Source organism: Bufo bufo, chromosome 3 (assembly GCF_905171765.1).
Source record: "Bufo bufo chromosome 3, aBufBuf1.1, whole genome shotgun sequence".
Lineage (NCBI taxonomy): Eukaryota > Metazoa > Chordata > Amphibia > Anura > Bufonidae > Bufo > Bufo bufo.
Genome location: NC_053391.1, coordinates 34,314,456 through 34,386,544, shown reverse-complemented (window position 1 = coordinate 34,386,544; position 72,089 = coordinate 34,314,456). Strand labels below are relative to the sequence as shown.

At 45.1% G+C, this 72,089-nt stretch overlaps 1 protein-coding gene across 2 annotated transcripts; it reads left to right on the top strand.

Moving 5' to 3' along the window:
• The first annotated feature begins 13,781 nt into the window (after positions 1-13,781).
• LOC120994464 (interferon-induced GTP-binding protein Mx3-like) lies at positions 13,782-70,160 on the top strand. Of its 2 annotated transcripts, XM_040423059.1 has the most exons (16): positions 13,782-13,938; positions 27,278-27,384; positions 27,463-27,679; positions 27,772-27,809; positions 28,606-28,801; positions 33,420-33,557; positions 34,153-34,307; positions 35,627-35,765; positions 36,477-36,675; positions 36,820-36,898; positions 43,378-43,500; positions 53,354-53,495; positions 53,881-54,039; positions 61,888-61,964; positions 67,914-68,153; positions 69,662-70,160. In XM_040423059.1, the coding sequence occupies exons 2-16, from the start codon at positions 27,286-27,288 to the stop codon at positions 69,890-69,892; spliced, it is 2,232 nt and encodes a 743-aa protein (XP_040278993.1). In that variant the 5' UTR covers positions 13,782-13,938; positions 27,278-27,285; the 3' UTR covers positions 69,893-70,160. The 2 variants fall into 2 exon arrangements, with proteins under 2 accessions (XP_040278993.1, XP_040278992.1); XM_040423058.1 differs by having other exon boundaries at positions 27,278-27,679.
• The last annotated feature ends 1,929 nt before the right edge of the window (positions 70,161-72,089 follow it).

Sequence of the window (72,089 nt, the reverse complement as noted above, 5' to 3'; positions counted from 1 at the left end):
ACAGATAGACTGTGCGGGCTTCACTGAACTAGATTTTTTCAAAATCTTCTTCTCAGAAGATTTTGTAAATGTAATGGTGACCCAAACCGATTTATATGCCCAACAATTCATTGCTCAGAACCCCACAATGACATACGCTAGACCCCTATTTTGGACCCCAGTAATTGCAGCAGAGATAATGAAGTTTTGGGGACTCGTGTTGCATATGGGCATTGTAAAGAAGCTAAACGTCAGACAATATTGGAGTTCATTCATTTTCTACCAGACACCAATTTACAGTAACATCATGACTCGGAAGCGATTTGAGTACATTTGGAAATTTCTACACTACAACAACAATACACAGTGCCCACCCCAAAACGACCTGACATTTAAACCGCCTGTTCAAGGTTAGGCCTGTCATTGACCACTTTAACACTAGGTTTGCTGAGGTGTACAACCCTGATAAAAATGTATGTGTAAATGAGTCCCTATTACTGTTCAATTGGAGGATTAGATACTGCCAGTACCTGCCTAGCAAACGGGCAAAGTATGGCATAAAGATATACAAACTTTGTGAGAGTAGATCCGGGTACACCCACAAGTTCCGCATTTACGAAGGGAAAGATTCCAGGATAGAACCCCCAGAATGCCCCCCCATCCTTCCTAGGATTTACTGGGAAGATCGTGGGGGACTTACTGCACCCACTGCTGGATAAGGGTTACCACCTCTATGTGGATAACTATTATACCAGCATACCCATATTCATGTCCCTATTTATAGTGATGAGCGGTGTCCGATATTTAGCGAATTTTTGGCCGAATATTCGCCATGAATTTGCAAATTCGAGAATTCGTGATCTCCAGTCATTATTTACTTGATTGCGAAAATCAGCAATGTAATATATCAACACTATTCGCGAATATATAGCACTAGATTCTAAATATTCCCGAATTCTCGAAGTGGCAATATTAGCGATTAAAATTTGCGATTCGAATATTCACGCTCAATACTAGTCCCTAACTGCCAGGGGTACTGCGGCTTGCGGCACAGTGCGCAAAAATCAGAGAGGCCTCCTTATATCCTTGGTAGGGGAAACCACTGAGAATGGGTGAAAGTAGGGATCTGCACAATTAGAACATGCTGGTGGTTAAGTACAAGGACAAGTGGGACGTCCGTTAACTGACCACCATTCACACTAACACCAGCTCCCCTGCTCCTGTACGAGGTACCACAACCACTACCCCCAAACCAGTTTGTATCCTGGACTACAATAAGCACATGGGAGGGTTGGATCTTTCAGATCAACTTCTGAAGCCCTACAGTGCCACACGAAAAACGAAAGCGTGGTAGAAAAAGCTGGCCGTACACATTGTACAGAGGACAATGTGCAAAGCGTACGTGCTATTTCAATCTGCAGGCCACACAGGAACCTTCCTTTAGTTCCAAGACGTGGTTATCAAGGCCCTAATTTTTCAAATGAATATGTAGAGAGAATCTCTAAATCGCACATCCTCATACCTATGCTTCTGATATACAACTGTTTTCAATTATCAGCATTTCTTATGATAAAACATGGCTATACAGCGATGCTATCAATCATTTGCTGTGCACTATAAAGAGACAATTAGTATACAGTTTGATCAAAGAGCATAGGCCCACTTACCGCGACAAGGTTGCCTCTTGTTTAAGTGGGAACCTACTCTAACCATGGCGCAGAGCCGTGCGGCGACCGACACGCCTCCACACCGCTCCAGCAGGCAATGGGATCCAGCAGCCGCACAGCAGCCCCACTATACAGTGAGGCCACATGGGCCCAGGGTCCCATCACTCCACCAGCACGGCACAGAAGCAGAGACGGCCGCCGTCCAGCGCCGCATGTGAACTGGTGCGAATTGCTCACCTGTTCACAGCCTCTCAGGAACTCCAACTGAGATGTGGTAGGAATTTATAGACCCTTTGCAGACTTCTGCTAATTTAAAAAGCACCTGAGCCACATGGGGAGGAGTGCTGATTCAGGGGAGGGGGGTGATCCTTTAGCACCAGTTCACATGCGGCGCTGGATGGCGGCCGTTGTTGTTGCTGTGCTGGTGGAGCTGTGGGATCCGAGGCCTAGGTGGCTCCGCTGTACAGCGGGGCGGCTGGTTGGCTGCTGGATCCCATTGCCTGCTGGAGCAGTGTGGAGACGCAGTGATCGCCACACGGCACTGCGCTACGGTTAGAGTAGGTTCCCACTTAACAGGAGGAAACCTTGTCGCGGTAAGTGGGCCTATGCTCTTTGATCAAACTGTATACTAATTGCCTCCTAATAGTGCACAGCAAATGATTGATATAACCGCTGTATAGCCATGTTTTATCATAAGAAATGCTGCTTATTACATACAGTAGTCAATAGTATAGGAATGAGGAGGTGCGATTTAGTTTCACTCTACAAACCATGCCCTAATTTTTCAAAGCCATGCCTTGGAGGGTCCCTGTACTTCAGGAAGTCATGGTGCCCGTGTTTTACCAGGGCAACATTTTCCAGGTCAAGTCCCCCAGACAGAAAGGAATTGAAGGACCCAAAAAAGATGCAGGGTGTGTTCCAAAAAAGGGATAAGGAAAGACAACATTTACCACTGCGAGACCTGGCCTGTGCATGCAGGAGTGTTTTAAAATCTACCACACATCCATGGAGTATTAATTTAATTTCAGCCATGATGTACCCTGAAGTTTTACCACCGGATATCTCTGATTTAGTCCACATAGCTTACAGATCCACTTTTCACCAACCACTACATATTCATTTCTATGAAACACCTGTTAGGTCAAAAGTGCCCTTTCCACCCCTTAAAATGTTCATACGGGGGTGCACTTTCCAAAATGGGGTCACTTCTTGGGGTTTTTGAATTCTGGGGACCTCAGGAATTTTTTTAATGCGACATGGCAGCTAAAATCCATGTCTGCCAATTCAGGTCTGCTAGTAAAATCCATATTTTGTTTGCCTCCTGTGCGCCCATACAGCAGGCTACAAGCACATATGGAGTGTTTCCTGAATAGGGAGAAAATGGAGAACACATACTGAGGTGCATTTTCTCCTTTAACTCCTTGTAAAAAGTAAAAAATTGGGGTCTGCTAGTAATTTTTTATTTTCACAAATGTGTGCTTTGAAATACTTTAACAAGTGTTTCTGCCTTCTGTGAGACACCTGTTTGTTGAAAAGTACCCTTTCCACCACTTAAAATGTTCGTACGGGGGTGCTATTTCCAAAATGGTTATTTTTTGGGGTTTTCAATTTCTGGGGACCTCAGGCATTTTTTAAATGCGACATGGCACCTAAAATCAATGTCTGCCAATTCAGGTCAACAAAATCCTTATTTTGCTCTTTGACTCTAGAGCCCTGCTGTGCACCCATACATCATTTTTTGAGCACATATGGGATGTTTCCGTATTCGGGGGGAAATGGGTAACACAATGTGGGGTGCATTTTGTCCTGTTACCCATTGGGAAAGTGAAAAATGTGGGAGTAAAGCAACTTTTTTGTGAAAAAAAATGCTATTTTTAATTTTCACTGCCAAGTGTTTCCTAATTCTAGGAAACACCTTTGAGGTCAAAGTGCTCACTACACACCTTGAAAGATTCTTTGAGGGGTGCAGTTTCCAAAATGGGGTCACTTTTTGGGGGTTTCCACTGTAGGGCCACCTCAGGGTATCTTCATATGCAACATTCTGAAGTTCTGCCTGTGCATAATGTTCAGAATGATAGGCAGAGGCGCATAAAGGAGTTCAACATATGGCTTGGTAAATGGTGTCAAGAGCAAGGATTTGGCTTTGTTTCTCATGATAGCTCTACTTGGAATAGAAAGGAACTGTACAAAAAAGATGGTTTGCATCTTTCTCTCAAAGGAACAAATGTACTCAGTGAACAACTCCAAGAATTTGCGAAAGAGTATTTAAACTAGGAAGGGGGGGCAAAAGAGTGAAAATAAAAGAGTCCAATTGCCCCCCGAAACAATGCCAGAACAGGTCAGAAGCACAGAGGTTAAGAAATGATAAGCTCAGAGTCCTGTCTACAAATGCTCGCAGTTTAGGTAAAAAAATCAATGAACTTGGGTCAATAATGGCATCTGAGAATGTAGATTTAGTGGCTGTTACGGAGACATGGTTTAATGAAAGAAATGACTGGGACATAACCATACCAGGGTACTCTTTATACAGAAGAGACAGAGAAGGCAAGAAAGGAGGAGGAGTGGCCCTGTATGTGAAAGATAGCATTAAATCTAACCTAATACAAGTTGGTGAGGCCAACATAGAGTCAGTTTGGGTTACGTTGCAGTTTGCTAACCATGCAGTAACTCGTGTAGGTGTGATATATAGACCACCTGGTCAAGTTAAAGAACTAGAAGATCTACTAGTTGAAGAAATAGCTAAAATGACAATGAAAGGAGAAGTTATCATTATGGGAGATTTCAATCTTCCAGATATAAACTGGAAAACCAAAATAGCAAGTTCTACCAGGAGTACAGATATTCTAAATTCCCTACTGGGGTTATCTCTACAACAAGTGGTTGAGGAGCCAACCCGGAGGGAGGCCATTTTGGACTTGGTATTCACAAATGGGGATTCGGTATATGATGTCATTGTAGGCGAAACCTTGGGATCTAGTGATCACCAGTCAGTGTGGTTTAATATAAGAACTGTGAAAGAGTCCCACCACACAAAAACAAAAGTTTTAGATTTTAGAAAAACAGACTTTTCAAAAATGAAATTAGTCATAAATGAGTCCTTATCAGACTGGAACGGATTACATGGAGTCCAGGAGAAATGGGACTACTTAAAAGGTGCATTATTGAAGGCAACAGAAAATTGCATTAGACTTGTCAGTAAAAGCAAAAAAAGGAAGAGACCACTGTGGTACTCAGCAGAAGTGGCCCAAATCATTAAAAATAAAAAGCTAGCATTTTGTAATTATAAAAAAACCCAGAGCAATGAAGATAAGGAAATCTACAAGACTAGGCAGAGAGAGGCCAAGCAAGTTATAAGAACTTCTAAAGCGCAGGCAGAAGAAAAACTAGCTCAGTCTATGAAAAAAGGGATAAGACATTCTTCAGATATATAAATGAAAAAAGGAAATTAAAACAGGGAATAACTAAATTAAAAACAAAGGACGGAAGGTATGTAGAAGAGAATAAAGGGCTAGCCGACTGCCTTAATGAATACTTCTGTTCAGTTTTTACAAAAGAAAAAGGAGAAGGACCTCCACTAGAAAGGATGACTAATAAATCATTTGATGCATGTATCTTTACAGAGGAAGATGTTCTAAGTTTGCTGTCTAAGGTGAAGACAAATAAGTCACAGGGGCCTGATGAGATACACCCAAAATTATTAAAAGAGCTTAGTGGTGAGCTGGCAAAACCGCTAACAGATTTATTTAACCAATCATTAGTAACAGGAGTCGTCCCGGAAGATTGGAAATTGGCAAATGTCGTGCCCATTCACAAGAAAGGTAGTAGGGAGGAATCGGGCAACTATAGACCAGTGAGTCTGACATCAATAGTAGGCAAATTAATGGAAACCCTATTAAAGGATAGGATTGTGGAACATCTAAAATCCCATGGATTGCAAGATGAAAAACAACAAGGGTTTACTTCAGGGAGATCATGTCAAACAAATCTTATAGATTTTTTTGACTGGGTGACTAAAATAATAGACGGTGGAGGTGCAGTAGACATCGCATATCTAGATTTTAGTAAGGCTTTTGACACTGTCCCACATAGAAGACTTATCAATAAACTGCAGTCATTGAGCATGGACTCCCATATTGTTGAGTGGATTAGGCAGTGGCTGAGTGACAAACAGCAGAGGGTTGTAGTCAATGGAGAACATTCAAAACAAGGTCATGTTACCAGTGGGGTTCCACAGGGATCTGTACTGGGACCAATTTTGTTTAATATCTTCATAAGTGATATTGCAAAAGGCCTCGATGGTAAGGTTTGTCTTTTTGCTGATGACACAAAGATATGTAACAGGGTTGATGTTCCTGGAGGGAAACGCCAAATGGAAAAGGATTTAGGAAAACTAGAAGAATGGTCAGAACTCTGGCAACTGAAATTTAATGTGGATAAGTGCAAGATAATGCACCTGGGGCGTAAAAACCCAAGGGCAGAATATAGAATATTTGACACAGTCCTGACCTCAGTATCTGAGAAAAGGGATTTAGGAGTAATTATTTCAGAAGACTTAAAGGTGGGAAGACAATGTAATAGAGCAGCACGAAATGCCAGCAGAATGCTTGGATGTATAGGGAGAGGTATAAGCAGTAGAAAGAGTGAAGTGCTTATGCCGCTGTACAGAGCACTAGTGAGACCTCACTTGGAGTATTGTGCGCAGTACTGGAGGCCATATCTCCAGAAGGATATAGATACTCTAGAGAGAGTTCAGAGAAGAGCTACTAAACTGGTCCATGGATTGCAGGATAAAACTTACCAGGAAAGGTTAAAGGACCTTAACATGTACAGCTTGGAAGAAAGAAGAGACAGAGGGGATATGATAGAAACTTTTAAATACATAAAGGGAATCAACTCGGTAAAGGAGGAGAGCATATTTAAAAGAAGAAAAACTACCACAAGAGGACACAGTTTTAAATTAGAGGGGCAAAGGTTTAAAAGTAATAGAAGGAAGTATTACTTTACTGAGAGAGTAGTGGATGCATGGAATAGCCTTCCTGCAAAAGTGGTAGCTGCAAATACAGTGAAGGGGTTTAAGCATGCATGGGATAGGCATAAGGCTATCCTTCATATAAGATGGGGCCAGGGACTATTAATAGGATTCAGATATATTGGGCAGACTAGATGGGCCAAATGGTTCTTATCTGCCGACACATTCTATGTTTCTATGACATAGCTCCCAATTACCATTCCAGCTAAATCTTCTCTCCTAAAGCCATGGTGCTCCTTCCACTCTGAAGCCTGCTGTGCGCCCATACATCAGTTTTGAGCACATGTATAGGCGCGGCAGACGCCACATTTGTGTGAGGGGAGGCTCCGGCTGCGGCTATATAAGGTGGGGGCTGCGCTCTCATAAAACGACGCGATCATCGAGGGCGACACACGGTTGATCTTCTGTGCATACGTTGGCGTGGAGCGCGTTTTTCAAACATCCTCCTGCAAGCGTTTGGTCAGGTAAGATAGAGGGCATCGGCCGGGGCATCGCACAGTACATCGGCGGGACGACAGCGCAGCACACGCAGGGTAAGCGGGGGATAATGACAGCCGCAGGCGCCGGTAGCTTAAAACAGTGGGCAATCTCATTACCATGCGGCATGTATAACGGCAGACACAGGCAGCACTCGTTATTTCGGCTGGTCTGATCCGATGTTCGCTCTTATATATATTTCTGTTTGTGTATTTCTTTTCAGGTGGGGGCACGTTGGTATCAAAGCTTCAGCAATAACAGGCATATTCTTTACTATACAAAGGTATTGGCACGATGGCTGCAGGGTTTATAGGTCCAGACTGCAGCTAGGGATGCACTCATTTCCATCTTTGTACTTTTCCATGTTCCTACAGGGCGGCAGGTTTTCATTGCTAACACGGCAAGGTAAAAAAAAAAAAAAGATTTCTTTCAATGGTAATGGCCAGCAAGGGTAAATGCCTGCGATCTTGATAATTGCTCAGTTGCAGGATGAGAACTCCTGATATCAGGAGGATTCGGCCCATGATATTGCACAGGGGGGGTAGCACGACTCCCACGATCACCAGGCATAGTCTTTCATATCCCCTTTTTGTCCTGTAATAGCGCAATCACAATACCCAGTAGTCCTTAATCGCTTTGGACCCCACAGGGAGCCTACGCACGTTTTACGCATGCACGCAAGTCCGTCACGCTGTCAGGACACGATTTAAGCCCTGTCACGACTTCAGGCAGAACGCAAATCCCTCTTGAGTGCAGGACACGATTCAAGTCCTGTCACTACTACAGGTATTAACTCAACTCTGTCACGTAAAAAGAGACAGGTCGCACACATTTCCTACTTGCAGCCAGGGTCACACTACTCACTATGTTCGTGGTGACATTCGCACATATGGTATTTTCAAGTCATCACCAGGTGCGGGTGCACGGTTAAGGTACTACTTCACAGGTGGTTAATTCCAGGGTGCACTAGTGCATGCGCATTCAGGGGTACATTCGGGAAACATGGCCTTCATGTCTCATACTATTTTAGATGGAACCATCACAGGATCAAGGGAGCCAGGGTACGGTCGCTTCACCAAGAAGTCTTGATCTACAGTCTGACAGGGATCACACCCCTTCCTTGAGATCCTGGACCATTCCCAAATTGGCAGCGGAACTCCTGAGGAGAGGTATCCCTTTCCCCGCATCTGCCAGGAAGGCCGAATTGTATCGTCTTTTACAGGCGGATTCAGGCCCCAGTCAAGAGACAGTCTCCATGAATACCATACAAACATCTATCACTCAGCTACACTCAGCAATCAACAACATGTCTTCATCCATGTCCAACTTCCAGGCCAGACTCGAGCTCATTGAAAGTAGGGCATCTACATCCACTGGCGACAGTCAGGGTCCGGTGGTTCCATCTACGTCCGCCGCCACAGGCATTAATGGCCCGTCCAATTTTCCCAACATATCCCTGTCTCATTTCATTCCCGCTAACTTGAGCAAAGACATCTTAGAGGGTAAGGACGTTAACCTAGCCTCATTGTTGATAGCCACTCACGAGGTGCCGGACAATAAAACAATAGCATGTGTCAGTCATACTAAAATCCAGGGACATCAGACTAAACAGAAAACTCAGCATCAAGGAATTTGTATTGGCTTTCAGCTTATACAGAGACGTGATCTGCTCAGTGTCACCCATTCGCAGAGAAGAGTTAGACCTTTACCTATACAAGGTGGTGGACCTAGGCCATAAGTATGGGGGTACGGCTTTTTATGAATACCACCGCTCTTTCTCCGCCAAAGCTGCAGCATTATTAGCCCAATTCCAGCATACTGTTGATTGGGCAGTAATGGATACTGAATTATTCTGTCGACACTTCACCGGGCTCAAAGCACCTGCATGCTTTAACTGCGGTTCCTATTCCCATGCTGCAGAATGGTGTTCAAACGCCAGCGCACGAGTAGACATTCCCATCCCTAAACACTCCCCGGATCCATTTCTGTCAAAAACTGTCTCTGGGGTGGATAAGTTAGGTCGGCCCATAAAATACTTAGGGAAGTCACAAATCTGCAATAATTTCAACGCGGGGGGCTGCTTTTATAATCAGTGCCGGCTATTGCATCTTTGCGGCAATTGCTTCAGGGCACACCCCAGTGTCACATGCCCACAAAAAGGGCACAATCCCACATGACTAGGCGTGGTGAATATTGACACTATTGCTGATTACATATTGGGTCATCCAGACACAGAATGGGTTGAATTTGTCATATCCGGGTTTTCATCAGGTTCCCACACAGGACAGGTTGCCATACTCCAGGCTCCTTTCGAATGTAGGAATTTACAATCTGCCATAAGAAACACAGAAGTAGTCTCTCAATTGATCCAGGCCGAATTAGGGAAGGCTTACCTCATAGGACCATTTGCCAAACCCCCGTTTGAATCCTTTAGGATCAACCCCATAGGGGTGGTCTCCGGGAAATTTTCAAATAAAAAACGACTGATTTACGATTTGTCAGCTCCACATTCTTCATTCACACCCAGTCTCAACTCACTCATTCCAGCCGAAGAATTCACGATGAAATATTCCTCCATAGACGAAGCTATTCAGGTCATTCTGTCCTTAGGTAAACAGGCATGTCTCTCCAAAGCGGATATCACGGATGCCTATAAACTCCTCCCCATATTACCTCAGTTATGGCAGTGGCATGGGATCAAATGGGAGGATTCTTATTACTTCGCCAACAAGTTAACGTTTGGTTCCAGATCTAGTCCGTGGCTATTTGATCAATTTGCCAAATGCCTGCATTGGATCTTGGAGCACAAATTCAACGTATACCATGTCATACATTATCTGGACGATTTTTTGTTAATTGAGCCCCCTTCCCAGTACCCAGGTGACCTTAACACATTGATGCAGGTTTTCAGGGATCTCCACGTACCCGTAGCAGATAACAAAACAGATGGGCCCGGTACCAGGATAACCTTTTTAGGCATCCAATTAGACACAGCTACTTTCCAGGTCAGTTTGCCCGAGGATAAGTTGTTGAGAATCAGAGATTCTGTACACAGCCTGGTTCAGGGGGGGTCACGTCTAAAGTTGAACTACAGAGCCTCTTAGGGATGCTCAATTTCGCCATGAGAATTATCCCCCAAGGTAGATCATTTATCTCTAGGCTCCTTCGATTGTTGCCTTCTGCTACAGATCAAGACTCTCTTATTTATCTTGATCACCAGGCCATGGCGGATCTTGTTATGTGGGACCAGTTTTTGATGCACTGGAACGGAGTGTCGTTATTCATACCTGCGGTCTCCAGTAACTCCCCCGTCATACACACAGACGCCTCTTCATCGGTGGGGTTTGCGGCGATATATGGTAAACACTGGATGGCTAGTGCTTGGCCGTCAGAAGTAGCCAGCATCCCTGGGTTTTCCAAATCCTCACCGCTTTTTGAGATTTACCCCATAGTCGCAGCTGCGCAGGCTTGGGGTAGTTGTTGGGCAAACAAGACAGTGCTATTCATTTCAGACAACACGGTCGTGGTGGATCTGGTCAACAAAGGTAGATCAGCATCCAGGGAAATCATGGCATTCTTAAGACGCTTCGTGTGGTTGGCGTTACAACATCACTTTCATTATGAAGTTGCGTACATTTCCGGGAAGGCAAATTTGGCCGCAGATGCATTGTCCAGACTTAACATGCAGTCTTTCTTCCAGGTTTCTCCAGACGCAGATCCATTCCCAACTCCAACGCCAACTCACAACCTCCTCTACATGGATTGAGGCAGCACTTGGAAGTGGCTAGGTCACTTATTAATCAGTCACTGTCTAAAATTACACGGAGGAATTACAATACGGCCTGGGGACACTTCATCACGTTCCAACGCTTGTTTCCGCAATCTGACTTAGACCATGTTTTATACATCTTAGCATTCATAGCATACTGCTATAAGACTCTCAAACTATCCCATAGCACAATCAAATTATATTTAACCGGCATCCAACATTTCTGGTACACACTCTACCCTGACAGACCATTGTTATTTTTGGCACACCCCATTAAAGCCATCTTGAAGAGGATACAATGTACAACGGTAAAACCAAAGACGTCACGGAAACCGGTCACAGGGGAGATGCTCAAATCCTTGTCTCACATGTTAGATAACGAGCCTTTTGGGCACTACACTAGCCTACTCATCAAGACGGCGATATATCTTAGCTTCTACGGTTTCCTACGGCCAGGTGAATTCACATGTGCAGGTTCCACCCCTGATTTCCTACAGAAGAAACATCTCGTGCAGGATGGTTCCCATTTCTCATTCTCTTTACATCATTCCAAAACAGCGCGGCCGGGGGAAACCGTACAAGTGAGATATTTTCCCACCCTTGATGTGTTGCAGAAAAAATTTATAAAAATTTAAAATCTGCAAAAAAAAGGGAAATTTTTTAATTTCATTCCCATTTTCCTTTAATTCTCGTAGGACACCTAAACGGTTAACAAGGTTTGTAAAATCTGTTTTGAATAGCTTGAGGGGTGTAGTTTCTAAAATGGGGTGATTTATGGGTGGTTCCTAATATGTAATCCCCACAAAGTGACTTCATAACTGAACTGGTCCTTTGGAAATTCTCTTAAAAATTTTAAGATTTGCTTTTAAACTTCTAAGCCTTCTAATGTTCCAAAAAAATTAAATGTAATTTTCAAAATGATCCAAACATGAAGTAGACATATGGGGAATGTAAAGTAATAACTATTTTGGAGGTATTACTATCTATTTTAAAAGTAGAGAAATTGAAATTTGTAAATTTGCGAATTTTTTAATTTTTTTTGTAAATTTGATATTTTTTTATAAATAAAAATGAAATATTTGGTCTCAAACTTACAACTGTCATGAAGTACAATATGTGACGAGAAAACAATCTCAGAATGGGCTGGATTTAGGCTACTTTCACACTAGCGTTCGGAGCGGATCCGTCTGATGTTTCATCAGACGGATCCGCTCCTTTAATGCAGACGTTCGCATCCGTTCAGAACGGATCCGTCTGCATTAAAACTTAGAAAATTTTCTAAGTATGAAAGTAGCCTGAGCGGATCCGTTCAGACTTTACATTGTAAGTCAATGGGGAACGGATCCGCTTGAAGATTGAGCCATATGGTGTCATCTTCAAGCGGATCCGTCCCCATTGACTTACATTGTAAGTCTAAACGGATCCGCTCGCCTCCGCACGGCCAGGCGGACACCCGAACGCTGCAAGCAGCGTTCAGGTGTCCGCTCACTGAGCGGAGCGGAGGCTGAACGCTGGCAGGCGGATGCATTCTCAGTGGATCCGCCTACATTGAGAATGCATCAGGGCCGGGCGTCTGCGTTCAGGACCGCTCGTGAGCCCCTTCAAACGGAGCTCACGAGTGGACACCTGAACGCAGGTGTGAAAGTAGCCTAAGTAAAAGCGTTTTATAGTTATCACCACATAAAGTGACATTGGTCAGATTTGCTAAAAATGGCCTGGTCCTTAAGGTGAAAAATGACAGGGTCCTAAAGGGGTTAAGGGGTTGTCCAAGATTAGACTTTTACACCCCCTTAAACTTGCCTTGGCCAAAGCAGCAAATCTCTAATATAGTTTTATTATCTTTTATGCTCCCTTTATGCTTTTACAAAGCAGTCATGTGACCTTGTAGTTTTCCTTGCTGACATCCCGTCTACAATCCTGGTTCTCTCTCTCTTTTTATTTTTTTTTATGGATATCCCGGCCAACCAACAAGAATTTTGGTAAATATGGTCCCTGCTATTTTGACAAGTACCTGACAATCGCCTCAGTGTTGTCAGGGTTGCTATCTGGCAGGTGCACAGTCTGTAACATTACTAGGAAAGCACAGATTTGTATGACCTTTTCTAAACACATATCTGGGGTCTAAATACTGTAGTTGGGTCTGGTCTGGGGTTTGGTCTGAATGATGAGGTCTGGTCTGGAGTTTGGTCTAAATGATGAGCTCTGGTCTGGGGTATGGTCTCAGTTATACGGCCTGATCTGGGGTTTGGTCTGAATGATGGGGTCTGGTCTGAATTATGGGATCTAGGCTGGAGTAATGTCTGAATTAAGGGGTCTGGTCTGGAGTATAGTATCAACTATGCGGTCTGGTCTGGGGTATGGTCTAATTTATGTGGTCTTGTCTACAGTATGGTCTCAGTTATGAGGACTGGTCTGAATATGGTGTCTGGTCTGAATTATGGGGTCTGGTTTGGGGTATGGTCTGAATTATATGGTCTGATCTGGGGTATGTTCTGGGGTCTGAATTTTGGAGTTTCAAATAATTTTGAGCTCTGATCTTTATATATATTATCCCAGCTTTATAAAACTATGAGGGGGATTTATCATGAGGGACATTGTTAATGTCAGTTTTGCAGGAGTCTGTATTGCCCCAATTTACACCTAATTTATCAAATGACACAAGATGTTTAATAAATTTGGTGCATCGTTAAGTCTAACACTTCTGTCTTGAGATGTTCCTCCACTTTCTACTCCACCGCTCGCCCATAAAAAGTCCACATCCTGATAAAGCACCCCTCGTGAAAGCCAAAGTGTCCCTAAAAAAAAATTCACATGTTGACAACTCTGCCCAAATTGTGAATAAATCCATGCAGTCAGGACACAGACGAGGCAGTAAAGGGGTTAAGGAGTGCTCAGTCAGTTTCAGTTTCATTTCTTCAGAACGGAATCTATTCGGAGTAAGAAGAGCATACAATATAAGAGCATCAGAAACACAGCCCGTCTCCAGTCTCCGAGAGGACATCCAGCCGTTCACACCGGTAAGTACCTGCAACAGGATAACCATTTGTGCAGTAGCACCAAGGCCCTATAGAGGCCACTGCCACCCTAATCTCAGCTGTCTGTTAGATGTCATGCTCCTGAGCTAATTAATTTCTAAAGTTTGATTTATGAAAGATATATTGGTTTTGACGAGTTATTAACCCTTAGTGCATTGTGATGTCACATGTGCGGGGAGGATGTAAGTGGTGGGCTCAGGAGCTTACTCTATACGCAGCTGTGGCCAGGATTTGTGGTACCGTAGATTCTGGCATATTAACCCCTCAATTGCCACAGTCAGTAGCAACTGTGGCAGTTGGACAGTTAAGTAGAGGGAGGGCCTGCTTCTGCCTCTCGATCATCCGCCACCCCATGCAGTGTAATTGCTGAGCAGTTGTATGCCCTCTAATTTTGACCGCTGTTTCACTCTCCTGGTCCATTAAACCCATAACCCCGTTGTGTGCCAAGCTAAAGATAGACTGCACTGAGAGTTAAAGAGTCAGTGGGCTAGGTGAGTGCTCACTTTGGAGGCACTAAGCGGGCATAGTCTGTGGAGGGCACTTTGGGGGCATTATATTGTGTGGCACACTTAGCGGCATCATACTGTGTAGAGCACACTTAGGGGGGCACCAAACTCTGTGGGGCACACTTAGGAAGGCATCATACTATGTGGGGTGCACTTAGGAAGGCATCATACTATGTGGGGTGCACGTAAGAGGCCATCATACTGTTTGGAGGGCACATACAGGGACATCATACTTTGTGGGGCGCACTCAGGAGGGCATCATACTTTGTTGGGGCACACTTAGTGGGGCATCATACTATGTGGAGCACACTTAGGGGGCATCATACTGTGTGGGGTGCACTTAGAAGGGCATCATACTGTGTGGGGTGCACTTAGAAGGGCATCATACTGTGTAGAGCGCACTTAGGGGGTCACCAAACTCTGTGGGGCACACTTAGGTGGGCATCATACTGTGTGGGGAGCACTTAGGGAGGCATCATACTGTATTGGGAGCACTTAGGGGGGCATTATACTGTGTGGGGCGCACTTAGCGGGGCATCATACTGTGGGGGTGCACTTAGGGGGCATCATACTGTGTGGGGTGCACTTAGGTGGGCATCATACTGTGTGGGGCACACTTAGGGAGGCATCATACTGTGTTGGGAGCACTTAGGGGGGCATCATACTGTGTAGCGCGCACTTAGGGGGGCATCATACTGTGTGGGGTGCACTTAGGGGGGCATCATACTGTGTGGGGTGCACTTAGGGGGGCATCATACTGTGTGGGGTGCACTTAGGGGGGCATCATACTGTGTGGGGTGCACTTAGGGGGGCATCATGCTGTGTAGAGCGCACTTAGGGGTCACCAAACTCTGTGGGGCACACTCAGGTGGGCATCATAGTGTGGGGCTCACTTGGGGAGGCATCATACTGTGTGGGGCGCACTTAGCAGGGCATCATACTGTGTGGGGCTCACTTAGGGGGGCATCATACTGTGTGGGGCGCACTTAGGTGGGCATCATAGTGTGGGGCGCACTTAGGGTGGCATCATTCTGTGTAGAGCACACTTAGGGGGTCACATAACTGTGGGGCACACTTAGGTGGGCATCATAGTGTGGGGCGCTCTTAGGGAGGCATCATACTGTGTGGGGTGCACTTAGCGGGGCATCATACTGTGTGGGGCTCACTTAGGCGGGCATCATACTGTGTGGGGCACACTTAGGTGGGCATCATAGTGTGGGGCGCACTTAGGGAGGCATCATACTGTGTGGGGCACACTTAGGTGGGCATCATAGTGTGGGGCGCACTTAGGGAGGCATCATACTGTGTGGGGCGCACTTAGCGGGGCATCATACTGTGTGGGGCGCACTTAGCGGGGCATCATACTGTGTGGGGCGCACTTAGGGAGGCATCATACTGTGTGGAGCGCACTTAGCGGGGCATCATACTGTGTGGGGCGCACTTAGCGGGGCATCATACTGTGTGGGGCGCAATTAGCGGGGCATCATACTGTGTGGGGCGCACTTAGCGGGGCATCATACTTTGTGGGTGATAGAGATGTGGGAATATCTTTCTTTCATGTCACTAGATTGATTTTCTTAGGAAGTTGTCTTAAGCTGCTTGTTCCTTATCTCCTCTGCCTCCCCTCCCCCTTTGCTTCAAGCTGTCTATTTGTTCAACACTGAAGCGAGAACGGAGGGGGATTGAAGCTGCAAGAGGCCCCTCACTTCTCCCTCAGAATGATGTATAGACTGGAGAAGAATGCTTAGTTGGATACACACACATATTATTCACTGCCTATAGAAAAGCCCCTCCTTGAAGTCACATACCGTATGACGTATGTAGTATCGATGTTAGTAACATGGCGCTCCCCCACAGGTGTTTACATTAGTTCACATTAGGGTTGTTGCGGGTATCGAAATTTCGATACCCAATCGATACTTTTGTCCCGGTATCGATACGATACCGGGATTTCCGTTTTTTCGATACTGGGCTGCGCTTCTGCGCAGTCTAGTATCTCTGAACATGAGCGCGCTGCTATCGGCGCGCTCATGTTCTCTCTCAGCAGCACGGGGAGAAGGAAGCTGTCCTCCCTCCCCCTGTGCTGCTGCCGCTGCCACCAATGAGGAGAGAGGGGCGGAGGAGGGGCGGCAATGAGAAGAGAGGGGCGGAGGAGGGGCGGCAATGAGAAGAGAGGGGGTGGAGGAGGGGCGGCAATGAGAAGAGAGGGGCGGAGGAGGGGCGGGCGCACTGCGCCACCAATGATAGGATTACTATCGGAGCGATGGGAGGAGACATCAGCTTCACTAGTGGGCGTTCCTTTTCCCTGCGCTGCGATTGGACAGCGCTACAGCCAGGGAGAAGGAACGCCCACTAGTGAAGCTGATGTCTCCTCCCATCGCTCCGATAGTAATCAGCAGCATGTGGAGCAGGAGAGGAGACAGTAATGGGGCACTGCGGGCGAACGGAGCGGCGCCCAGGACTAAATGGTGAGTGCTGAGACATCGCTGGGCGCCGCTCTGTGTGGCCTGATAGTGAAAGTCTGGACTTATATACAGTAGTCAGTCTTTAACACATACAGGAGGCGGGTGCCGGCAGCAGAATCGCATTGCCGGCACCCTGCCCCTGACAGGGAGCTGCGATCAGCGGCAGTTAACTGCCGCTGATCTGCTAGTACCCGCCTCCTGTATAAAGGGGTAAAATCATTGGTGGTGCAGTGTGCCCCCCCCCTCAATCCCCCCATCCCATTAAAATCATTGGTGGCACAGTGCGCCGGCCCCTCTCAACCCTCCAGTATTAAAATCATTGGTGGCAGTGGCCACAGGGACCTCTCCACTCCCCCTCATTGGTGGTGTAGTGGCAGCTTCTGATCGGAGCCCCAGCTGTGTAAGCCTGGGGCTCCGATCGGTTACCATGGCAGCCAGGACGCTACAGAAGCCCTGGTTGCCATGGTAACATCCCTGATGCTGTGTGCACAAAGCACAGAGCAGCAGGGACAGTGTGGAGTCCTATTCACCCTGATAGAGATCTATCAGGGTGAATAGGAAAAGGGATGAAAGATCCCAGGTTCTAGCCCCTAAGGGGGGAAATAGTTATTAAATAAAAAGTGAAAAAAAACCAAACACTAAAATATGAAGTATAAATCACCCCCCTTTTCCCAATTTCACATATAAAATATATAAATAAACATATTACATCGCCACGTCAGAAAAGTCCAAACTATTAAAATATAAAAAAAAAATCTAGGTGGTGAATGCCGGAACAGAAAAAATAAAATAAAAACTGCGCGATTCGCCATTTTTAAAAATGAGGAATGCACGTGGCTTTTTTTGTTTATTTTTTTCGCGTGGTATCGAATGGTATCGAGTATCGCAATACTTTTTCATGGTATCGAAACCGAATCAAAAATTTGGTATCGCAACAACTCTAGTTCACATACACTGCGCAGACTCCAGGTGTTCTCTCCTTTCTTCTTATCTCTTTATCTTTATTAGCCAATGAAATAAGAAGGCATGAGCCTCAGAGGGGGGACGCCCCCCCCCCTTCCCTCTCTGAAGATGTAAAACGGCTTTACTCATTGTAATAAAAAAAAGACATTGCCTTGACCAGCTATGTGTCAGCATCTAGTCTCTCAGCCACGCGTGGATATTAACCCCTTGGGGGTACCTTGATTTGGAGCACCGGGGGAGAACTTGGAGGTCTGCTTAAGACCAGCTTTAACATGGGGGCACACTTAGGGGTGGGGGGGGGGGGCATCATACTGTGTTTGGTGCACTTAAGAGGGCATCATACTGTTTGGAGGGCACTTACATATTTTGTGGGGCACACTTAGGGGGCATCATACTGTGTTCAGTGCCATTAAGGGGGCATCATACTGTTTTGGAGGGCACTTACGCAGGCATCATACTGTTTGGAGGGCACATACAGGGACATCGTACTTTGTGGGACACGTGTTTTTGATGAGTTTTTTTGTAGGCAAAACGCCAACTCCAGATGCCAATAGTCCTGAATTTCCAGGGACTGTCTCTATAAGTCCCTGCACATTTGGCTGTCCCACACCCAAAATTGACAGGGCATATGTAAACCACATCCAAGTGGGCGCTCCTGCTGTGGCATTCAAGGGTCGGGGTTTACATGCCCCAAATTATACCAATTGCAGTATTGGTTACGAATGCCAGATGTTAGATAAAAGTCAGTGAGAATCGTGGAACGCCGGATACACAAACGTTTTTTTGCTGCGGTGATTATATAAATTGGGGTATGGGTTTTTTGAGTCTATGTTTTCTTTTTTTTTTAAACAGCAAGTTGTAGCAATGGCAGTTTTTATTTCCAGGTGGTTTTCCACCCCTTCTCTACAGGGAAACAAAACATGCCTGAAAAAAAGAGCGCAGTTCACACGGGTTAAAAAAAACAATGCCATTAAAAAACTGCATGTGACATGCAAAAAAAATATAATGGAAACACAAAAGGGGTTGGTCAGCACATCCCAATGCGCAGGTGCACGTTGCTATGACTGGAAACATAAAACAACACAACATATAATGCAACAGCTCTCTGCGAACCAAATAAAGTACAAAAACATATTGTAATGCTAATGCGATGCTAATAAAGTAGAGATGCTTGACAAATACATTTTGTACAAAATTATTTGAGCCCGTCTGCCGCACGTCAAGGCGATCTCTGTAAGACGAGAACCTAACACTAAGTTCTACCTGTTAAGTGCCATGACAGCCACCATGAAATTCAGGGGGTGTAGCCAGGTCTCCTTTGATTTTTATCATTTTTGGCGCCAAAACGGCCTCCATTGAATACAGGGGATGCAAGTACCAACATGCATGCCGAGTTCACTACCCACTGCATACTTCTCCTGGTGTCAGGGGCTTCCAGTGAGTGGGGAGGACCAGGCTAAGCTTTATACTCATGCCCCCCTCACAGTTGATATGCCAAGATGTGTGCCCCCTTCATAGTAGATATGCCAAGATATGTGCCCGCTTACGGTGGATATGCCAAGATATGTGCCCAGTGCCCCCTTCACAGTGGTTATGCCCAGATGTGTCCCCTTCACAGGAAGTAAAATAACAAACAATAAATCCTCCTCTCCTCAGTCACCGGCTCCTCCCATGATCTGCGCTCCCGGTCATCATCAGCAGGATACTGTGACACATGGCGCTGCTGTGTAGGAGGAGCAGAGGCTGATTCCCAGCCTGCCCCGCTCCTCCTCCTACACAGATCAGCAGGACCATGTGTGAGGACATCGTGCTGCTGCTGCTGTGGAGCGCTGGCGGCTCAATGGTGGAGCGGGGAGCAAATAGTTCCCTGCTACAGTGGCGTGTCTACAGTGTTTGGCCTCCGGGCGGGTCCTTTCTCTGGCACCCCCCTCCCCCAATACTTTAAAATAAATTGTACCCCCTCACAGTAGTATTGCCCTCATTGTACAACCTTCACAGTAGTTTTGTACAGATGTGTGCCCCCTCACAGTAGTTATGCCCACATTGTGCCCTCTCACAGTAATTATGCCCTCTCAGTGCCCTTTCACAGTTGTAATGCCCTATCTGTGCCCCCTTCACAGTAATAATCCCCATTGTGCCCCTTCACAGTAATAATCCCCATTGTGCCCCCTTTATAGTAATAATCCCCATTGTGCCCCTTCACAGTAATAATCCCCATTGTGCCCCCTTTATAGTAATAATCCCCATTGTGCCCCCTTCATAGTAATGCCGCTGCTCGCCTGTCTGCGCTACAGCGTAACTTCGGCCTTCCCGCTCACCGCCTCATATGCGACGTGCCCACCAGGTGGAACTCCACCTTGCACATGCATTGTGCCCCCTTCACAGTAATAATGCCCATTGTGCCCCTTAACTGTAGTAATGCCCTCTGTGCCCCCTTCACAGTAATAATGCCCATTGTGCCCCCTTCACAGTAATAATGCCCATTGTGCCCCTTAACTGTAGTAATGCCCTATGTGCCCTCTTCACAGTAATAATGCCCTCTGTGCCCCTTCCATAGTAGAAATCCCCATTGTGCCCCCTTTACAGTAATAATGCCCACTGTGCCCCCTTCACAGTAATAATGCCCATTGTGCCCCTTAACTGTAGTAATTCCCTAAGTGCCCCCTTCACAGTATTAATGCCCTCTGTGCCACTTCCATAGTAGAAATCCCCATTGTGCCCCCTTTACAGTAATAATGCCTACTGTGCCCCCTTCATAGTAGTAATGCCCTCTGGCTATGTGCCCCCTCCATAGTAGAAATGCCCATTGTTCCCTCTTTACGTTAGTAATGCCCTCTGTGCCCCCTCCATAGTAGTAATGCCCTCTGCTCCCCCTCCCTAGTAGAAATGCTTTCTGTGCCCCCTCCATAGTAATAAAGACCTCTGTGCCCTGTGACACAGTGACGGGTATGGTCTGGGAGGACAGGTATTTTCCTCCCAGCGTGTGCTGCTGGGCTGATTTGCAGCAAGATGGGGTCAAACACTGGACTGGATTTTAAGTGCCGGTCCGGGTTTCGACAACAGCTAGCTGTCCTTAAAACACAGCTGGGCTCAGCAGCAAGTTGTCTCTGTTTTGGGATCTGAGGCCTGAGAGCCACACGCTGGGGAAACAGGCCTCCTAAAGCCTGTTGTGGATCGCTGGAGATTGTACCGCCAACAAGGTGATTCTTTTGTTCTGGAAAAACCTGCTAACAAGGTGATTGTTTTGTTCTTTGGACTTTCCTTTATGTGAACGAACACTGAGGACTGAAAAAAGGTGCTTTGTTTTTGCCTTGTGTGTGAATAAACACTGAAGTTTTGTTTTACAAACAGTTTTTTTGCCTCTGTTCTGCATCCGCTTACCCTGCCTACCAGAGCGAATCCCCACAATTGGTGGCTTGGAGCGGGCACTCACATTGAGGCCAAAAAGTTTTAGTTTTTTTCTAGGCATGGGTGTATGTCCTACAGTATATCAAGCCCAGGGCTGGTGCAAGGATTTTTGCCACCCTAGGCAAAAGCTAATTTTGCTGCCCCCTTGACTCCGCCCATTGACCACACCCCTTTTCCGCCCCTTTTTCAGCCACCTATTGCATGCAACATTTAACTATGGTCGTGTACCCTGTGCCAGTCTGACTATGGTCGCGTACCCTGTGCCAGTCTGACTATGGTCATGTATATATAATATCCAGCCATTGTCTGCCACCTAGTACCATCCCAGTGATGCCAATCACTCTGCGCTGTTCAGCAGGTTGGCACACCAAACACGAGCAGTGCCACCTATTCACTGCCAGGCACCATTCAGCCACTGTCTGAAAACAAGGGCAACATAAAACAGTATGCTGCCTTGTGCCTTCTGCCAGTCTGGCACTGTCCTGCACCCTGTACCATTCATAGCCCTTTAGACAGTCTGTGCCACCTATTAGGCTCCATGTGCCACTGCTGGGCACCCTGTGCCAGTCAGAATCTTTGGCCCCTAGTCAAGCAGCAGGTGTGCCCTGACCCCTGTACACAAGTGTGTGCCACCCTGCTGCCAGTCACTGTCCTGCAGCCTCTGACACCCTAGTGCACGTTGTCAGAGTGCGGTTGCTAGGGGTGCTCACCAGGTTCTGCTCCTCGCTGTGCTCCAGGTCCACATTGCCTTGGCTCTTGCAAAGATAATATGTCTTTGGCGCGTGATTCCGCGAGACTCACAACCTTTCACATCAGAAGCAAGGCATTTAACCACACAGCCATGAAAGCTGTATTACCAGTTGCTTTAAAAAAAAATATATATATATAAGACTTCTACTGTAGGTAACTTTGATACTTAGTGTACATCCATACACATGACAGCTGCCCCAGTACACTGTGTATGGATGTAGCAGAGCTGGGTGTGTTGGGGCAGCTGTCATGTGTATGGATGTACACTAGGTATCAAAGTTACCTACAGTAGAAGTCTTATATTTTTTTTTTTTTAAGCAACTGGTAATACAGCTTCCTGGGGATGGTGGGCAATTACATGAGGTTCGTCCCCCACTTTGCTACGATAGCCGCACCATTGACAGGACTTTTGAAGGGACATAAGCCTGTGATGGTTCGCTTGGATGATCAGGTGCAAGAGGCGTTCTCCGCTTTGAAGTCGGCCCTGTGTGGGCCCCTGGTTTTGGTGACGCCCAACTTCAAGCACGAATTTATAGTACAGACGGATGCCTCCAAGGTGGGCCTCGGTGCTGTACTGTCCCAGGAAGTCAACGGGGAGGAGCATCCCATTGTCTTACTCAGCCGTAAGCTCACCCCAGCCGAGACCAGGTACAGTATAGTGAAGAGAGAGTGCCTGGCTATCAAGTGGGCACTAGAATCTCTCCGCTATTATTTGTTTGGGAGAAAATTCCGCTTGGTGACCGACCACTCCCCTCTCAGGTGGATGAGCCAGGCCAAAGACAGAAATTAAAAGGAGTTGTATCAAATGGTAGGGGGCCCTCAACTACCTGGTACCAGATGGACAAATATGATATGAGCAATAGCAAATATTTATTCAAATACTGGAATAGTAGTGGTGTATTCCACTTCATCAAACATAAAAAACAATGTAATAATATAAGAACATTAAATCCCACATAATGGCGCCATGAAAAATTATAATAAAAATACATATAAAATATTAAAAATGTTAAAAAATGTCACTGAATGCTCCTGGTAATGAATGGTGTATAAGGAGCCTGATAGTCAGAGCTCTAAGGCTCTTGTTTGGTATAAATGATTTTATATAGGTCCGCAATACCGTAACTATAAGAACTCCAGGTGTAGGGTATCCAGGTAACACAACAATCTCTTATGTGAGATAATGCTGATATCAGAAATGGGTTGCTGCAGCCTGCTTTCTATATACCGTTGCTCCGCTACAAGGCATGTGCTATGATAGGCATACGGTAGCTGAAAGAAGACATTAGCGTGGGTACATATATTGAGTACTTTGTACCAAGAGTACTTTACCCCTCCAGAAGGCGTCTGATCCGATTAGATTTCACTTGGAGGATCCAGTCTGCATGCAATTCGGACGCCAAAGTGTGTATCAAGGACCTTCCGCCTTGTTCCACGTGATCCCTGGTCATATGATCGCAGAACACAGTGGTCCACTGAGGAAGGGGCAAGTTCAGACCCCGAAACGCGTTTGGTTGTAGCAGCTACTATACCCAAGGGATCCCACATATCGCATGTGGCTACGAATACTACAAATACCACATTGTTTCCAGTTTAACAGGCGCGCGCCCAACTAACAAAACCATCTAAGCGTACCCAGCCTCCTGAACCTTCCCCTCCGATCACGTGGATATTCTCCGATCACATGACCAGGGATCACGTGGAACAAGGTGGAAGGTCCTTGATACACACTTTGGCGTCCGACCGCATGCAGACTGGATCCTCCAAGTGAAATCTAATAGGATCAGACGCCTTCTGGAGGGGTAAAGTACTCTTGGTACAAAGTACTCAATATATGTACCCACGCTAATGTCTTCTTTCAGCTACCGTATGCCTATCATAGCACATGCCTTGTAGCGGAGCAACGGTATATAGAAAGCAGGCTGCAGCAACCCCTTTCTGATATCAGCATTATCTCACATAAGAGATTGTTGTGTTACCTGGATACCCTACACCTGGAGTTCTTATAGTTACGGTATTGCGGACCTACTGTATATAAACTCATTTATCCCAAACAAGAGCCTTAGAGCTCTGACGATCAGGCTCCTTATACACCATTCATTACCAGGAGCATCCAGTGAAATTTTTTAACATTTTTAATATTTTATATGTATTTTTTATTTTTTTTTCATGGCGCCATTATGTGGGATTTAATGTTCTTATATTATTACACTGTTTTTTTTTATGTTTGATGAAGTAGAATACACCACTACTATTCCAGTATTTGAATAAATATTTGCTATTGCTCATATCATATTTGTCCATCTGGTACCAGGTAGTTGAGGGCCCCCTACCATTTGATACAACTCCTTTTACTTTCTCTGCGACCAGGGGTAGGTCGGAAGGGTTGTGCACCACATCCAGCTGATACAAGAGGTTAGAACCACTGTACCATATTGTTTCTTCAAAGACAGAAATGCCCGGGTCACCCGATGATTCCTGTCCCTACAGAACTTTAAATTTACAGTGGAACACAGGGCAGGCCGGTTACAGGGAAACGCGGATGGCCTGTCCCGGGTACATTGTCTGGCGAGTGTTCACCCCCCTCAGGGTTGAACAAAGGGGGGGGGGGTATGTTACACAGTGAAGGGTATGGTCTGGGAGGACAGGTATTTTCCTTCCAGCGTGTGCTGCTGGGCTGATTTGCAGCCAGATGGGGTCAAATACTGGACTGGATTTTAAGCGCCGGTCCGGGTTTTGACAACACCTAGCTGTCCTGTTGTCTCTGTTTTGGGATCTGAGGCATGGTGTCGTGCTAGAGGGCTGAGAGCCGCATGCGGGGAAACAGGCCCCCTAAATCCTGTTGTGGACCGCTGGAAAAACCTGCTAACAAGGTGATTGTTTTGTTCTTTGGACTTTCCTTTGTGTGAATGAACACTAAGACTGAAAAATGTTGCTTTGTTTTTGCCTTGTGTGTGAATAAACACTGAAGTTTTGTTTTACAAACAGTTTTTTTTGCCTCTGTTCTGCGTCCGCTTACCCTGCCTACCAGAGCGAATCCTCACAGCCCCCTCCATAGTAATAAAGTCCTCTGTACCCCCTCCATAGTAATACAGTCCTCTGTGCCCCCTCCATGGTAGAAATGCCCTCTGTGCCCCCTCTATAGTAATAAAGCCCTCTGTGCCCCCTCCATAGTAATAAAGACATCTGTGCCCCTCCATAGTAGAAATGCCCTTTGTGCCCCCTCTATAGTAATAAAGCCCTCTGTGCACCCTCCATAGTAATAAAGCCCTCTGTGCCCCCTCCATAGTAATAAAGTCCTCTGTGCCCCCTCCATAGTAATAAAGCCCTTTGTGCCCCCTCCATAGTAATAAAGCCCTCTGTGCCCCCTCCATAGTAATAAAGCCCTCTGTGCCCCCTCCATAGTAATAAAGCCCTCTGTGCCCCCTCCATAGTAATAAAGCCCTCTGTGCCCCCTCCATAGTAATAAAGCCCTCTGTGCCCCCTCCATAGTAATAAAGCCCTCTGTGCCCCCTCCATAGTAATAAAGCCCTCTGTTCCCCCTCCATAGTAATAAAGCCCTCTGTGCCCCCTCCATAGTAATAAAGCCCTCTGTGCCCCCTCCATAGTAATAAAGCCCTCTGTGCCCCCTCCATAGTAATGAAGCCCTCTGTGCCCCCTCCATAGTAATAAAGCCCTCTGTGCCCCCTCCATAGTAATAAAGCCCTCTGTGCCCCCTCCATAGTAATAAAGCCCTCTGTGCCCTCTCCATAGTAATAAAGTCCTCTGTGCCCCCTCCATAGTAATAAAGCCCTCTGTGCTCCCTCTTTATTAAAAAAACACAGTACCTACTCACCTTGTCCTGTTCCTAAAGCTCACAGTCCTCTCTTCCCTGCAGGCACAGATCTGTGTGGGCGGAGCTTATTCAGATTTCCGGGCTGCAGGCTCCGCCCTCACAGGCCGGCAGCGCGATCTGTGCCTGCAGGCTGAATGGTGGAGCGGAGAGAAGTCTTCCTGCTTCACCATTCTGTGCGCCTCCGGCCTGAAGGAGGGGAGGAGCGCGGGAGCTGAACGGTGAGTGACAGGACCCAGCTCCTCTGTATTGATGGAAGCGCTCAGTGCTTCTGGACTCTGGCACCCCCTGAGAGCCGGCACCCGGGACGGACCGCCTCCCCCCCCCCCCCCTTAGCACGTCACAATTTTAATCAGCTGTACTGAGGGCCCCCGCAGGAGCTGTCGACCCCTTGCACTTGCCCGGGTATGCCAGGTGCTGATGCCTGTCCTGTGTGAGAAGGGAAAACAATGAAGCTGTACGGGGACAGACGAATTTCCTCACCAAGGTGTGTTAAAAAAAACTTGCTGTCACTGCGAACAACATGACATCAGCACACACATCACCATTGAGGTCTTTGATTGCCTGCAGCAGCCTCGTGATCAGAAACAGGTCTGGCAGGGACAAGCGGACAACCCAATTAAAGGCATTTTAAATTTTTTTGCACATTGCGTTTGATACCTGTGCCATTTTCAAGATTTCTGCTTGCTGTCAGTGAATAAGAAAGTACTTGTCTACTTGTAAACTGTGCTTTACTCATGTCCTAGGGGTATCTGAGCACCATGAGTACATAGGAAAGGTTCCTGTTATAGGTGAAGCCAAGCGCTGAAGCACCGTTACGCGCGTCCACTTACTATTTGCACACAAAGGACGTATCATCAATAAGATCTAATAGGTCAGTAGCTAACCTCCGGGACTCCTGCTGTGGTCAAACTACGACTCCCGGCATGCTCCTTTATTTTTATGGAGTTCTGAGAACAGCCAAGCAAGTGTGCATCTTGGGAGTCGTAGTTTTACCACAGTTGGACTGCTGGGGATTAGCCATCAGAGTAATATGTTATATGAGACTCATCTCATAGGAAATAGACCCTAGTGGCAAGTGATTGGTTCCAAAGTCATCTTCAAATAGAGTTGTCTTCTATTAGACCTTTGGGAACCATTATTTTGGAGGGCCAGCCTGACCCCAATTGTGTGGAGTCAAATCTCCTTCTGCATATACATCTACAGTACATAATTACTACCTTGAATGGGGGTAGAGATCTGGACAAAACATAATGGAGAGACATGTTGTCAACTTGAGCTGGTGTCTACCATTCTATTTACTGTACCAATTATAGAGGTTGATTTCTTTATTTATTTTTTTGTGAACCATTCTCGCACCATAATATTTACCTGTCGATTTATGTGCTTTTCTTTAGGCATCAAAATGCAGACTAATGGCCAAGCATCTGGATTTTCGTTTGGTAAATCAAATTCCTTTGGTGCATCCACAACGCCTACTTTTCAATTTATGCCTCCATCACAGATGTCAAATGGGACGGTTCAACCTTCATCGGCCTCCAGCACAACACCCCTTTTTCAACTTACAACTTCACCGCAGAAGTCAAATGGGCCGGTTCAGCCTTCATCGGCCTCCAGCACAACACCCCTTTTTCAATTTACAACTTCACCACAGAAGTCAAAAAGCATCATTCAACCAGCAACATTTTCATTACCATCTTCAGGCCAAAACCAAAGCCTTCCAGCCCCAATATCTACTACATCAGAGAACTTACCACCAGCTACTGAGACAACCTCACAGGAGCCAATAGCTAATGGAGGTACATATCTTTTTGTAGGTTATCCCTATTTAATATGTTCTTTGATTATGTTATACATTTTAATGGATTTTGAACTTTATGTGCTTTTCTAGGTTCCTCCACTGAGTCATTTGTCTTTCAAGGCACAACAGTAAGTACCTATGTTCCTTCATTATATATAATAATAAATATTCCCAACATAACTTTTCAGTTGTATTGTGGTTGTGCCGAATTTATAGTTACATGCCTCCTAAAGTGTCTCGGTAAGATTGTTCCAAAGGCTTGGAACAAAGTAGTGGTTACACAATTGGTGCTGGTGCCACCATCACTCAGTAACTAAGTGTAGGGGCTGGATGGGGCACGTGCAGGGGGTAGGACAACAACAGGTCATTCTGACCTGACCAGAGTATTTATTGCTAGGGCAGAAACCTGAATCTTTTCCCCGGCCGAAGGAAAAGTTATAAACGGCTACTCAAGTCTAGAGGCAAGTCCGTAGGACATGAACATCCCACATGGGTTGTGAAGAGCAGATGGTGGACACATAAGAAGAAGGTATCTGGTTGGATGGTATATTAAGGGCATGTGATAGACACTTATGGCTGTCACTGAGGAAGACTTCTCCACACACTGTTTTTGGCTCTGCATTTGGGAGTCCCGAAGCTAACACTCCATTTACAACCTGTAACCTAAAAAGGTGAGACATGTGGAAATATACCCCAGAGTTGGTTTTGTGGGTGTTCCTGGACAGATCAGGGGTTGGGTATCATACATCTTGTGAATAGGAATTCAGATGTTGGGAGATTCTGACAACACCTTGAAAGGTGGAACACAAAAAGTGTGCAATGAATTTGTCAGAAAGTTTGTTGGTCTCAAATAAGAATGTAACACCAGTGAATTTCACAAATTAATCTCAGTTAATTTCCTTTTCCATTTATTTTTCATTAAAGGTACAACCAGACAACGTCCTAGGACAACAGTATGAGTACAAGATTCGTCCATGTATTGATCTCATTGACTCGTTAAGGTCATTGGGCGTGGAGAAGGATCTGGGATTACCGGCGATCGCTGTGATTGGGGATCAGAGTTCTGGGAAAAGTTCGGTTCTGGAGGCTCTATCTGGGGTCAATCTTCCCAGGGGCAGTGGTGAGGACCTAGTCATTTTCATGTGGCTTGTTCATAAACATATATCTATATCGGTCTAACATTCATGGAACAGGACCGTAGCTTTAAAGGGGAGATGGAAAAGCACTTAATATTCATGCTTAGCATGTCTATAGGGCTACATTAGCCCAACGGCAGCCAAGATTCCATATGGGCTCTGTTGGGTCAGTATTTGTCAGTATATTACAAGAAATAGGGACTACAATAGTATACTATGCAAGAGTACCCAGTAATAAACATATACCATGTTCAATTCCTTTTTTCCCCCAATGGGATTGCAAAGATGATGGATGCTACTCTATGGTATCCATTGGAGGCCTCCATTTAACATATACAGTCAGGTCTATAAATATTGGGACATCAACACAATTGTAACATTTTTGGCTCTATACACCACCACAATGGATTTGAAATGAAACTAACAAGATGTGCTTTAACTGCAGACTGTCAGCTTTAATTTGAGGGTATTTAAATCCAATCAGGTGAACGGTGTAGGAATTACAACAGTTTGCATATGTGCCTCCTACTTGTTAAGGGACCAAATAGCCAAGTAATGGGACAGAATAATAATCATAAATCAAACTTTCACTTTTTAATGTTTGGTTGTAAATCCTTTGCAGTCAATTACAGCCTGAAGTCTGGAACGCACAGACATCACCAGACGCTGCGTTGCATCCCTGGTGATGCTCTGCCAGGCCTCTACTGCAACTGTCTTCAGTTCCTGCTTGTTCTTGGGGCATTTTCCCTTCAGTTTTGTCTTCAGCAAGTGAAATGCATGCTCAATCTGATTCAGGTCAGGTGATTGACTTGGCAATTGCATAACATTCCACTTCTTTCCCTTAAAAAACTCTTTGGTTGCTTTTGCAGTATGCTTTGGGTCATTGTCCATCTGCACTGTGAAGCGCCGTCCAATGAGTTCTGAAGCATTTGGCTGAATATGAGCAGATAATATTGCCCGAAAGACTTCAGAATTCATCCTGCTGCTTTTGTCAGCAGTCACATTGTCAGGATTCAAACCCATGACCAGCCACATCCCAGGCGGTAGCCCTGCTTACTAGGCTACCGTCCTCTCTGGACATTCCTCCCTGAAGCCTATTAGTTAACCTCAGTCTTGCCAAGCCTTGCTCATCACCATTGATTCCCCACACCTGGTACTTCCCTATATAAGTCCAGCCCCTTGCACTCCAGTTTGCTGATTATTGAGCTCCTGAGCCTTGATCAAGCTTCTCCTCATCTGCTGCTCTTGCTACTACTGGAAGTCCACTGCTGACCAGGAATTGCCTACCGACTACTCTTCTGCTTTGTCCCTATCTACTGAACTGCTACCACCGTTGCCATCCGGATTGTCTGACCACGCTTACTGCCGCCTGCCCTGACCCACCGCCTGCCTACCGACTACGCCTCTGCCAGACTTTCTGCACCTACTACCTGCCTGTGGTCCTTGCCACTGGGCTCCACTTCTACCTCCAGCCAGCGGTCCTCTGACTCAGGTGAGCCTGTAGGACTGTTACAGACATCATCAATAAATACAAGAGAACCAGTTCCATTGGCAGCCATATATGCCCACGCCATGACACTACCACCACCATGCTTCACTGATGAGGTGGTATGCTTAGGATCATGAGCAGTTCCTTTCCTTCTCCATACTCTTCTCTTCCCATCACTCTGGTACAAGTTGATCTTGGTCTCATCTGTCCATAGGATTTTTCTCCAGAACTGTGAAGGCTTTTTTAGATGTCGTTTGGCAAACTCTAATCTGACCTTCCTGTTTTTGAGGCTCACCAATGGTTTACATCTTGTGGTGAACCCTCTGTATTGACTCTGAAGTCTTCTCTTGATTGTTGACTTTGACACACATACACCTACCTCCTGGAGAGTGTTCTTGATCTGGCCAACTGTTGTGAAGGGTGTTTTCTTCACCAGGGAAAGAATTCTTCGGTAATCCACCACAGTTGTTTTCCGTGGTCTTCCGGGTCTTTTGGTGTGCTCACCGATGCTGAGCTCACCGATGCGTTCCTTCTTTTTAACAATGTTCCAAACAGTAGTTTTGGCCACGCCTAATGTTTTTGCTATATCTCTGATGTTTTTTTTTTTTTTTTTTTTCAGCCTAATGATGGCTTCCTTCACTGATAGTGACAGCTCTTTGGATTTCATCTTGAGAGTTGACAGCAACAGATTCCAAATGCAAATAACACACTTGAAATGAACTCTGGACCTTTTATCTGCTCATTGTAATTGGGATAATGAGGGAATAACACACACCTGGCCATGGAACAGCCGAGAAGCCAATTGTCCCATTACTTTTGGTCCCTTAACAAGTGGGAGGCACATATGCAAACTGTTGTAATTCCTACACCGTTCACCTGATTTGGATGTAAATACCCCCAAATAAAAGCTGACAGTCTGCAGTTAAAGCACATCTTGTTTGTTTCATTTCAAATCCATTGTGGTGGTGTATAGAGCCAAATATGTTAGAATTCTGTCGCTGTCCCAATATTTATGGACCTGACTGTACATTGCAAGCATTTCCTGACATATACTTTAAATGGAGGATATAAACTTGATCTGATTATAGTCTCAGGGTCTGTATACAACTCCCTCACCACTCCCTGGTCTCTGTGGGATGGGGCTGTACTCCATCACTTCATGGACACTATTACTCAATAGAGACCTTTCCTTCAATTGACTCCCATTCATTGCAACTGTCATAAAGCACATACCTCCTGCTGTACTTTAAATGCAGATGGTGCAGGAAGAAAGTGTGTGTGCCAATAAGGCCACCCTCATGTCAAGAAGGCACCCTAACATAATAGGACATCAAGGGCCTCAGGTATACTTGCCAACATTTCCATGGTAAAAATATACATTTTGGGGTGGGGATCTTTGGCAGCAGGATTTGCCCCTTTTGTGGCCCATTTCCTGGGATTGTCCTGGGAAAATTGGCATTGTATATGCTTCAGATAGTTGCAGCACCATGACTATTGTATCAAGGTGATTGACCGAGCACTGCCATGGTGCCCATATAATAACCAGGGGAATGGCTGTAATGTACAGGCACGCTGCAACTCAGAAAAAAACTTCTGATCTCGGCACTGTACAAGGCGGTGGTCCTGCTTGTAGGCATGATTGTCGGGGCTGCCAATGCAATGCAGACAGACTGGATCCAAATAAAGATCCCTAGCTATGTCTCTATGGGGAGCCTAAAGGCAGAAAAGCTCTTGTTTATGCTTAGCGTGTCTATAGGGTTACATTAACGTAGCGGAATGCCTTGATCACTTTTTGAAAAATTTACAAGAGCGTCAGAGAAAACGAAAAGTTGCAAATTTTGTTGCAGACTGTCACTTGTGACATAATTAGCAATTTTTCTATGCCAGAGAACTGCTGTAGAGCTATAATGCATCGCCCTTTATCGCCTGACTTTAATAGTAAGTAGAACCTTAAAGGGCACCACCTTTTTAAGGTTCTGATAAGGTAATCATTTTGCCCTTCTCTGCTTGAACCTAGTCCACCCAACGTGGAAGACTGACCGTAGACATAGGTCTACGAAACGGGCCCCCGCACGATGGCGGACCACTCCTGTAGGTAAGTCTGTACAAACATCCTCAGGGACTGTTTACAAGACTTTGCCTGCAGTGAGAGAAGCAGCTATAAGAGCCGTTCACAAAAATTTATTGGACTGGTTGTTTTTTTCCCCCAGTCTGATCCTATTGACTCCCATTCTCCACCATCCAAGCATCCATTTCAAATGTGGGGCACAGGAGAAACTTCCTGTGGACCTCCAGTATACAAGCACTGTTATGGTTCAACCACCAGAGAAAGTGGTATCAGTGGATCCTCAAAGCTGGCTAAACCAAGGTGTGGAGTCTAAGGTGTTCCCTGGTATTTACCCCTTAAACTCTGTATTGGGATCTGGACTTTGATGCAGGGAATGGCAGGGTTAGGAACTAAGCGAAGTTTGGCAACATAAAGGCAGGCAGGAGGCGTCAAGCCATAATTCATTCAGAAGCGTAGTCAGGGGCTACCCAGAGTTGAGGACCAGTGGAACATGTGCCAGAACAGATCTCTGCCATACTAGATAGATTCGAGATCAGGAACGAAGCTGAGGTCAAGTTTCGATATCAGTAGAATACAGTACACAATTGCAAACTTACAAAAGCCAGGTAGGTAAATACAGTACTATGATCACCAGGCAAGCTTCACCTCAAATAGTCCACTGGGTGTGATGTCATCTAGCAAACCTCATGTAGCACCTGAGGTGTGTTGCAATATGGGACTGTTTATACCTTGTACTGGAGAGGTTGAGGATGGAAAATTTTGTTGACTAGCCACCTGATGTAACAGTTGACCGGACCGCTACCACCAGCAGGAATGCAGCGCTGGAACGGGGAGTACCACTGCCCAGTAGATGGTGGCAATCTGCATCTAAAAAAATGTAAAATGGTGAACACAAGGTCACGATAATAAACTTACCATGTTATGTAATACAGGAGCATAGTTTTTAGATAAAAATCATGCATTTTCATATAACATATAGGAATAATTTGATATTATAAAATGTATTGGCTACTATTGATATAATCATTTCTGATCTTTCCTATAGGTATTGTGACACGATGCCCCCTGGTCCTAAAATTGAAAAAATCCAAGAAGAATTCCCCATGGAAAGGCCAAATAAGCTATCGAGACCAGGAAGTGGTAGTGAAATCTCCAGGGGAGGTGGAGAAAGAAGTTAGGAAAGGTAACGACGGTCCAGCAGCAGCCATGACATGTCCATATCTTTATCTGATAGACTTCAGCCTGGGAGGTAGACATTGAGAGTGCAGGGAACAATCACAACTGGACCATGGCATCAGAGGAGTTAAAGGGCCATTCGGAAGACATCAGTATTAAAAATGGTACATGGCCAGTGTGGGCCCTGAAAATGATTTTTCATTAGAACCTAGAAGCTACAGGTCAAACAAACATCTTTGACCCAATATAAACGGAATCCTATATCAGCAGTGCAGACTGACCCTTGTGTCTAGTTGGGTAGCAAACCACGTGGCTACTATCATGACCAACATTATATTACTTATATGTACCTCCCTCCAGCTGTGCATCTCATTCAGCTACCATTACTGATGGGGGTTAGGAATCCTGAAGCAGCTCTCTGCAGATGGATGTCTGGTTTGGGCTATATGAGCTAATTTCCATATATTTTCCCATGGAGCATTGCCTGTCAATAGGCCTCCATACACTACTCATATACAGTCAGTACCCCTGTAGCTATAAAGAAAATATTTGATGTCATGCATCTACCTTTGATGTCTTACCAAGATCATATTGTCTTCTAGCCCAAGACCATATTGCTGGTGGTGGTAATGGAGTCAGTGAAGAGCTCATCACCCTTGAAGTAGAGTCTCCAAATGTCCCAGACCTGACATTGCTCGATCTTCCTGGAATAACACGAGTTGCTTTACCCAACCAACCTCAAGATATAGGACAACAGGTAAGCTGAATATTCTATATATTGTATACTGCATATCAAGACCAACGAATAGAGGAAAAGACACATGGGGCAGAGTGACGTCCATGATGTTCATAAGCTTGTCATTTCTATCTCCCAGTTTATAGCGGTCTTTGTGAACTGGATACTTATTCCATGTTTTATAACAGGTCCCCCTTGAAAATCTTACCTCTCCTTCTCCATGAGATAAATGCAGCAAGCTTCCATGCCACTAGGGGAGCTACTTACATACAGATAGTATTGATTTCAGTGGGAGCTGTATACATCTGTCAGCCTTAATATGATCATTGAAAGGGGTTGTCCAAGTTACTCTTTTAAGGCAGGGAAGCTACAGTATTAGGATATTAAAAATAACATACTCTCCTATCCTCCCCACTACCATGATGTAATGTTTTGTCCGCAGCGAGGATGTGCCTATATGTTGGACTTGACCACTTCAGCCAACCACTAGACTCAATGGTATATAGCACAAGACCTTTGAAGCCAGTGGTCAGTGTCTTGCTGCAGCTGGCCATAGATCATCATAGCTGTCAGCTACAGGGTGAGGTATGGACATCAGCATATGCCCAGAATGAGTCTGAAGCAGACTGGGTGTGTTGTGATGCTGGTGTGCTGCACCACCACCCTATTTGGAGGAGTAAGTTAGGAGGAGGTAAGAGGTTTGGCCTATGAGATAGTTAGGCTTGAGACTTGCCCATCTGGTGAGTTGTGAAGAACTTTAAGCCGGTGCAAGCTTGGTCAACAGGAGAAGTGATAATGGACTGGAGGATGCAATGGCTAGCCCATTGTGGAGCTAAAGGCTGCCTGGAGGCCAGCAGACCTGATATGGGGCCTGGGGAAAAGCAATGCATAGGGTTATCTGGTGTTTGTGTATAATTCCCTTTAGGTGAGTGGTTCCGCTGTTTCTCTAGGCAAAGACTGAAATGTTGTCTCAGGAATTGACCGTGGGCCCTTGCTGGGGACCACAAACTGCGAGAATGGGGCACACACATTCGTGTGACTGAGCCTTTAGTTTACGTTCTGTAACGTAAGGTAACGGCACCACCAAGTGTGTATTGTAACTGCTGAGATTGTGCCTCATCTGAACATTGTAACCATCCACTATATTTGAAGAAGAGAAAGTAAATTTGAAGTGTTTGAACTAAATTTGAATTTTAAAGGGGAACCAGTTGAGAAACCCCACTTTATAGGTCTCTCCTGTGACCTAAAATGTTGTTGCCTTCAGTGGATTTGATCTCTCCATGTTTCTCCTATCTCTCATGAAAAAAATCTAATAATTTATACACTTTACAATTTCACAGATCAAGAATATGATCACGAAGTACATAAAAAAGCAGGAGACCATCAATTTGGCTGTGGTTCCCAGTAACATGGATATTGCCACCACTGAAGCTCTAGAAATGGCTCGGGCAGTGGATCCTATGGGAGAGAGGACACTAGGTAACAATGACTGTTCTAAGTTGTAGACCTCTTATTATGTATACGCAGAACTGGACAATAATGAGCTACACCTTAGTATTAGGCAAAAGGATAAGCAAAACTAAGAGGCTCAACAAAATACCTACAAGATGAGACTCTCCAAGGCAAAAAACAATATTGAAATTTTGGTACTTGGCCATGAAAAACAGATGGTGCTGAAGGAGCCTGTCGCTACCTTCAAGATCGGTCTTCCAGGACTCCAAACTTTTAACTTTCAATGCACTGCCAATTTTTTGCTTCTACTGCTTCCTAAAAACTCTAACTTCAGGTTCCATGCCACATTCCAGAAAGTACCAGCTAACAGTACATGTGCACAACAAACACCCTATTGTTTCAATATCGTCAGATTCTCTTTTTATTTCTGTTGCGCCAACATACTCCAGGTTGTACAGAGGTTGTCATTACATTTTACATCTATCCATACATTGTAGGGTCAATTTTAATGAAAGCAGTATGTTTTTAGAGTATGTGAGGAAACCCATGCAAAGTCAAGATCATAAAAACTCCATTCAGATGTTTCTTGGTAGAATTTGAACCCAGGACTCTGCCGTTTGAAGGCATCAAGCCTGCTTGGATGTAGACATTGATATGGATGGTGATTTCTTCACTTTTCTAAGCCATGTAAATTATATAGACGACACACTTGATTACCAAACCAAATTTCTTTCACAGGGATCCTGACGAAGCCAGATTTAGTTGACAAAGGATCTGAACAAGATGTCGTCAGCGTTGTCCGAAACCTGGTGTACCCTCTTAAGAAAGGCTACATGATCGTCAAGTGCCGCGGGCAGAGTGAGATCTACAACAACATCTCTCTGGAGACCGCCTTACAAAATGAGAAAGCTTTCTTCAAGAACCATGAACATTTTGGGTAAAATGCAATTAAATTATCTTCAAAAGACTGGGGGCCAGGCTCTGTTAGGGGATCAAAGGAGAGGAAGATATTTAAGGAGAAATTGGTACATTATACTTGTAGAAGTTGTAGAACAGCTTTAATGGAGATCATATTTTTTAGGGTTCTTCTGGAAGACGGACATGCGACAATTTCCTTGTTGGCAGAAAAACTTACTGTTGAACTTGTTGATCATATTTCTGTAAGTCAACCTTCTATAAGATGTCTAACAGATGGAGGTAATTTATGGAAATACCCAGAGATCTGTCAATTAAATACTCAGCAGCTACTAAGAAAGAGTTGCTGTCTCTCTATTGGTGGCCACTTGGCACCAGCAAAAGTAGTTGAGGCACCACAAAAACATAGATAACTATTTTCCTCAAACATCTACTCTGTTGAGGGAAGCAACCACCCATTTGTTATATGATAAGATTATTGGAGGCGGCGGGCGCTCCTTACAGATATGGATTTATGCAACCAGAATCTAGTTTATTTGGAAAGAAGTGAGCGATTCAAAAATGGAGCATTGACCCCCTATAAAGATATATTATGAATTAATCATGAAATCCAGGACAGTAAGATGAAATAAGATGAAAAATATCTGGACATTTTACTGTCCGAGACCATTGCAGATAATAGTGATAACCCCTAATATACCATAGACCACCAGAAATATTAACCCATAAACAGTCTAGAGCACTGCTTTTTAACCTTTTCATGCCAAGTACACCCTAGTGACAAGAAGTTTGAACCGAGTATTCCCAAAGAAGTGTAAACTAATAAATGTTAACGAAATAAGGATATTCTCATGCCCTGGTCATAGGCCCTGTTCTAAGCCTCTGTCAACAGTTCCTTCAGATTAAAGGCATTCTTGGGAATTAAGAAAATGAAAATACTTAAATATGACTTTACAATAAATATATTTCCAAATACCTTTATTAGTTATAATGGCTCGTTTTGTCTGGGAGCAATAATCAGTGGAAATAAAATGGCTGCCGTCCTAATTAATACACGCAGAACCTGTCCTAATCACACAGCAGGACAAGTTGTCTCACAACACTGAGCTAAAGAGCTTCCTCATCCTCCTCTCTGTTCTGCTTGTCAGGGATTATGATCCTGAATACAGCTGATAAGATCTTAAGCTGAATCTCTGTGGGATTTGAGTTCATGAGAAGACATGAAGTACAGAGAGAAGGTATGGGTGATGAGCAGCAGCTCTTGTATGCAGTCTCCATCACCACAGTCCTGTTCGTCTTCTCTGTACTTCATGTCTCCTTACGAACTCAATTCCCACAGAGATTCAGAGATTTATCAAAAATAAAGGAGAATACAGCACCACATACATTATATCCAGTGACGTCTCCTCTGATATACTGTAGATGTTCTCTTTTCTCATCTTCTCCATTCATACCAGACCACCATGATTACTTTTAGCCTCATTTCGAGTTTGTCACACAGTGAACCTAGGTTTCTACTTTTCCATCATCCTTCAATCTTCTCAACATTCCATCTTGCCACTGACAGTACTGTGCCGACTGTGCTCCCCAATACTATACTGCAGAAACAGATAGTCTACCTGAAAACACTAGTGCCACACAGATAGTACCCTAAAAAATATTTAAGCCCAGCAAATAGTGCCCCTGACAGCAAAAGTGCAGAAAACATAGTGCCCCCAAGAATAATTGTGCTAAGCTGGTACTGTGCCAGGGTGTCCTCACGGTAATATGGCTCCCAAAAATCCCACTAATAGTAATAATTCACTTCCAAGGTGCCCTTAGTAGTAATTTCCTCCATTATACCCAAGAAGTAATAATCCCCACATAGTAGTAATAATGCTTCTCATAGTAGTAATCAAGACCATAATAATGCACCCATAAGTTATAATGCTTGCATGTAGTTCCCTATTAGTACTAATACCCCCTACAATGCTACCAGTTGTAATGAAGCCCATCATAATACCCAGTAGTAATAAAGCCCATCACAGTGTCATTCAGTAGTTATAAAGCCCACCATAATTCCCCCAATAATATTAAAGACCCCACAGCTCCAATAGTTAAACCCACAGTAGTAAATATGCCCCTTCTGGTGCCCCCAGTAGCATTAATGCTCCCTAAAGTGCCCCCAGTAGTAATGACACCCAGTCGCCCACCAAAGTGCCCCTGTAGTAATAAAGCCCCCATAATGTATCTCAATAGAAAAAAAAAAACTTCTGTAGCACTAATTTCCCCAAAGTGCCCCCCGGTTATTATAATGACCTCCCCCTATAGTTGCCCAATAGCATGCTGCCTTAAGGTGCCAAAGGAGAATAACAAACTCAAATACTACCTATGTGCCGCTGTCTGTGATTCAATGCAGGACACAGGCCTCTTCTGGCTTGTGTCCCAAGCTGCTTGCAGCCCAGCTCAGGTGGTTGATGATGATGATATTGTCATAATGCAGGGACCCGCAGGGGAGGCAAGGAGAATATTCGCTTTTCACAGCAGCAAAGTCTCTATTGCCATAAACGAGCGAATACCTTGCTGTCTGGCGTTTGTGCAGTACGCAGCCCTGCAGGGTATTGCGATGGTGAGGTCACGGTTACTAGGCAAATGAGGGTTGCTCTTGGTTACTCACAGTTTATAGGAAGACCCTGGGCAGGCGTACAGCAGTGATGGAGAGGCTGGCACAGAAGTCCTCTGGGGCACTCTCAATGTATAGGGACCAGGCCGGTGGTAGATGAGGTGCCCTGGGTGTTGCAGGTTTAATGTGCCGGTGGCAAGATCCCTTTAAGTTCGTGACGCCAGTGCCGGTAACGGTGGCACACCGATTTATGATGGGAATAATTGAGGAACACGATGTTGTGGTGAACCAAACTTCCTTTTACTGGAAACAATTCAACTATTTACAGTCTTTTGTTTAGCTCCACATGTCAGCAGCAGTCACAAGCAGTGTTCCCTCTAAGCCTTGGCGGCTGCTGAGCGGGGTCGGCTCAGAGCTGGGCACAGCGCCATTAAAGGTGGGCGATAGGAAAACCTAGGATAATTGTCACATCAAAGAGCATACTGTGTAACCCCTGTGCCATCCCGTACAATACAGTGTAACCCCTGCACCATGCTGTGTAATATACAGTATAATTCCTGCACCATGCTATACAGAATACATTCTAATCCCTGCACCATGCCGTACAATATATAGTATAGTTAATACACCATGCTGTACAATATACAGTATAACCCCTACACCATGCTGTGTAATATATATTATAATCCATACACCATGGTGTACAGTATACAGTATAATCCCTGCACCATGCAGTACAGAATGCATTATAAAATCCCTGCCCCATGCCGTACGATATACAGTATAGTTCATACACCAGTGGGCTTATGCCTTTTGATCAAAATGTACCCTAATGCCTTTTGTACAGCATGTAGTATGGGGGGCTGTACACTTTATTATTGCACTGAGAATCGAGTTTAATTAGCTCTAAGCATAGCATTGTGGATGTGCGATCCAGTTCTGTTTCTCCCCTTGGTATGCACCATGCTGTACAATATACAGTATAATCCATACACCATGCTGTACAATATACATTATAATCCCTGCACCATGCTGTACAATATACAGTATAATCCATACACTATGCCGTACAATATACACAATAACCCCACAGTGTAGGTGTTATACTGTATATTATACAGAATGGTGTATGGATTATACTGTATATTGTACAGCATGGTGCAGGGATTATAATGTATATTGTACAGCATGGTGTATGGATTATAATGCATATTGTACGGCATGGTGTATGGATTATAATGCATATTGTACGGCATGGTGTATGGATTATACTGTAAATTGTACAGCATGGTACAGGGCATATAATGTATACTGTAGTCATCTATAGTGCTATTAGTTTTAGCACGGTAATCTATAGCGCCATCACGCTGTTGTTCTTGGCAAGAATAAATTACATGGTAGATGGTAATGCTATAGGTGATGGCCCTGTGGATTAAGGTGATATAGGTGATGGCACTGTATATGGGGTGCTATGGTGATGGCACTGTATATGAAGGTGCTATAGGTGATGGCACTGTGGATTAAGGTGCTATAGGTGATGGCACTGTATATGGGGTGCTATGGTGATGGCACTGTATATGAAGGTGCTATAGGTGATGGCACTGTGGATGAGGGTGCTATAGGTGATGGCACTGTATATGGGGTGCTATGGTGATGGCACTGTGGATGAAGGTGCTATAGGTGATGGCACTGTATATGGGGTGCTATAGGTGATGGCGCTGTATATGGGGTGCTATGGTGATGGCACTGTATATGAAGGTGCTATAGGTGATGGCACTGTGGATGAGGGTGCTATAGGTGATAGCACTGTATATGGGGTGCTATGGTGATGGCACTGTGGATGAAGGTGCTATAGGTGATGGCACTGTATATGGGGTGCTATAGGTGATGGCACTGTAGATGATGGTGCTATTGGCGATGTCGCTGTAGATGAGGGTGCTATAGGCGATGGCGCTGTAGATGAGGGTGCTATAGGCGATGGTGCTGTAGATGAGGGTGCTATAGGCGATGGCGCTGTAGATGAGGGTGCTATAGGCGATGGTGCTGTAGATGAGGGTGCTATAGGCGATGGCGCTGTAGATGAGGGTGCTATAGGTGATGGCACTGTAGATGGGGGTGCTATAGGTGATGGCATCATAGCGGAGGGCAGCACCAGGAACCAAAAGGATGAAACAAGTGTAACCTGCTGTAAATGTAACGCAGCCACAGCTGTGGACATGTTCGAGTGTATCAGCTAAACTAAATAACAAGAGTCTGTGAGAAGAAAAGCTAAGAAGTGTGAGGGGTTAATGTCTGACAACCCTTTGTGATCTGGGGTATCCCAGGGTATTATATTGCTGCAGTATGTGGGGTCCCAGACTCCCAGAGGGGCCCTGGACCCCGAGCCTCAGATGGATACATTCCTGTGCAGTCTATTATGCCCTTTTGAAAACCCATGAGTTCAAATATCTTTGCTGAGCTTTTACCAATGGGTTACCCTGACAGTAAAACCACTCTAGCCTCAGGCTCTAAGATGACGCCGCTGACGTTACCTCGCCTGGCTGCTGCATGCTCAGTCCAGTCAGTCCTCCTCTCCTCTTCCGGTCAGAAAAAGGAGGAGCCGCAGCAGTAGAGCGGTAATATGTGTAGGCGGCGCCACGCTGAGCCGCACAGGTCGCATCATCTTGAGTGTGGGCATTAGTGTGGGCATTAGTGTAGGCATTTTGCCGGCGGCAGGGTGAGCGGGTGCTGAGCGGACATGAGCGGGGGCACAATAATTGCTGCGCGGTCGCGCACCCGCGCAGCTTAGAGGGAACACTGGTCACAAGCAGGCTTAACAATTGGCAGGCACAATGTTCTTGCAAGATACTCAGAGGGTTAAAACACTTACAGAACAGGCTGCACTTTTCCTCAGATCCTGTGCACTATTCCTCAGAAATCCTGTCTGTCTTTATCCCAATATTTAGGAGAAATATGAGAACCGCACTCTGTTACTCAGCGATCAGGTGCCAGCCAAGGGCTATAAATGGCCAATGTATATAGAAGTAAAATTGAGGCACACAGTTTTCACGATTTGCGAATAGGGCATTTATTCATTTGGATGTAATGCTGTCATCCGTAGGCCCAATCTATTTCAGATTATACACATATTGGCAGAAACCGTACGTTTCGGTCGCGCAGGACCTACATCTGCGGTATTATCTGCTCAGACGAATGTGGGTGAGTGGGGCGCTGGATGCATGGCCTTGCACTGAATAAATGCCCTATTCGCAAATCGTGAAAACTGTGTGCCTCAATTTTACTTCTATGTCTTTATCCCAAGGCCCGTATGCCCTATTGTTGGCTTTATCCTTGGTTAGGGAAAGTTCCTCAGGTATATATGTCCTTGCTTTCAATATAAATCCTTCTGCCCTTCAGCTCTCTTGTCTGGCTAGAATACTGGCTCTGCTTTGCTCTGTTATGGGAACTTGTTTCTCTCAGGAGACAGACTCTTCTCCTGGGGGCAACTAGAAGCCTGGGCTATCTAGCTGCATATCAGAGGCTGGATCCCAGCTACCCTCTGCCTAGGGTGCTCACTGACTTCAGGAATCCACAACTCTGACTGACCTACCTCTCTCTGGTCTAGACCTGGCTATTTATACTAGGGGGTCCCCTAGCTCCCTCTAGTGTCTAGGAGGCGGAATTACACCCCTAATAGGCATGGTAACCAGGAAATACATACAAATATCATGAATGACAATACAATGGCCCTGTTCCACAGGAGGTGGAGAACAACGTGGCCCAATTGACCCTTGTGTAGTGCCCACATTATCTAGTGGGACACTACATTTGTATGGCCTGGTCGGCTCTGGACCTTCTGAAAAACATTGCTGGATGCTATGGCAGTCCTGCGTACCCTCTCACACTGCGGCCCATGCCCCTTGGGATCCGTTCACTGCAGGTTGAGAACCACTGCTCTAGAGCACCATGGATATTCACATTTATCCCATCACTGTCCACAGACCACCATATAAATAACGTACTAACCCCTAGAATAATAGGGTGGTTTAAAGGTTAGTGATGGCATTCTTAGCAATATAAAGAAAGTTGGCACAGTGAGGATGATGGGTATTTAGTTATATTTATTTTCTTTCTACATTTTAGAGAACAATACCTAACCTGGAGGGTCAAATCAAGCAAAAACTTCATGAGGCACAGAAGAGAGTGAAGATAATTGGTGCAGGCATCCCGGAGACTGAGTCAGACAAGCTATTATTTCTCATAGATGTAAGTGTGTGAGTGAGGTTCATAAACTTCCATTGACTACACTGATCAGCCATAACATCTGGCCACAATGGCGCCTGTCAAGGTTTGGGAATTTTGGGCAGTGAGGGAACATTCCATTCTTGAAGTTTATGTGTCGGAAGCAGAACTGAAGCGTAAGGATCTGAGCAACTCTGACAAGGGCCAAATGGCGATGTCTAGACCAGTGTTTCCCAACCAGTGTGCCTCCAGCTGTTGCAAAACTAAAACTCCCAGCATGCCCGGACAGCCTTTGGCTGTGCGGGCATGCTGGGAGTTGTAGTTTTGCAACAGCTGGAGCCACACTGGTTGGGAAACACTGGTCTAGACAACTGGGTCAGAGTGTCTTCAAAACAGAGTCTTGGTTGCTCCCAGTATTTAGTGGTTAGTACCTACCAAAATGGTCCAAGGAAGGTCAATAAGTGAACCAGCAACAAGGTGATGATAGCCAAAGATCACTGGGCATGTTAGCATAAGACCATGGAGCAATGGCCTGCTGTGATGAGTCACAGTTTACATCATGTAGATGGCTGAGTGCGTATGCATCACTTACCAGGGAAGGAGAATGAGCAGAGTGTACTACGGGAAGAAGACAAGCTGGCGGAGGCAGAGTGGAGGTCTGAGTAATGTTCTACTGGGAAAATTTGGGTTCTGACATCATGTGGAGTAGATGTGATCCGTACTACCTACCTAAGAATTGTACAGACAAGTACCCCACTTTATAGCAGCAGTGCCCTCTAATGGCAGTGGCTGCCTTCGGCAGAATGATGCCCCAGTCACACTGGAAAAAATGTCCAGGAATGAGGCTCATGACAAAAAGATAAAGTTGATGACTTGGCCTCCAAATTTTCAGATCTTAGGCCTCTTTCACACTTGCGTTGTTGGGATCCGGCATGCACTTCCGTTGCCGGAGGTGCCTGCCGGATCCGGAATAACGCAAGTGTACTGAAAGCATTTGAAGACGGAGCCGTCTTCAAAATGCGTTCAGTGTTACTATGGCAGCCAGGACGCTATTAAAGTCCTGGCTGCCATAGTAGGAGCGGGGAGCGGGGGAGCGGTATACTTACAGTCCGTGCGGCTCCCGGGGAGCTCCAGAATGACGTCAGAGCGCCCCATGCGCATGAATGACGTGATCCATGTGATCACGTGATCCATGCGCTTGGGGCGCCCTGACGTCACTCTGGAGCGCCCGGGGAGCCACACGGACGGTAAGTATGCTGCTCCCCCGCTCCCCGCTACACTTTACCATGGCTGCCAGGACTTTAGCGTCCCGGCAGCCATGGTAACCATTCAGAAAAAGCTAAACGTCGGATCCGGCAATGCGCCGAAACGACGTTTAGCTTAAGTCCGGATCAATGCCTTTCAATGGGCATTAATCCCGGATCCGGCCTTGCGGCAAGTCTTCAGGATTTTTGGCCGGAGCAAAAAGCGCAGCATGCTGCGGTATTTTCTCCGGCCAAAAAACGTTCCGTTCCGGAACTGAAGACATCCTGATGCATCCTGAACGGATTTCTCTCCATTCAGAATGCATGGGGATAATCCTGATCAGGATTCTTCCGGCATAGAGCCCCGACGACGGAACTCTATGCCGGAAGAAAAGAACGCAGGTGTGAAAGAGCCCTTAGTCTGATTGTCATCTGTGGGATGTGCAGCGTACTCAAGTTGTGTGCAATAGGTGTTTCTGGGTGATGTAGTGCAATATACACTAACCTGGTACAGCTGACTCTCTGCAAGGGCAGGTATAGGTAGAAATAGTTCGTGACGCCAGTGCCAAGTAAACGGTGGCACGCCGTTTGCGGATGCAGGAATAAATGGAGGAAACGTAGTATTAAAACAGAACTTCAACTTTAGTAGTTTTCGAGCAGAGACAATATTGGAATCGCAGTTCCTTGGCATACAGTCGATTTTGCAATTCGGTCGATGCAGGCAATTCAGTTACAGCAAGGTGATTACAGAGTGTTGAACACAGGACTTGCAGCACAGGAGCTTGCACTCTAATTCTGTCTGATCCTGGAATATAGCATATCTTCACCAAGGCCCATTAACCTAGTTCTGGCTTTATATCCTTGGCTATAGCTTTAATCAGTACCTCCTCTGTCTTTCTGAGTACCTCTTGCTTTCCTGATCTTTGCTTCTCTGTCTCTCTCAACTTCTGGACACTTCCTCAGGCTCTAGAAACTTCTGAGCTGTGGTCTAGACTGGCCTTTGCTTCCCTGTCTGGGCCTTATATAAACTAGGGCTCTCTAGCTCCCTCTAGCGACTAGAAGTAGGAATGACACCCCTAGCAGGCCTGTACATGCAAGTTTCACAGTAACAGGGAAATACATAACATTACATTACATGACATTTTATAAAACTGACATATACCAACTTCTCCATAGTTAAGGAGGGATGACAGCACACCAAGTGACACTTTGGTAGTGACGGGTATTACAGTTCCCGTACACTACATACCCCACTGCTTTAAGCTGAGTACGACCTCGTACTCCATCATGGGTCGCCCAACTGGAATCTCTACCTGAAATAGAAAATAGAGACATGCAGGCATACATACATGTAATTCATCTGCATTTACATTTACATCAGGTCCAATTGGCAAAAGTGAAGGGTAGTGACAAGGGGCGTCGTTCTCTTCTCTCAGGATAGTGAATGGAACGGGGGCGCTGACCTGGCACAGCGTAACATTATAACCAGGATAGTCCATGACAATTAATAAGTCCATGATAGAACAGCAAAATGGATAAAACAGTATAAAAGTTCTTGGAGGCTCAAAGAACAAACATGAGTCCGTACCCAGGCTATTTCTTATTGAATCACAGAGGCTCTCATGCGGTGGAGTCCATCTCTGGGCACATTACTTTTAAAAGAGTAAGAATCTCAGAGGCTCAGGTACTTTTGAGTCTGTCTCCGGGCACGGTTCCTTAGTATGAAGTTGCACAATAAAAGGACAGCAAAATAACGGAACTACCCAGGAGTTTCCCGTGGGTGTATCACAGGCAAGGGCTCACGTGGAGGAGTCCATTCTTGCGCACAAATGTCAAGTAAAGTATTGCCCGTGGCAACTGTTTGGGAGGAGACACCACCAGAATAATCAAAGTCTCCTAAACGGACTGGTGGGCGTCCCCTGGTCATCCGGGTAGACCTTCTCAAAACAGGGGTCTCCTCTTCCCTTAGCAACGAGGTAGGAGGGAGAGGAGCAACAGGAGGGTCTCCATCCGTGAGACCTTGGTCAGGAACAGCTGGAACAACAGGAACAACTGGAACAACAATATCAACGAGAGGGGGTACTGGATCCGGAGCATCTTGAACCGGCTCTTCTGGAGGTGAAGCTACAGTAGGTGCCGGAGCAGGCACCAGCAAGTTCAACCAAGGTGTCAGAAGCCAATGCATGGGATCAGCGTCATACCTCAGATTACTAACAGCCTGCATAGGATCCTCGGGCTGTAGTGCTGACTCTGACACAGGATATTCAGATCCAGAACTCTCGTCACTAGGTTCTGGTGTCAGGCAGAGCTTTAACCGGTTTCGGTGTACAATTTGGGATCCCTTGTCTTCCCGGGTGATCTCATAAGTGTGAGTTCCAACATTTGGGTTTGCAGTGACAACATAAGGACTTCGCTCCCACTTACTGTCCAATTTGCTGGTACGACGGTTATTCTTTAACCATACCACGGCCCCTATGGTCAAGGGTTCTGCATGGGCTGTCTGATCATAGTCCCTCTGCTGTCGGTCTCTAGCAAAGTCCATACGTTCCTGAACAATGGCTTTGGCTGCATCCAATCGCCTTTGGTGCTCAGCAACCCAGTCGGTGTTAGGTAATGGGTTAATGCAATCAGGTACATGTATGTCCAATGAATGATCAGCAGGCAATGTCCCTTGGCGCCCAAACATCAAGTAAAAAGGGGTATACCCGGTGGAACAATGTATGGTATGATTGTATGTGAACATGAGCTGTGGCAACAGACTGGGCCAATCTCCTCTGTTCTCAGGAGGCACGGCCCTCAGCATCTCTATCAAGGTCTGATTCATTTTTTCACATAATCCGTTACCTTGAGGATGGTAGGCCGTCGTCCGGATCTTCTTACAGTTGTGTAAGCGGCACAGTTCATGGAACAGATGGGACTCAAAAGAAGGTCCTTGATCGGTGAGGATCTTTTCTGGACATCCATAGGGCAGGAGGAAGTGCTTCCAGAACATTTCGGCTGTAGTCTTGGCTGTTTGGTCTCTCACAGGCACTGCTACAACAAACTTTGTGAAATGATCAATAATAGTCATGGCATAAGCATACCCTGAGCGACTAGGCTCCAGTTTTACATGGTCGATGGCGACAAGTTCAAGAGGACGGGTACTTACAATGGGTCTCAGTGGTGCCCTCTGATCATGGTGCTCACTTCGTTTCAAGGCACAGGCTACACACTCTCGACACCACTTCTCCATGTCTTCTCTCATGCCTACCCAGTAAAACCGCTGGCGGATAGTAGCTTCAGTCTTTTGGACCCCAAAGTGACCGGATTGATTGTGGTACATCTCCAACACCATACCTGCATCTCGTCGGGGTATGAGAATCTGGTGCACTCTCTCGTTGGACACTGGGTCTAGGCTTCTCCGTAGCAATAGGCCCTTTTGTATGAAGAGTTGATGGCGCTGTCTCCACAGTTTGATGAGCTCAGGATCTGCACTCTTCCGCCGAATCCTCTCAGGGGCTCTGCCACTAGTAATGAAGTCCAACAACTCACCCAGCACTCTACTTTCAGACTGTAGTTTCACCCACCTTTCTTCTTTAGGATCAGGCCTACTGGAGGGTGAAGGAACTGCAGCTCTGTTATTGGTAGCTCGAGCCTGATCCTGTTGAGCAAATTTGTTATAGAAAGCCGGCATCTCTACATCTTCCCAAGCATCTCGCACATCATCAGGAGCTGTCTCTGTGGGAAGCCTGGATAAAGCATCAGCATTATCATTAGTACGTCCAGCCCGATACTTTACAGAGAAATTATAGTTGGCAAGGCGAGAGGCCCATCTCTGCTCCAAGGCCCCCAATTTAGCTGTATTTAGATGCGCCAGAGGGTTATTGTCAGTGAATGCAATGAACGGGGTGGCGGCTAGATAATCCTTGAATTTTTCTGTCACCGCCCACACTAATGCCAGGAACTCTAGTTTGAAGGAACTATAATTCTGGTCATTTTTCTCAGCTCCTTTCAGGGAGCGGCTTGCATATGCTATCACTCTCTCTTTTCCCTCTTGGATCTGGGCTAACACAGCTCCCAGGCCTCGCTTGCTAGCATCAGTATAGAGATGGAAGGGCTTGCTATAATCTGGATAACCTAACACTGGAGGCTCGGTCAGTTTCTTTTTTAGCAATTGGAACGCTATCTCTCTTTTCTCATTCCACTCAATGGGCACAGGAGTTCTAGGACTCTTTTTGGGTTGCCCCCTCAAGAGTTCCTGGATAGGATCAGCTATTTGAGCAAAATGGGGGATAAAACGTCTATAGTAGCCGGCAAAACCAAGGAAACTCCTCACCTCTTTGACGGTAGTAGGAACCGGCCAATTACGGACAGCTGCTAATTTATCAGGGTCAGGTTGCACTCCCTCTCCGCTTACTACATGCCCCAGGTATCTTACTGCAGGCTTGAGCAGGTGACACTTGGATGGCTTTACCTTCAAGCCATATTTGATAAGGATTTCAAATACTTCTGCCAAATGTTTCAGATGGTCTTCATATGTTTTTGAATACACAATGACGTCATCTAGATACAGCAGCACTGTTTCGAAGTTTTTGTGACCCAAACACCGTTCCATTAGTCTCTGGAAAGTTCCTGGGGCATTACATAGCCCGAACGGCATACAATTGAATTCAAACAGGCCCATGGGAGTAGTGAAAGCAGTCTTTTCCCTATCTGCAGGGGCCATGGGTACTTGCCTGTAGCCACTGGTCAAGTCCAATGTGGAGAAATAGGCAGAGGAGCCCAGAGCAGTTAGTGACTCCTCAATGCGGGGCAGTGGGTATGCATCTTTGTGGGTTATTTGATTAATTTTCCTATAATCCACACAGAAACGGATACCACCATCCTTTTTCTTTACAAGGACCAGGGGTGCAGCCCACGGACTACGGCTGTCCCGGATTACATTAGAGTCTTTCATCTCTTGGATCATTTCTTTTACAGTCTGATATGAAGTAGGTGGTAAAGGTCTGTATCTCTCCTTGATAGGAGGATGAGAGCCAGTAGGTATGGTGTGTTGTATGGCACTAACCTCTCCATAGTCAGTAGCATGCTTACTGAAGGCCTGGTGGTGCTCCTTGACAAGCTGTAGAATCCCTTCTTGTTGATGTTGGGGGGTAGTCTCGTCCCCTACATGGAGCTCTTCCCACCAGGGCACTTGTGGCTGGGTCACCGGCGAACATCCGCTGACTGCAGCTGGCGGCTTTTCCGTCACTGGAAGACGAATGATGTCTTGGAAGGACACCTGGGACAGCTGGGCAACACTGCAATGCTTAGTAAGCGCAACAGGATGATTACTCAGGTTAATCAGACGGACAGGTACTTTACCTTGGGAGACGTTCACCAGGCACTTGGCAGCTCTCACATAAGGATAATCCTCCATCTGGATTGGTTCCACCAGGGCTGGATAATCTCGGCCTTGGACTCCCAGGACAGCACGACACCATAAAAGAGTTTGAGAATTAGGAGGCAAAGTCACAGGTTTATTATCACGGATCTTGGCAGTACAAATTTCTCCTTTCCCATTAGCAAACCTCTGCTGGGCATTTAACACCGTAATAGTCTTTTGAATCACCCTCCTGGATGCAGAGGAAGCTGTGGGCAAAGTCTGATGTAATACAGCAAGTATTTCTGAATAACAGTTTTTGAAGACATTGGTGCCTAGAATGACAGGATGTCCTCCTCTGTCACCGGCCTGCACTACGATCACTCCCTGTTGAGGCAGGGTTACTTCACCCACCTGCAGGGTGGGTTCCCAGTATCCATGAACCTTTACTGGTTTGCCATTGCTGGCGATAATTTCCACCCAGGATTCAGGCGGTTGGGTCAACTGGTTGGTGTCCCAGAACTTTTCAAATGCAGGCAGCTGAATAGTAGTGACCTGAGACCCAGTATCTAATAGGGCTTCAAAGGGGATCCCGTTGATCTCTATATTGATTTTAGGATGGGATCCTACATAACGTGGCATCCAATTTGGATCCTCTGGACCTAGTGTTCTACCTCCCGAGGGTTGGTCCTCAGCCTCAGGGGTTGCCCGTTTAACTGCCAGCACGTGGATTCTGTGTGTCCCAGCTTTTTGCAGTATGTACACACGGGCTTCTTGCGACCTCTATTACGCCTCCCAGGATCCCTGGGGTGAGTCTCTTGGTAAGGAGGTGGGAACGGCCTAGGAGGTGACAGGAATTCTTCATCTAGCATTATGGGTTTTTCCCATTCCTCTATTTTTCTGCACACTTTCTCTAAACTTTTAGTGAGGTGATTTACTTGCTCTGTCAGCATGGCAATAGTATCAGTAGCTGACACTTGAACAGCTTGGCCGGCCTCAGCTCGGTTAGTGATAAGCGGTTTTGGCCTGCAGGCTGATGATTCAGGTGGGGTGCTCAACTCAGGAGATACTGCGGACCCCAGAATTTTTATAGCCAGTTCTTTAAAGTCCAGAAAGGTACTGTTAGGGTGCTGGGCAGACAGCATCTTTAACTGGGTCCTTATTTGTTCACTAGACACCCCGTTGATAAATTGTTCCCTCAGGGTCTGGTCTTGGTTATCAGCCTCTTTGGGATCTATCTGGATTACAGCCCCTAAAGCCTCCTGAAGTGATAGGGCATAGTCACGGAGGGACTCACCGGACTTCTGTTTCTTGCCAAAGAAATGCATCTTTATCTCTGAGGCAGTCCTAGTTTCAAAAGTGGCTCTGAGGCGGGTGAATATCTGTTCTATAGTACTCCGCTCAGGAGCCGGCCAGGATAACACTTCTCTACGGGCAGCTCCCTCCAGTTGTGCCAGCAGGATTTCCATTTGCTGGTCGGCATTTATAGGGTACAATCGGAATAGTGCCAGCAACTTTTCTTTATATCCCTTAGGGTATGGGTCTCTCCCCTGTAACGAGGGAACCATGGGGCCCCGAAGTAGTAAGGCATGGTAAAGGGCATCATGCTGGGGGCTGTAGGATGATTAGGAGCCGCAAGCTCTCCTGGGGCCGGCTGCTCAGGCACTCCTGGCTCTGACATGGTAGTCTATTGAGAGGTGGCCGCTGGCGACTAAAGGGGCCGGTACACTCCCCTTCCCTCCGGTTACCAGTGCTTACCGTTATCGCTGGTCTTGCGCAGGCCAAGTCTCGCGAGATTCCGGACGTCCTGAGCACCCGATGACGTAGAAGAAACAGGGCCGCGGCGGTGCGATGATGAAGAGGGCGGGACTCTCTATGTCTTTGCAGGGATCCGCCCACGAAGGTTCTCAGCGGCGCGGGAAACTTTACTCCAGGCAGCTGGTGGCCATCTTTAGCAAAACGCTGTCCATTCACTGACAGCAAGCAGGATTGTTAAAAGTCCACAAAACCACACTCCAATGCGGCGATTTTCTTCCTCTGGATAGCGCAATACTGCACAGCGCTTTTTAGAGGTTTTGAGTACACTTTGGGTAGGATTTTCAGTCCACAAAGTCCACTTGCAATAAACAGGCAAATTGTCACTTTGGTCACAGGGCAACTGTATAAGGCACAAAGTTCACGCTTCTTGCACTAGAAAGCGTGCGTATCCTGTTCGTGGAACGCCAAAAGAGAGGTGCAGCGTACTCAAGTTGTGTGCAATAGGTGTTTCTGGGTGATGTAGTGCAATATACACTAACCTGGTACGGCTGACTCTCTGCAAGGGCAGGTATAGGTAAGGAATAGTTCGTGACGCCAGTGCCAAGTAAACGGTGGCACGCCGTTTGCGGATGCAGGAATAAATGGAGGAAACGTAGTATTAAAACTGAACTCCAACTTTAGTAGTTTTCGAGCAGAGACAATATTAGAATCGCAGTTCCTTGGCATACAGTCGATTTTGCAATTCGGTCGATGCAGGCAATTCAGTTACAGCAAGGTGATTACAGAGTGTTGAACACAGGACTTGCAGCACAGGAGCTTGCACTCTAATTCTGTCTGATCCTGGAATATAGCATATCTTCACCAAGGCCCATTAACCTAGTTCTGGCTTTATATCCTTGGCTATAGCTTTAATCAGTACCTCCTCTGTCTTTCTGAGTACCTCTTGCTTTCCTGATCTTTGCTTCTCTGTCTCTCTCAACTTCTGGACACTTCCTCAGGCTCTAGAAACTTCTGAGCTGTGGTCTAGACTGACTTTACTTCCCTGTCTGGGCCTTATATAAACTAGGGCTCTCTAGCTCCCTCTAGCGACTAGAAGCTGGAATGACACCCCTGCAGGCCTGTACATGCAAGTTTCACAGTAACAGGGAAATACATAACATTGCATTACATGACATTTTATAAAACTGACATATACCAACTTCTCCATAGTTAAGGAGGGACTACAGCACACCAAGTGACACTTTGGTAGTGACGGGTATTACAGTTCCCGTACACTACAGATGTGCTGGAAAAACAAGTTAAATCTATGGAAGCTGCATCGAGCGACTTACAGGATCTGCTGCCAGTGTCATGGTGCCAGATACTATAGGACACCTCAGGGGTCTTGTGGAGTCCAGGTCTTAATGGGTCAGAGTACATAATATTAATGTCATGGCTGATCAGTGTATGGTCATCACGTGTCACCTATGTCTGATATACTCCAGTTCTCATTGCTGAACTGTTTACCTTTATTTCATCCTTATTGTATTGACAGAGAATCAGACATTTTGTTGCGGGAATCACTCAAGTCACACAAGGAGAAGAAGAGGCTACAGCTAAAAAGCTGAAACTGTTCACCAACATCCGAAATAAATTCTGCAAGTTGGAAATGGCCCTTAAGCAATCAGCTGATAAATGTAGGTGCACATTACAAAAGCAAGGTGATGTATGTGTATACAAACATACCCTACACCCATTCTTTTAATGCACGGAGGAAGGGAAGTGAGAACTGTTCTCAGTACATTTACTACAAAGGGCAAAGTTTAAATGTTGGGTCTGTGTCCTAAGGGTGGGTTGAGGGCCTCAAATCTATTTTTCCCTAAGGACTCCCACCATCCTGAATCCATCCATGTTTGGTGGCCATTTAGTCATTTGGTGGCTAATCTGTCACACAGAGGGGAATCTCAAGTGGTGGACCCTCTTTAATGAGCCAGAACTGAACGGACACTGTAGGCAGTCATATATACAGTATGTAAAGTCTGGATCTTTCAGAAATTTGATAACCGATCCTTTACCTTTCAGTCCCTCGGGAAATAAGAGCTGACATTACTCTTTACGAGAACCAACATCGTGGGCGAGAACTTACAGGATTCGTCAACTACAAAACATTTGAAAACATTGCAAGAAATCAAATCCAGACATTTGAGGAGCCGGCCGTTGACAAGCTGAACGAAATCACAGGTAGGAAACAATCCGACAAAAGTGCAGCATATAAAGGATTATGACAGCAGGTAAATAGTGATTTGATTTGGTCTCTGGAAAGCGATCTGTGCAGTCCGTTTGAAGACAGGATTATGTGTAGGGTGTACAGCCAGATTCTAGGTAGAGTGATGGCAGAGTGATGGCACAAGAGCCTCTACCACTCATCGGCCTGCACATAGATGTAGCTATAGGATATAGAATAGTTGGCATAATTAAATGAGGTGTCTTGGATGCCAGCTTAGGAGATTTTAGAATTAGGTTGGGCCAAGAGAGTCCTGATGATATGATAGTCCTATCCTCATGAAAGGTCATCAATGTGAGATTAGGGGGGTTGGACTCCCGGCACCCCTACCGATCAGCTGTTTGTGGAAACCACAGGGCTCCTCACAGGTTACCAAGCACACCGCTGATAATGGCTATGCTTTGTATCGCGTCTCAGTCACTTGAACGGGCCTGAGCTGTGCCTAGGCCATGTGACCAATGAACGTGACATCACATGGCCCAGGAAATGGCGTTGCAGCCTCTTTGTCCAGCTGATCTCTTAATGATCCCCTAACGACAGGTCATCAGAGAGGGGGCAGAGGCGAGTCCTTACAAGCATGCAATGTTTGGAGTCCCATGTATGTCTGTGCGCGGTGAAGCTGCTTCTTTGTTTCAGGTGCAGAGACTCAAGAGATTGGGCTTAGGAGGAAGAAGTGTGTGAAGAACAGTTATAGGGGTTCTGCCATGATTGATGTAAAAAATTAAAATTAGAACCAGCCCTGTACCTCACATGGATCTAAAGATCTTCACATTTAGGCCCCTTTAACACGGGCGAGTTTTCCGCGCGGGTGCAATGCGTGAGGTGAACGCATTGCACCCGCACTGAATCCTGACCCATTTATTTCTATGGGGCTGTGCACATGAGCTGAGATTTTCACGCATCACTTGTGCGTTGAGTGAAAATCGCAGCATGCTCTATATTGTGCGATTTTCCCGCATCCTATCCGGCCCTCACCCGCGACGCCCGTGTAAAAGAGGCCTTACTGCTACCAACCAGTGAGTACAAACAAGCTATTGTTCACAATTTACCGCTACACATCCTATGGAATATGGACTGTACTAATTTTTGAAAAGGATGATCTGATGACAACTGCATGTTGATAACTGGAGTATCAATTGAACTTACTGTACTCCAGCTGATCCTTTCACTATCCATTCACCGGCCCCATTAAATTATATGCTGCAAAAACTAATTACTAATATACAGTGGAAGATTCATGCAAATTGTATCCATAAATACTAAACTACTAATACATAGTGGAAGACTATATCAGAAAATAGGAATAACTGTTCAACCAGAACAGAAATTGCTCTAAGACATATACTTATGCCTGATAGGTTTTATATATAGCTACTATTTTCTTGGATTTTATCCACTTAATTATTTTAATTTTATTACAGTTTTTTGTTCTTCTATTTACGCTGTATTTTATATTTGATCAAGTTATTAAAACTGCATTTTACTCAATTTCTCACGTGACCCCCAGTGTATGAGCGCCGGTCTCCATTTTTAGTAATTCTATGCCGATTTTGAAAGGGTGATTCAAACCAGACAGAGGTACCAAGCCATGGTTACAGTGAGCGAGCCGTCTCACATCTAACTAGAAACTAGATTTACAAATATATATGTATACTTGAGATGAGCGAAGTATTGGAAAATTCGATTCGGCTGTTTAGCCGAATTTTATTAAAAAAATTACTTTGTCAAGGAGCACATTTCTTTGTAAGTAGTGGGTGCAATGACAGGGAGTGATGATTGCGCCGCCCCCACCACGTCATTGTACCCCTTAGATGCCGCGTTTATCACTGACTTGCGGAATCGGACATTAATACTAAGGTGCAAAAATTTTAAAATTATAAACTCATACTTACCTTAACATGAAGAGACTGCTTCCATCTTGATTGCAGATCCAGTGCAAAATCTTGTGCGGCCCATGATGTTGTCACCACGTCAGCCGGCATGGTGACGTCATAAGTCACAGCGCACTGGATTTTGTGTGGGACTTTCAATCAAGAAGTAGTGAAGCCTACTCAGAGATAAGGTGTAATGGAAAGATCTGCACCAGTTCTGTGCTTTTGACTTGTACCTGGTTTTGGCTCATTATAACTGATGGCAATACCTTCCCAAATAACTGAAGTGGTGTGAACTTGGCCTAATATGCAGTGGCGCACCTACAGGGGGGGTCCAGCGGGTCTGGACCCCCCCTAGAACAACCAACCAAATTATTATTTTTTTAATCCTTCAGGGCCGCACCGCCGATCACCACAGGCGGCGCGGCCCTGGATGTAATTGCGGCTGCGGCGGTGGTGGGGGGGGGGGGGGCCGGGGGAGTACTAGGAGATGAGCGCTTCCATTGTGGAAGCGCTCATCTCCATATCTAATCCATCTGTATCGCCGTCCTTAGGACAGCGATACAGATGCCTGTGCTGTGCTGCGGCAGGGGAGGGAGAGGCGTGTCCCTCCCCTGTTCTTCTGATAGGCCGCAGGCACTAATGCCTGCAGCCTATCAGAGGCCGGCTCAGGCGAGATGACGTCATCATCACGTGCCTGAGCCGGGCAGCACACAGCAGGGACACAGGCCGGAAGAGCCTGCATCGCATCGCTGCTGATGGAGGTAAGTATCAGTGTATTTTTTATTTTATTTTTGTTGTTTTGTTTTTTTTGGAGGGGGGGAGCTGGCACTAAAGGGGAGAACGGCACTATGGGGCATCTGGTGGTACTCTTTTTTTTTTTAGGTGGCACTTCTTACTGGCACATTATGGGGGGGGGGGGGACCATGGGGGAGAGGAGCACTATGGGGGCTCTAAAGGGGCTTTTTTTTTTACACATTATGGGGAGAACGGCACAAGGGGGCATCTGGTGGCACTATAGGGGCATTATTTGGGGGGCACCATGGGGGAGAGGAGCACTATGGGGGCTCTAAAGGGGCTTTTTTTTTTTACACATTATGGGGGGCACTACAGGGGAGAACGGCACTATGGGGCATCTGGTGGCACTATAGGGGCATTATTTGGGGGCACTATGGGGAAGTGGGGGTACTAAAGGGGCCTTTTTTTCTTATTGGCACATGGGGGCATTATGGCATCTGGTGGCACTAAGGGGGCATTTTTCACTGGCACATTATGGGAGGCACTATAGGGGAGGGCGGCACTATGGAGGAGTGGAGCACTATTGGGGCATATGGTGGAACTTTATGGGGCGGCACCATGGGGGAGAGGAGCACTATGGGGGCATCTGGGGGGTCTAAAGGGGCTTTTTTTTTATTGACATATTATGGGGGCACTATAGGGGAGAATGGCACTATGGGGCATCTGGTTGCACTATAGCGGCATTATTTGGGGGCACTAAGGGGAAGTGGGGGCTCTAAAGGGGCCTTTATTCTTATTGGCACATTATGGGGACATTATGGCATCTGGTGTCACTAAGGGGGCATTTTTTTACTGGCACATTATGGTAGGCACTATAGGGGAGAGCGGCACTATGGGGGAGTGGAGCACTATTGGGGCATATGGTGGCACTTAGAAGGGGCATTTTTTACTGGCATATTATGGGGGACACTATGGGGAAGGGAGAGGAGCACTATGAGGGAATTTACTGGGGCACTATATAGGGGTATTTTATACTGGCATACATTATGGGGACATTAGCTCAACAGCGGGCACTAAGCGGGGGTATTTCATGTACTGTCATATTGTAGGGAGAATTATTAGTACTAGGAGGTATTATGCGGAGCTTTGCTAATACTGGGGGGCTATGAGGAACATGATTACTAGTATGGGCACTATAGGGGCATTATTACTACTAAGTGTGCTCTGGCAGAGAATTATTTCTATTTTGGGGAGCCCTGTTACTTTGGGGGGCACCCTGCCACAGTATCAGCTTAGCACAATAATTTTTGGGGGACATTATCTTTATACTATTAGTGTCTGGGCGCAGTTATTTTTTTAGAGCACTGTGTGCCAATAATTGTTGAGGGGGGCACTATCTGTGTGGTAGTAGTATTTCCAGGGGGACTGTTTCTGTAGTATAGTATTGGGGGGCACAGTATTGGGGGCACTATCTGTGTGGTAGTAGTATTTCCAGGGGGACTGTTTCTGTAGTATAGTATTGGGGGCACAGAGGGCACAGTATTGGGGGTGGCAGGAAAGGGTGTTCAGAAGATGTGAAGATGATGGAAATGTGGGAAACTAATGTCTGTTTGTTAATCTCTGCAGAGATGGGAGATGGCTGAAAAATCATCATGGCGGTCTGGTCTGAATGGAGAAGATGAGGAAAGAGAACGTCTACAACAAAGGTGACATCACTGGATGTAAGAGGTATGTGGCGCTATGTAGGAGAGGAGATGCTCCGGCTCCTCTCCCTGCCATTTGCAGAAGGAGGATTCAGAGCTGGGTGAGGACGGTCAAGGGGGGCAGCAGGCCACGGGCGGGTGGCAGATGGTGGGGGGAACCACAGGCCTTGAGCAGGATCAGGGGAGGGAGGAGAGCGGAGGAGCTTCCTGGCTGCAGCTTGTTATATAAGCAGGCAGTGCAGCCAGGACAGACCCTCCCCTCTCCGTATGATGTGTAGAGACAGGCCGCAACTATAGAATGTCAGCTGTACAGTGTTTGTTGGGAGTGGCCTATTATATGTAGGAGGGGCTTTTAATAATGGGCGGGGTCCAAAAATTTGCGGCGCGCTTTGCGCGCCACATTGTTATTTTCCTGCAGGCCTTTTAGAATCGCCAAGTAAAAGAATCAGCACAACACACTACACTCTTTCCCTGCATTTTTTAATATAAAGGGGGCTTTGAAAAATTCAATTAGCATAGCGCACTACACATGCCGCATTTTTTTGCCTTTCGGACCCCCCCTAAAGAAAATTCCTGGGTGCTCCCCTGCTAATATGTACATACACACACACACACACATACCTATATAGATATATAGCTGTATGACATGTGTGAATAAATAGCACATTTTTCACTTTTAAGGAGTGCCGTGGATTTTTGCGACTTGTCTACTACTCAGAATCGAAGGGTTACCGCTGGCACCCATTTTACAGTTGGCAAAGGAGTGCTGCCCTACTTTTCATGTGTGTGTGTATATATATATATATATATATATATATATTGCACTGCCCCCCCGTCATTGTGCCCCTCAGATGCCACATTTATCGTTGATGTCATACGTCACCACGCACGGGATTTCGTGCGAGATCTTCAGTCAAGATGGTGGTGGCTGGCTCTTCACGCTCAAACGGATGAGGTAAGTATGATTTATTTTTTATTTTTGCAGCCATTCAGGGTAAATCGATGCGCTACCGCGAAGCATGAGGAAATTCAGCTTGAATTTTCCCTAAAATGCGGATCGAATTCCACTTTTGGAGTGAGATTTGCTGAACACTCATTACCGCCATAGCAGCCTCCAGTCAGAGCTAACTCCTCCCAGACCAGTAGTCTTCGCAGCCTCAGCGACTAGGCCACAGGGGCATGTGTCTGAGTGTGGCTGAATGGGGGTAGTAGTTGTAATTCTTACAGTTTTGATGCAGTGAGTGGAAGGGAGCACCTTTTCTTCACTTTGGAGGGTGCTCCTGCCTGGTGACGGTTGAGGTGCCCTTGGTGTTGAGGGGTTTGAGGTGCAAGGCAGGCTCCCTTGATGTCGGTGCAGTGTGGCAGTGCAGGAAATAATTAGGCCAGGATAACAGCAAACAGTCCTTTACTGAAGATTCAAGTTCAGTATCATTAATCACAGTTTCTGCATGCAGTGGACTGGAAGATGTTACGCTTACAATTTGAGTCAAGAATAGTTCTCTCTCTGGTGCAATTTTCCTTACATCGCACTTCTCTAGCTGGCTTTTGTACAAGCATCCAGGCATAAGATGTAACACTTCTGTTTTCCTATGCAATGCAAAACAAGTTGCTGTACTTTGAGTTGCATTGAGTACACCTCCATGAAACCTGCTGTAGGATGTGAATATTTCTCCTGCAGACAGCCAATCTGCTTCTCAAGTGTGTCCAGGCACAATAAGACTTACTATACTCCCAGACATGTGGGAATGGGGACTCACTGGTCTTTGTCAGACAGCAATTCTCCAGCGAGCTTTTGCTTTACCCCTCTTCTGTCACAAACTTACCTGTCCGGGCTCCAGCGGTGAGATCTGCCAGAAGAGATGCACTGCGCAGGCACGCCGCCCTGGTGATCAGACCTTAGCAACAGCATGCAATGCTCTGTTACTCCCCACAGCGGGCGTGTGCTGGAGGAGACTAGCAGTGGGTTGGTTACTCAGCTGCTTTATTCCTTTGTGCTAGTGTTCAGACTAATGGAGCGCCAAGTCAATGGACCTATCAAGTTCTCATCCTGGGACTTGGTGCTCTATTTAAACCCCTTCTGCCAGTTATAGTCTTGTTTGGGATCACTAGCTAGGTTCCTGGTTTTGGGATTCATTTGGATTGTGTCTTTCTGACCTCAGCTTGCCTTTTGACCACTCTTTGCCTCACATGATTTGAACTGTGCATCCTGTCTGGTTCTGATATCGGCTTGTCTTTTGACTACTCTCGGTCTCTCATATTGTACTGCATTGTCCGACTGGTTCTGAACCATTTTTGTACGACTATCCCTTTGTTTTCTCTTTTGCTGACTGTCTGTCTCTGTATCTTAGTAGCGTAGGGATCGTCAACCAGTTGTGGTCTTGCTACCTAGGACTCGTACTGCAAGTAGGTAGGGAAATTGGGTTGGGTTCAAGATCAGTGTTAACTGTCTATGTCTGTCCCTATCTACAAGCGTTACATCCTCTTTCTATCTGGCATACTCCTAAAGTATATCTCTCCTCCTTTTCTCTGCTTCTCTCTGCTTATTCTGAAGCTTTCTGGCTGATTCAATCCAGAGCATGCATCAGCTAGGTCTGCTCCCATGAGCATCTAGACCGGGCATCCTCAAACTGTGGGCCTCCAGCTGTCGTAAAACTACAACTCCCACAATGCCCTGCTGTAGGCTGATACCTGTAGGCTGTTCGGGCATGCTGGGAGTTGTAGTTTTGCAACAGCTGGAGGGCCGCAGTTTGAGGATGCCCGATCTAGACTGCTTATTTACACTGGACTAAACTATACTGTCTCTAGCCTGCTCCTCCCCTAGGGGAGAGAATACAGCTCCACCTAGTTGACGGTGGATACGGCTTGTTATCTCAAATCAGCAATCACAGAAATACACAGTAAGGGTACATTCATACAGATGTACGTATTTTGCCATCCACAAATGTGGATACCCAAAATTTTCGAGGAGGTGTACTGTAAAGTACAGCAACCTATTCAGAAAAGGTGCAGAGAGTTTGCCTGCCGTTAGGGGCCGCCCTGTGGTTGCATTGCATAGGAAAACAGCAGTGTTACAACTTATGCCTGGATGCTTGTACAAAATGAAGTCTGTGTAGCATCCTTTTTTTTTTCTGACCATTTGACTTCAATCGGTCTGTGAACCGCATTTGGAGGCCAAGTACAGGACATGCTCTATATTTTACATAACGAACATACGGATGCCAAAAACACACTAGGTCTCACATCTAAAGCCTTTCTGGAACACTTGTCTGCAGCTGGGACTGCACACTATTCTTGCAAGTCTCCCTCCTTCACAGTTAGTTCTTTTTATACTGTGTCCTCTGGTCTGTAAAGCCATCTACCTATGACCACTAAATATTACAATGCAGATATCCATTGGAACCTACTACAGAGCACTGAGCTTTTATTAGCAATAATAGAACCTAAGCGACTGTTGCAAGTATAAGGTACCGACCGTGCATTTCTTATCTTATAGAACTCATCAGATCTACTTTCAATAATACGGCGCTGAAGCATTTCACCCAATTTCCAAATCTTTACAGAAGTGCAAAGGTAGGCATAGTATTTTTGTTTTAATATTTTTAGAATTATGTGAATTTATACAGTGCGATTTCATTCTCGTTGGTCAAGCAATCCTCTTGGTCCAGAAAAAAAATTGTTCCATGTAGGATGCAGGTGGAACAACCTGCTAATCTGACACTAGGTCTCAGGGATGGACTGCAAATTCTTACCTTTTATGCTCCCCTTTTAATAACCAACCGGCCAAAAAATTTGTTACCCCGAGTTGCCCCCAAAATTCCTTACATTGTGACTCATGGCTATGGATGTCACATCACTAGGAACACAATGTTGCTGTGGCAAGTGACACCAAATGACAACAGCCACTCGGTGACGCAAGCATGTGATGATGTCGCTATGAACCCGGTGTAATTGTCGTCCTGATGTCACACTGCGGCACGCAGCATCATGTTTTTGACTAGTGCTGCAAAGTGACACCTGAATACACAGACAATCTGTACATACTGATAGTATACTGTATTGTGCGAACATATACTATATAGATTATATATATAACATACTGCCACATACTAAATACTAATGTACTGATATATGCTGTGCTCTTATATGCTACCACACACTACACACATACTAAAAAGTCTTGCTGTATACAATACTTTTATACACACCTCTAAAAACTATAGTAATAGATGCGATATACTATAATGTGCTGTCATATACTATATAGATTTTATATATAATATTGACAAATACGGTATACTAATGTACTGATACAGTGTACTGTTATAATGTACTGCTATAATGTACTGCTATATGTGACCGACCGCACGCACATTATACTATAATGTTGTACTACATACTATACTGCTATACACACTTCTATAAATTATTCTACTACATACTGTATACCATAATATACTGCTATACACATCTCTATTTACTATACTGCTACATCCTCTATACTATAATGTACTGCTATACACATCTCTATATATTATACTGCTATATACTGTATACTATAATGTACTGCTATATACTGTATACTATAATGTACTGCTATACACATCTCTATATACTATACTACTGCATACTACGGTATAATGTACTGCTATACACATCTCCATATATTATACTGCTATATACTATAATGTACTGCTATACACATCTCCATATATTATACTGCTACATCCTGTATACTATAATGTACTGTTCTACACATCTCTATATACTATACTACTGCATACTGTATACTATAATGTACTGCTATACACATCTCTATATACTATACAGGGAGTGCAGAATTATTAGGCAAGTTGTATTTTTGAGGATTCATTTTATTATTGAACAACAACCATGTTCTCAATGAACCCAAAAAACTCATTAATATCAAAGCTGAATATTTTTGGATGTAGTTTTTAGTTTGTTTTTAGTTTTAGCTATTTTAGGGGGATATCTGTTTGTGCAGGTGACTATTACTGTGCATAATTATTAGGCAACTTAACAAAAAACAAATATATACCCATTTCAATTATTTATTTTTACCAGTGAAACCAATATAACATCTCAACATTCACAAATATACATTTCTGACATTCAAAAACAAAACAAAAACAAATCAGTGACCAATATAGCCACCTTTCTTTGCAAGGACACTCAAAAGCCTGCCATCCATGGATTCTGTCAGTGTTTTGATCTGTTCACCATCAACATTGCATGCAGCAGCAACCACAGCCTCCCAGACACTGTTCAGAGAGGTGTACTGTTTTCCCTCCTTGTAAATCTCACATTTGATGATGGACCACAGGTTCTCAATGGGGTTCAGATCAGGTGAACAAGGAGGCCATGTCATTAGATTTTCTTCTTTTATACCCTTTCTTGCCAGCCACGCTGTGGAGTACTTGGACGCGTGTGATGGAGCATTGTCCTGCATGAAAATCATGTTTTTCAGACTTCTTCCTGTACCACTGCTTGAAGAAGGTGTCTTCCAGAAACTGGCAGTAGGACTGGGAGTTGAGCTTGACTCCATCCTCAACCCGAAAAGGCCCCACAAGCTCATCTTTGATACCAGCCCAAACCAGTACTCCACCTCCACCTTGCTGGCATCTGAGTCGGACTGGAGCTCTCTGCCCTTTACCAATCAAGCCACAGGCCCATCCATCTGGCCCATCAAGACTCACTCTCATTTCATCAGTCCATAAAACCTTAGAAAAATCTGTCTTGAGATATTTCTTGGCCCAGTCTTGACGTTTCAGCTTGTGTGTCTTGTTCAGTGGTGGTCGTCTTTCAGCCTTTCTTACCTTGGCCATGTCTCTGAGTATTGCACACCTTGTGCTTTTGGGCACTCCAGTGATGTTGCAGCTCTGAAATATGGCCAAACTGGTGGCAAGTGGCATCTTGGCAGCTGCACGCTTGACTTTTCTCAGTTCATGGGCAGTTATTTTGCGCCTTGGTTTTTCCACACGCTTCTTGTGATCCTGTTGACTATTTTGAATGAAATGCTTGATTGTTCGATGATCACGCTTCAGAAGCTTTGCAATTTTAAGAGTGCTGCATCCCTCTGCAAGATATCTCACTATTTTTGACTTTTCTGAGCCTGTCAAGTCCTTCTTTTGACCCATTTTGCCAAAGGAAAGGAAGTTGCCTAATAATTATGTACACCTGATATAGGGTGTTGATGTCATTAGACCACACCCCTTCTCATTACAGAGATGCACATCACCTAATATGCTTAATTGGTAGTAGGCTTTCGAGCCTATACAGCTTGGAGTAAGACAACATGCATAAAGAGGATGATGTGGTCAAAATACTCATTTGCCTAATAATTCTGTACAGGGTGTATACTACTACATACTGTATACTATAATGTACAGCTATACACATCTCTATATACTATACTGCTACATAGTGTATACTATAATATACTGCTATACACATCTCTATATACTATACTGCTACATACTGTATACTATAATGTACTGCTATACACATCTCTATATACTGTAATACATAATGTATACTATAATGTACTGCTATACACATCTCTATATACTATAATACATAATGTATACTATAATGTACTGCTATACACATCTCTATATACTATAATACATAATGTATACGATAGTGTACTGCTGTACACATCTCTATATACTATACTGCTACATAGTGTAGTATGGAATTGAATCAGGCCATGTGACTGATGAAGGTGCCGCCACAGGCCAAGCATTGGTGGGAGTGCTGAGAGACAGATCACCTGATCAGATTACCTGTCCAAGGATAGGTCATCAATAATTAATTCCTGAAAAACCCATTTAAACCCTCTTGTAATGCAATTTCTTATCACACCAATAAAGAGCCCTCTTGGTTGGTGGCCTGGGTTCTGGATATATTTAAGGGGTCTGCTCTGTGGTCTGATATTAATATAGGGATTTGAATATATTTTATCACGCTATTCAAAAAGGCCATTATCATTTTAGCCAAGACCCGCTGCTGAAGTATCGCACAAGACTAGAGCTCTTCCAGGGCGACATCTTTGAAAATTATACATTTAATATTTTTGGTTCATTTTTACACCTTGAATAGCCCCTTAGTATCAGGAGCCTGCCTTGGACTAGCCCATGTCTCAGACTCTGCTTCCTTCCGATAGCAATATGTGGAAACCTGAAGTCCGATGCTGACTATATATTACGCAGCTGGTGGTGGCGGCACGCCCCTTATCTCTAAAGACCCTTTCAGATAAATGCATGCTAAGCTCGGCCAAGTACAGGATGCATATGTACTGAAAGGGGTGCTCCAAGAACAACAGGGTAATTCAAATCTAACTAGCTGATCCTTATTTCTTACCATACATGTACATTAGAGGGTTGCCTGGTCCAGCAGAAATCTCTGCCTGTCCAACCTCATACTTTCTATGCTCAACTTAGGGTACTTTCACACTAGCGTTATTCTTTTCCGGTATTGAATAGTGTTGATCACGAATATTCGAATTTTGAATTTTTATTGCGAATATAGGTAATTTGAAAATTTGCGAATATTTAGAATATAGTGATATATATTCGGAATTCGAATATTCAAGATTTTTTTTATTGCGAATTTTCGTAATGCGAATTTTTCAATTGCCGAGTAAAAACATGATTCCTCTCTGCTTCTTGCTTGTGGGCCAATGACTCATTGGCCCACAAGCAAGAAGCAGGGAGGAATCATGACTTTAAATGGGAAAAATGATGAATATTCTAAAAAACTAATATATAGCACTATATCGAATATATTCGTTTTTTCAAATATTCGTAATATTCTAAAACAAGAATATATAGCAATATAGCGAATATTCGAAAAAAACAAGTATTTTTTTAGTTTTTTTCGAATATTGGCTGTATTGCTATATATTCTTGTTTTAGAATATTACGAATATTCGAAAAAACGAATATATTCGATATAGTGCTATGACTCATTGGCCCACAAGCAAGAAGCAGGAAGGAATCATGTTTTTGCTCGGCAATTGAAAAATTTGCATTACGAAAATTCACATATAACACGATCATTACCTTGTCGATTTTTCGAGTAAAAAAATCGTAGAATATAACGAATATTCGAATTTGCGAATATTCGCCAAATATTCTACAAAATATTCGCGAAATATCGCGAATTCGAAGATAACTACTGCCGCTCATCACTAGTATTGAAATCCGGTAAAAAAAAACTCATCCGTTTTGTCCCAATACATTCTAAATGGAAAGCAATGCGTTTAGTATGCATCAGGATGTCTTCCGTTCCATCCCTAGTACGGTATTTGACAAAATTCCAGAACACTACAGCACTTGCCGGATCAGGCATTAATTTCCATTGAAATGTATTAATCCCGGATCCGATACCAAGTGTTTCGGAAATTGCCGCATCGTCGGATCCGGTTTTCCAGTCTGCGCATGCGCAGTTGTTTCAAGCTTAGACAAAATTAAATACCGGATCCGTTTTTTCAGATGATACCGGAAAGACGGATCCGGTGTTTCAATGAATAAGTCTAACAGAGCCGTATCCTTAAAAAAAAGATATCCGTTTGCATACGGATTTCCGGATCTGGCAGGCAGTTCCAGCAATGGAACTGCCTGCCGGATTCTAACAACGCTAGTGTGAAAGTACCCTTAAAGGGAGTCTGTCACCAGATTTTGACCTAATAGACCGCTTACATAGCGCTCTAGCATAGCAGTCTATGATTCTAATGGTACCTTTGATGTTTGCTTGTGAAGTTCCCCCAAGGCAAAAACTGACTTTTATTCATATGTAAATTAGGGCTCGCAAGTGCCCAGGGCGGCATCACCTCGTTGGTGCCCAGGCTGTTCTGCCTCTTTTCGTCATATCCCCACCCCAGCCTCTTCCTCTGCCCGCCCCGCTTTTCCTTTGCGTCCTCCTCCTCTGCAGCGAGATCCCGCGCCTGCACTATCCATTGCTTGGCCGGGGCATGCGCACTGCGATGCCCATTGTGGGCACGGCATCGCAGTAGCTACTACGCATGCGCCAGCCAACGGCGAGAAACAGCGGCGAGGAGGCGGACCAGAGACACCCACAATGGGCATCGCAGTGCGCATGCCCCGGCCAAGCAATGGATAGTGCAGGCGCGGGATCTCGCTGCAGAGAAGGAGGATGCAAAGGAAGAGCGGGGCGGGCAGAGGAAGAGGCTGGGGCGGGGATATGACGAAAAGAGGCAGAACAGCCTGGGCACCAACGAGGTGATACCGCCCTGGGCACTTGCGAGCCCTAATTTACATATGAATAAAAGTCTGTTTTTGCCTTGGGGGAACTTCACAAGCAAACATCAAAGGTACCATTAGAATCATAGACTGCTATGCTAGACTGCTATGTAAGCGGTCTATTAGGTCAAAATCTGGTGACAGACTCCCTTTAACCGAAGCCTGTACCTGTGGAGAAGCAACCCCTAGGGGCCTTCTGCGCCGTCACTATAATGGTCTTTTTCTCTAACTTCTCAAGGGAAAGCTAGAAGAGATTTGTAGTAAGCAACAAAAGGAGGCTGAGAAAGCAATCCGCACACAGTTCAAGATGGAACAGATCATATACTGCCAGGACACCATTTACGGAGGATCTCTGAAGGAAATCCGAGAAGAAGGACTTTCTCCTGGCTTTGGAAATGTCGCATTGCCAATACAATCTGCAACACAGATACAGCTGTCTGTTCAGGAAATGTCTCAACACATCCAGGCGTATTTCAAGGTTAGTTAGAGATAAAGGTTTACGTAAACAAAATAAAAGCCTAAAAAAATGATTATATTTTGTTAGAAATGTAAGAGAATATAATTACTATAATACTGCTCCTATGTACAAGAATATAACTACTATAATACTGCTGCTATGTAAAAGAATATAACTACTATAATACTGCTCCTATGTACAAGAATATAACTACTATAATACTGCTCCTATGTACAAGAATATAACTACTATAATACTGCTCCTATGTACAAGAATATAACTACTATAATACTGCCTCCTATGTACAAGAATATAACTACTATAATACTGCTCCTATGTACAAGAATATAACTACTATAATACTGCCTCCTATGTACAAGAATATAACTGCTATAATACTGCTCCTATGTACAGTAATATAACTACTATAATACTGCTCCTATGTGCAAGAATATATCTACTATAATACTGCTCCTATGTACAATAATATAACTACTATAATACTGCCTCCTATGTACAAGAATATAACTACTATAATACTGCCTCCTATGTACAAGAATATAACTACTATAATACTGTTCCTATGTACAGTAATATAACTACTATAATACTGCCTCCTATGTACAAGAATATAACTACTATAATACTGTTCCTATGTACAAGAATATAACTACTATAATACTGCTCCTATGTACACGAATAGAACTACTATAATACTGCTCCTATGTACAAGAATATAACTACTATCATACTGCTCCTATGTACAAGAATATAACTACTATCATACTGCTCCTATGTACAAGAATATAACTACTATAATACTGCTCCTATGTACAAGAATATAACTACTATAATACTACTCCTATGTACAAGAATATAACTACTATAATACTGCTCCTATGTACAAGAATAAAACTACTATCATACTGCTCCTATGTACAAAAATATATATACTATAATACTGCTCCTATGTACAGGAATATATCTACTAAAATACTGCTCCTATGTATAAGAATATAACTACTATAATACTGCCTCTTAATTACAAGAATATAACTACTATAATACTGCTCCTATGTACAAGAATATAACTACTATAATACTGCTCCGATGTACAAGAATATAACTACTATAATACTGCTCCTATGTACAAGAATATAACTACTATAATACTGCTCCTATGTACAACAATATAACTACTATAATACTGCTCCTATGTACAAGAATATAACTACTATAATACTGCTCCTATGTACAAGAATATAAGTACTAAAATACTGCTCCTATGTACAAGAATATAACTACTATAATACTGCTCCGATGTTCAAGAATATAACTACTAAAATACTGCTCCTATGTACAAGAATATGACTACTATAATACTGCCTCCTATGTACAGTAATATAAAGATTCGTCAGTTGTGTTGATGACATCATGTCTTTTCCTATGTACTTCTGTTTAGTAGTCACGTATGGTATGAGTAGATCTGTCCATTAACATTCAGCTTTCTGTGTTTCTTTTGACCCTAGAACACGACCACTCGTTTGTCAAACCAGATCCCTCTGATCGTCCTGCACTACATGCTCCACGAGTTTGCTGACAAGCTGCAGGCCCAAATGCTGCTCCTACTCCAGGAGAAAGACAGCCTTAATGTGTTACTAGTGGAGAAGGACGACCTGTCCAAAGAGAGGCAGAACTTAAGAGACCAGATCAAACGCCTCCGTGCGGCCCAACAGACATTAGCCAAATTTCCATGTTAGTCATTAAACCCTTTACCCCAACATTATTTATGTGTTGTCAGAAGGAGCAGAACCATCAGTGAGGCGCTCCAGGTCAGAAGAACTATGAGTGAGGGACTTCTTCTTGTGGGCGATTGCCATTGGTATATTTATTACATAGAAGTCAATCTTGTCTGCCAAAAAAATCTTTCCTTTTTATTTTTTTTCTAAGGATCGACATATGTTTATCCCAGGCATATTTGTGTGTATGTATTGTGAAATTAAAAAAGTGTCCCCCACCTTCTTCATGCATGAGTCTTGTCTAATTCTTACACCTCTCGAGCACTAGTTATGATCAGATGAAACAGTAAAGTGAGAAGCCATATGCAAGAAGTGGGCTGACCATGACATCCCTTTTTTCAAGTTAAAGGGATATTCATAGTGGTAACAAGTTATACCTCTATTAGATCACTGAGGGTCCTACTCCTGGGACCTCCAATGATCGGGGTTACCAGAAATCAACGGATAAGCAGGTCGAGCATGAACACTGCTGCTCCGTTAATTTCTATGGGACTGCCGGCGATAGCCTAGTACAAGCGCTAGCTATTTGTACCAGTCCCATAGAGAAGAATCGAGCGGTGGTACGCATGCTCATACTGGCTCTCAGTTCATTTTAGGGGACCGTACAGGGTCTCCATTCTCATGATCCATGAGGGTCCCAGCAGTTAGACCCTCCACACTGATCGAATAGTTATCACTCTCCTGTGGATAACTGGTGAGAACCGGAATGTCCCTTTAAGCCGTCCCAGCAAGTTGGGAAATATGCTGCCAGTGAAACGTTTCCTCTGCAGCGGCCACTGCAGGAGAAATATGGTATTACGTGTTGTCCATTCAAATGATTCTTTGAATATAAGGTTGGGTTGAGTTGGTTTTAAAACAGCCCATAGGCTCTAATCAGACAAAAGAATGGGGTAATCTTGATAAGAAAATCGCTTTGAAGACCTTCCTTGCACTTTTAGATATTACAACCAAAATTATTTGGAACTACTTCCAAGAACACTCCCCGGTCTGCTATATCAACCATTTTCAAACTGAAAAGGCAGGTTGTCCCCACTACTCCATTAGTCTACTGGTGGGACATTAAAGTTATCTGAAAGGCTGTGAACTCTACTTGAAAGGAAATGTTGGTGTCCACCATCAAATACTTCTAGCAGCTGTGGTGTGAATGCTGTATTGGGGACAATTCCCCTTCAGACCATTGAGTAAGGGCTCTTTCACACTTGCGTTGTCCGGATCCGTTGTGTACTCCATTTGCCGGAAGTGCCCGCCGGATTCGTAACACCGCAAGTGAACTGAAAGCATTTGAAGACTGATCCGTCTTCAAAATGCGTTCAGTGTTACTATGGCAGCCAGGACGCTATTAAAGTCCTGGTTGCCATAGTAGGAGTGGGGAGCGGGGGAGCAGTATACTTACCGTCCGTGCGGCTCCCGGGGCGCTCCAGAATGACGTCAGAGCGCCCCAAGCGCATGGATGACGTGATCCATGCGATCACGTCATCCATGCGCGTGGGGCGCCCTGACGTCACTCTGAAGCGCCCCGGGAGCCGCACGGACGGTAAGTATACTGCTTCCCCGCTCCCCACTACACTTTACCATGGCAAACAGGACTTTAGCGTCCTGGCAGCCATGGTAACCATTCAGAAAAAGCTAAACGTTGGATCCGCTAATGCGCCAAAACGACGTTTAGCTTAAGGCCGGATCCGGATTAATGCCTTTCAATGGGCATTAATTCCGGATCCGGCCTTGCGGCAAGTGTTCAGGATTTTTGGCCGGAGCAAAAAGCGCAGAATGCTGCAGTATTTTCTCCGGCCAAAAAACGTTCCGGTCCTGAACTGAAGACATCCTGATGCATCCTGAACGGATTTCTCTCCATTCAAAATGCATGGGGATAATCCTGATCAAGAACAACGCAAGTGTGAAAGAGCCCTAAGATGGGTCTTCAGACTGTATCAGGGTGGGCAAGAGAAAGGCAATTGACTTTGTAGCTTTTTTTGTGAAGAAGGGCACTGTCCAAGGCAAGGCCTGATTATATGGAGGGCACATGATGTACAGGCCTCCACCTAGGGCAGTGATGGTGAACCTTTTAGAGACCGAGTGCCCAAGACTGCAACCAAATACCCACTTATTTATCGCAAAGTGCCGACATGGCAATTTAACCTAAATACCAATATAATATATC

Coding starts and splice junctions, on each gene's coding strand:
- LOC120994464 (XM_040423058.1), top strand. CDS start 27,286: ATGCAGACTAATGGCCAAGCATCTGGATTTTCGTTTGGTAAATCAAAT. Junction 28,802..33,419: donor CAATCTTCCCAGGGGCAGTG/GTGAGGACCTAG, acceptor TCTTTCCTATAG/GTATTGTGACACGATGCCCC. Junction 35,766..36,476: donor TATGGGAGAGAGGACACTAG/GTAACAATGACT, acceptor TTTCTTTCACAG/GGATCCTGACGAAGCCAGAT.